The 72,089-nt window shown below is 41.6% G+C and overlaps 1 long non-coding RNA gene across 1 annotated transcript; it reads right to left on the bottom strand.

Annotated features, from left to right (window-relative positions):
- Positions 1-27,802: 27,802 nt before the first annotated feature.
- Positions 27,803-62,275, bottom strand: LOC134739563 (uncharacterized). Its single transcript, XR_010126339.1, has 4 exons — positions 62,201-62,275; positions 36,968-37,129; positions 35,508-36,584; positions 27,803-28,370 (listed from the first exon to the last, which is right to left on the bottom strand). It is a non-coding gene; the product is annotated as an uncharacterized LOC134739563 (long non-coding RNA).
- Between the last annotated feature and the right edge of the window lie 9,814 nt (positions 62,276-72,089).

The raw sequence follows: 72,089 nt of genomic DNA, 5'->3' as shown, positions 1-72,089 counted from the left end.
GAGTCTCTGCAAGCAGGGTCTGCTGGGATAGGTACATTAGGGACTTGGGTTTAAATTTAGACTCTCCCTCTTACTGGCTGTGTAGCCAAGAGCAATACACTCTCTGAGCTATGGTTTTCTTTTTTATAAAATAGAAATAATAGCTTCTGTATTGGGTAGTAGTAGAGTATGCAGAGTAGTGTCTCCATACATGGGAGTATGCTATTATTAGTGGTGAGAGTGATATCATCAGTTAATCAGCCACTTGACTCCTATAGGTATGTCCTCTTCAGACTATTTCTTAGCTTTTGTAACAAAGCAGGTTTGCCAGGATGTTCTAAGTCAAGTCAATGTAATTGAATTCCAGCTCCTTCTTTGTGCCAGATGCTAAGGGTAAAGTAGTGAACCTGCCTGGCTTGGCCTTGCTACATGGAGCTCGCTGTTTCTTGATGTGGCCTCACCCCTGTGCTTCCTCATCACAGACAAAGGCAGCAGATGCAGGGCTCAACCCCTCACATTTTGACTCCACATCCAGACCCATTTCCCTCAACCATGCTATGTACCAAGTGCCATACATTTGACTTGGTATTTTCTATACATTCTCTTTTCTCCTGTTTGGACTTTAGAGTGAGACAGATATAGGTGTAGTATGAATCTCTAGCTCTGCCACCCAATGTTTTATCTTCAAACAATGCTTGCAACCTGTTAAACACAGTGTCTGGCACATGGCAAGCACTCATAAATATGAGCCATGCTTCTATTCCTTCATCAAGTGCCCATCTTCCAGAGGTGACCCTGTGGTACCACAAAGGCAGGGACCATGCTTGTTTTGTTACCGTGATAGTCCCCAGTCTCAGCATGGTGGCTGGTGGTCAGTGTTTATTGAATGAGTGCAAAGCCAAGGCCCATGAGCTGGGCTATGACTCCAGGATCTGAAGTTTTTGTGATTCCACACTGTCTCTCTGGGAGTCCCCAAGTGACCCCATGGGGAGATAGATGATCCAACAAACTACAGCAACAAAATATGTCACTAGCCACTCTCTTTCAGCCCATGGGCTTCTAAGATACAATCTCAGAGTTTAGGTGGGAGAGGAGTTCACAATGCTTGAATATTGCCTCTGCTCTGTTGATGAAGGGGCTTTTATATTATTGATCCTGTGCTGCCATTAACTTCAGCACTGGTTTAAGAGAAGAGGAACTTCTGAAATGTTAAGATCAGAAAGAAGAGAAAGAGAATGAAACAGCCAGAGAGACAGGAAAGGAGTCCAACAGAGTAGGATTCTTTTTGATAATTTCTGACCTATCTTTGCCTCTACCATGTTTCTGCTGCATAGCTCTTTGCTTGAGCATCAAAGTGCCTCAGGCTCCTCCCCTGGAGGATGTATAATACAATTTCTACTTTATCATTCCAAATAATGTTTACAAGCTTGCAGGGCACTCCATAGATGTGAAGGTGGAAGATTCAAAAGTGCTTGAAAAAGGAATGATGAAGGCATATTAATGTATGTGATAAGCATTTAATGATCACCTACTATGTGTCAGGTGATTACTGTGATTACTGTGTACAACCTCAACATCCTCTCTGCAAACTGCCACCAGGAAAGATAATGAACATCACACTGAAGTCACAGCTGAAAATTTCCAGAACCGACCACCCCAGGAGAGAAGTTTGGGACATGCTGCAAGGCAGCTGAACTTTCCCTGCCTTTTCATAAAAAATATTTTAGCAATATAATGGGTGACAACCAGGAGTACTAAGATCTGCTCAGTTTGATTTCTTTGGGCTTTTCTACTTCAGTCACTTGGAGAGCAAGAGTGCCCTGGAAGCACCAGCCTTGCACTTTGCAGAGAGGGCTGAGAGGCAAGCAGGGGTCAGGCAGTGGAAGTGCGGCCTGGTGTAGAAGGGCAGGGCCCTGTCCTACTGGACTCCAAGAGAGAACAGTGCTTTGAGGCTACCAGGCTATGAAAGTCAAGTCTATCCACTCTAGCTACAGAACCTCACTTTCTGAAGGAAAGGTAGTTCAGTCTAAATTAACAAGATTATCTAAAGGAAGAGGTGGGTCAATGGAAAAAGAAAAATTAGTTTAGTGTAGAAAGATGGAGATTCTGATCTGACCCTAGTAATTAGCATACGTGTACTTGAGCAAATTATGTAACCATTTAGAAATTTTGGATGCCTGTAAATGGGATTATCAGTAACAACAGATCTCAAAGGATTGTAAAAGGATAGCCCAGTACTTGATCAAGGTATATACTCAATCAGAAGTACTTTTTTCTTTTTTCCTTCACTTTTAATTCACAAAAAATTGTATATATTATGTACAAAGTGATGTTTTGAAATATGCATACATTGTGGGAAGATTAAATCAAGCTAATTTACATATGCATTACCTCACATACTTATCATTCTTTTGTGGTGAGAACACTTAAAACCTACTCTCTTAGCAATTTTCAAGAATGCAGTATGTTGTTATTAACTAGTTACCATGTTGTAAAATATATCTCTTGAACTTATTCCTCCTATCTAACAGAAATTTTGTGTCCTCGAATCAACATATCCCCAACTCCAAAGAAGTTATTTCTTAAAAGATATTCAGCTTTATGTCCAAATTCCAAAATTTAAGTTGATGACTAGATATCAACAGCATAAAGCTGTATTAAATGAACAGATAAGCATATATTTAGTGAGAGAATTGTCCACAGCAGAGGAAGGGCTCCCAAATTACTTCATAACAGAGTCCTATCTTCCAAGTTCCCATCCTGCCTGTACAAACACAATCCACTTCACACTATTACTCCATTTGGTAGGTAGATATTTCTGAAAATGAAAAACAAATAGAAGCTCTGACAGAGCTGTAGTTGTCATATTTTGCACATTAGTGACCTACAAATTCAGAATTCATGTGATTAAAAATAGTCAGTGGCTATTTTGACATGATCCCCAGAAGCATCATTGAATTTACACCTGGTTACCTCTGAGATACCCCAAATACTCCCACTCATTGCTGCTTCTCATGGGAATCTGTTCCAGAAAATCATTTTTCTTGGAAAAGCTGTCTTTGCATACCTATATACCAGCAACCTGTCCCCAGATGCAATAGATCTCTTGAATCACAAGATTAGAGTGGCCAGAGAAGAAGAATTGCATAACTTACCAGATTGTCCAAGCCACCTAAATGTGAAATAACAGAGGAGATGCTATACAGTAGCACCCTATCCCTGCTCCCCTTTCGCCATATCTGTGCCACTTATAAGGACCCTCAGGTCCCTGCTCTTAAAAGACCACCAGCCTAGGAGTCAGCAAATATGCTTAGGTAGTGTGTTGTTACTACAGAAAAGTTATAAATTAAGATAATAATAAACTTAAAATCACTTATTTTTTTCCACTCAGAAAAAAAGAATTTTGCTGAATATAATCCAACAATTTATTTAATATAATTAGAATCTGAAAAGAAATGCTGTTGATAACTTAAAAAAGATTTTTTTAAAATTAAATCCCCCTCTGTTACCCAGGCTGGAGTGCAGTGGTGTGATCTTGGCTCACTGCAGCCTCTGCCTCCTGGGTTCAGGCGATTCTCCTTCCTTCACTTCCCGAGTAGCTGGGATTACAGGCGTGCACCACCACACTGGCTAATTTTTGTATTTTTAGTAGAGAGGGGGTTTCACCATGTTGGCCAGGCTGGTCTTGAACTCCTGACCTCAGGTGACCTGCCCACCTCAGCCTCCTAAAGTGCTGGGATTACAGGCATGAGCCACTGTGCCCAGCCAATAACTTGAACTTTTTGTCCTAATAAATTGTTTATAGCTTTCCAAGTCTATACATTTACTTTTAAATTTTATATTTATAATACTGTTTTCTAATATTTCACAGTTTAGAAAACCATTTTTTGTTTGACAGCAAGGCAATTTCCAGGTTTTCACTATTGTATACAATGCTATCTTGAACACTTTTTTTGTAGCTAAATCTTTTTACTTTTTTACACATTCTTAAGTATTTTGTTAGGATAAGTTACTGGAAGTAGAATTCCTGGGCCAAACGATATGAAAATGTTGATGAGTTTTAATGCAGATTAGCACTTTGTCCTTCAGAAACTGATTGCATGAGTATATGCCCAATCATCTCCATCCTCATTGTTTAAATAAAAGCTTTGTTGTAGTACAACATACATGCAAAAAGGTGAGCAAATCTTAAATGTACATTTTGTCAAAAAGTGAACTCAATTGTGAAACAGGTACACAGATTAGGAGACAGCACATCACCAGCAACTCAGAAGCCCCCTCATGTTCCTCTGTCACTACCCTCTTCTTCTACCAGCGTAAAACCACTATTCTGCCTTCTAAGATCATAGGTAACATAGGTAAGTTTGGCTGAGCACGGTGGTTCATGCCTGTAATCCCAGCACTTTGGGAGGCCGAGACAGGTGGATCACGAGGTCAGGAGTTCAACACCAGCCCGGCCAAGATGGTGAAACTCTGTCTCTACTAAAAATACAAAAATTAGCCTGGCGTGGTGGCCAGCACCTGTAATCCCAGCTACTCGGGAGGCTGAGGCAGGAGAATCACTTGAATCCGGGAGGTGGAGGTTGCAGTGAGCCGAGATCACGCCACTGCACTCTAGCCTGGGTGACAGAGCAAGATTCCATCTCAAAAAAAAAATATATATATATAAGTAAGTTTTCCTGTTTTTCTGCTTTACAGACTTGGAATCACATAGTATGCATTTTTTTAGGCCTGGCTTCTTTTGCTCAATATTCTGTTTTTGAGATTCATCCTTGTGTTGCATACAATTGTTGATATGAATTTTCATAGTTGCCTGGATTCCATTGTGTGAAAATGCCAAAATGCCATATATTATCCATTGTATTATTAGTAGACATTGTTGGTGGGTTATTTATGCTTTTTGGTTCTTAAGAATAATGTGGCTGTATGCACATTCTTGCATGTTTTTTGGTGAAGATATTGCCCTTTTTTCTGCATATACAAAAAAAAATTTATAGATACTGTTAAAGAGTTGTTCTAAAGAGTCATTCCAATCTAGACTTCCACCATCAGCATGTGAGGGTTCAGTGGTCCCTGTTCTTGCTAAGATTTGATATAATCAGTCATTTTTATTTCAAGCATTCTGGTAGGTATGTAGTAAAACCACATTGTAATTTTAATTTGCGTTTCCCTGATAAGTAATGAGGTTAATAATCTTTAAATATATGTATTGGCCATTTGTCATGTTGCTATAAATGACAGGATTTTATTCTTTTTGTGGTTGAATAGTATTCCATTGTGTGTACACACCACATTTTCTTTATGCATTCATCTGTTGATGGATACTTTAGGTTGGTTTCATATCTTGGCTATTGTGAATGGTGCTGTGATATTGTGAATAGCGCTATGGGAGTGCAAATAGATCTCTTCAATATACCAATTTCTTTTCTTTTGGCTATATACCCAGCAGTAGGATTGTTGGATCATATATTAGTTCTACTTTTAGTTTTCTGAGGAACCTCCATACTGTTTTCCATAATGGTTGTATTAATTTACATCCCCACAGTGTGTGAGTTCCCCTTTCTCTGAATCTTCACAGACATCTGGTTTTGTGTGTGTGTGTGTCTTTTTGATAATAGCCAATTTAACTGAGGTGAGATAATACCTCATTGTGGTTTTGATTTGCATTTTCTGGACGATTAGTAATGTTGAATATTTGTTAATACACCTGTTGGCCATTCGTATGTCTTCCTTTAATAAATGCCTATTTTGATTCTTTGCCCATTTTAAAAATTGGATTATTTGGGTTTTTCTGTTGAGTTGTTTGAATTCCTTATATATTCTGATTATCAATCCCTTGACAAATGGAGAGTTTGCAAATATTTTCCCACAGCTGCATAATATTCCATAGTGTTAATGTAATACCATTGATTTTTATTGATTTTTATAAGTTTATTATGATGTGCTTAGGTGTGGTTTTCCTTGTGCTTACCTTGGGTTTATAGAGCTTCTGGTGTATGTGGCTTAATTTCTTTCATGAATTTTGGAAAATTCTCAGACATTGACTCTTCAAATACTACTTTTGATCCATCCTTTTCATCTCAACTTCTCAGACTCAAAAAGTATGTATGTTTTCTGTGCTCTTTTCTGTATTTTGCATTATTTTATTTCTCTGTGCTTCAGTCTAGATATGTTTTGACCTATACTCCGGTTTATTAACTATCTCTGTAACTATATCACATTTTGAGGGGTATTTTTCACTTTTAAAATTTCTGTTGTATTCTTTTTTATGTTTTATAGTTATTTACTCTAAGTCTTCATTTGGTCTTTTAACTCTTTGAATACATTAATAATGACTCTGTTAAAATCCCTATCTCATAACTCCAATATCTGGATCTCCCATGAAACTATTTCTATTGTTTGGTTAAATTTTGGGGTCATATCTCATATTCTGTTTTGTCTGGTTAATCTTGATTGAGTATGAGGCTTGTGTTCAAAAACTTTGGATATCACGTGAGGATCTGTATGATGTTCTTCTCCAGAGAGGATTTACTATTACTTCTGACAGCCTGATAGCCTAGATGCACATCACCCTAGGGCAATTATGGATTAAGCTTCATTCTTGGCGAAGGCTAGACTAATCTAGTGTAAGGCCTTGAGAGTAGGGATCTCGGTTGAAACTCTGGAGTATTTGTCAGGGTCGCTCCTCCTTGCCAGGCTCTGAAATAAGACTTTCCCCCCCATCTCATGACACTGATGAAGATCTCTGCTCAGGTTCTCAGCTTCTCATCTCTGGCTCCCTGCTCATCTCTTCATCTTTGCCACTACTTTCCAGTCTCCAAATGTTTCAGGGAGAGTGCCTTGGCAAATGTTGTGATTACGTCTCTGGGCTTCTGGTCTCTTGGAAATCTTAGCTTTCTCAAGTTTTCATTACCTCTATAACTCTCTGATACCTTCAGACAGATTAGTTTTCAAGTACTTTTTGCAACTTTTGGCGATTAAAAAGAAAACATATCTGGAAGGTTAAATAAACTAGCCAGTGTCATATAGCTGGAGTGTACAATGGGATTAGAACTCACACCTGTAAAACAGGATAATGATAGGAACTGCCTCAGAGGTCATGCAATCGATATTTACTGAGCACATTTTGTGTGCTAAGTAGGGTAAGTTTATAGGCATAAGATATGATACATCCCTGCCTTCAAGCCATTCACCACCTAGAGGGGAGAGAGATAGAACAGCAAATATAATAAAACGTGGTGAATGTTATAGAGACTGGACCAGAGAGAGCTAGGAGCTTGTGGACTCGTGTGTTTGTGTTTGTGTGTGTGTTTGTGTGTGTGTGTACGTGTGCATGCATATGTGTGTGTGTGTGTGTGTGTGTGTGTCGGGGGTGGGAGAGGAAGTTTCCTGGAGGGGATGTTGCAGATAAATTTTGAAGAATGAGTAGGAGTGAGGCCAAGTGCTTCTCAATTCTGGCTGCCTATGAGGAACCACCTGGGAGTCAGGGCTCCACCCTGACCAATTAAATCAAAATCACAGAGTAGGGGTTGAGGGATGGGTTGGAAGGAGACCAGGCATTAGTGCATTTTTAAGGCATCCTGTGTGAATCTAATGTGCAGGAAAGGTAGGAAACAACTTGTGATGGATAATACTGAATGTCAACTTGATTGGATTGAAAGATGCAAAATATTGATCCTAGGTGTGTCTGTGAGGGTGTTGCCAAAGAAGATTAACATTTGAGTCAGTGGGCTGGAAAAGACAGACCTACCCTTAGTCTGGGTGGGCACCTTCTAATCAGCTGCCAGTGCAGCCAGGATATTAAGCAGGCAGAAAACCATGAAAAGGCTAGACTGGCTTAGCCTTCCAGCCTACATCTTTCTCCCATACTAGATGCTTCCTCCCCTTGAACACTGGACTCCAGGTTCTTCAGCTTTGGGACTCGGACTGGCTTCCTTGCTCCTCAGCTTGCAGACGGCCTATTGTGGGACCATCTGATCATGTGAGTTAATACTACTTGATAAACTTCATATACGTATGTGTATATCCTATTAGTTCTGTCCCTCAAGAGAACCCTAATACACAATTGAAGTAGCCAAAGGAGGAGTGGAGAAGAGAAAGTGAATCCTACCAGAAAGAGTGGCAAGTGTGAAATCTCAGAGGAGCAAGAGGAAAAGATTCAGAGGGACTGCAGAAATCAGTTTAGTATATGGTTTTACAAACTGAAGTTCATAGTTTCTTAGTGAGTCATGAAACCCATTTCGTATGTCATGACCAGCTTTAAAAAACACAGAGAATGAATGGAATTGGAACTATCAGGGCATGTGGTCCATAATAAAGATCACTCTTTCCAGAAACTTTTGTTTCACGAACACATGTGAGTGTGTGCCCTGGGCACTGCAAAACATGCTTCTTGCTGTGGGCATGGTTGCATGCCCACAAAGTTTCCGAGAAACTTGTGTGTGGGGGAAAAAAGCAACTAGCCCACTAAGCAGGTATGAAAGGGCAGTCATTGGGACAGAATTGCCTTGTGACTACACCCTACTAAATTTTGCTCTTTCAACAGCTTGTGTACATACCTAGAGCAATGAGATAAATATACAATAACAAAAAAACCCATGATTAATATTTCAACAAATTACCCTGCTATTTATTCATTGATTGGTTTTTTCAACAAATAGTGACTTCACACCTAACATGTGTCAAACTCTATCCAAAGCACTTGGAATACAGTTGTAAGCAAGAGGGACCTTGTTTTTCCTTTCTCCTGGAGGATATAAAGGTGCTTAGGCACAAAGTTTGAATTAAGAACCCTGGCTCTGAAGTCAGAGGTGCAATTTTCTGCCCTGAGGGACCTCACAGAAAAGGATCTAACTTAGGGAACAAATAATGTAAATTGTCTTCTCCAATATTTTGCAATGAAATGAATGAGGTGATTAATCATTACTGTGCTGTTTCTAATTTTGGCTGACTGAGCGTCTTTTACTCTCTCATCTTCAATTAGACACCTATACAAAAGTTGTTGATGTTCACTAGATTATCTCTTTTTTTTTCATTAAGTGATAATATTTTGGAATCTGTGACTCTATAATTAGTGGTAAGAAGGCATCTCCAGGTTCAACACATCCTTAACACTCTGAGACACTAGAGGGCAGTAAAACCACACACATGAAACAATGCACGCTTCGGGGCTTATCACGGTGAAAAGGCTTTTGCTAAGTTGCACGTTTTCTTGCTGTTCAGGTTGATTCTGCTGTGAACACCAGGCATGGATTTTCTTCATCACTTACATCTCTGACATAGGTCAATTTTGCAACCATCTTACTGCTCTTAATCCTCATTGCAGTGAGTGTTTTCACAATTAAAATTTAGAACTCTTGATTTGAAAATAGAATGTACAGTCAGTCCTCTATGTCCATGGTTCTGCATCTGCAGATTCTACCAATGAAGGATCTAAAATATTTGGAAAAAAAAATAGAAAAACATATAGCAATAAAAGTAATACAAATAAAAACAATACACTATAACAACTATTTCTAGTTACATTGTATTAGGTATCATAAGTAATCTAGGACTGATTTAAAAGATATGGGAGAATGTGCATAGGTTATATGTAGCATCCCCAGATTTTGGTATCTGCTCATGGAGGTTCCGAGAACCAATACCCCATGGATACGAAAGGAGGCCTGTAATATTGGAAATAGTGACTATCCTGCAAAATTCTTGCCGTGAGATTGTTATAGCTAAGGACTTTTTGTATTTGATCAAAGCCCCTTCTGATTCAGCTAATGTACCAACCGAGTCAGACTGGAAATAAGCAAACTCTCATATTGTGCAACAGATATTTGTTTGTGTCAAGGTGATGGGGAGAGGGTACAGAATAAAAACATCCTTTGCTGATATCACGATGACCTGATGTGCTGCATTGTGCTGTCAGCCAGCACCCTGGTGGCCACAGAGCTGAGGCTGGGGACCTCAGTGCAAGTACGAAACAAGAAATCAGAAACCAGAGGAAGTCCTGGGAGTTTGGAACAATGAGTAGCTCTTTTTCTCTCTGTTGAAAGAACAGGGAGTGCAGGAACAGACTTCAATTACAACCGACACGATTTTGATTTCAAAACAAGTGAAACAGTCCCTGATCCTGAGGCATGAATTGCCAGTCAGAGGGTTGTATCATTAATCAACAGGATGCAACTTTGGGGAGGGCCCTGAGACTTTCCAAGCCCAGCCTACTCAGTTTGTAGATCGGTTTATATGGGTGGTCTTGCATAAAGTCTCACAGCAAACCTATGACAAGGCCATTCCTATTGCAAGTCTTGGTCTAAGATGACAATCCCTTAGACTGAAAGTTTAGGTTTAAGGAATAAGTAATTTGGGGCCCTCAATTGGTATCCAGATTGTTGTTGGCATTGTTCCCAGAATGTGTTAAAGTAGTACAGTCAAACCTAGCATAGTACAATTTCTGGCTGACTATGACTTTGAGACCTGGGAAATCGTCATTCTCCTAGAACATATTTTCAGACAAGGGTCTTTGCTCAGTAGGTCAGCTTCTTTTCTTGTGTATTCCAATTCTTCCAACACCCCAGAAAATTTGGTGGTCATTGAGAGAGGCTGTTAGGCTTCTACGTGACCAAGTTGTAACCCTTTGCTTTGTTAAGGGACTAAATGCTATCTTACCCTGCCTCATATTCCATTTTTTTGTCTTACTATGGAGAACTTGCTTTTTGTTCTCTCCTATTAGTGAAAATGAGATTTTCAATTTGTTGAGATTACTCAGGGAAATAGAAGGGAATTGATAGAGCTTCTATTCATTATGAATCAGATAATAAGGAAGCTACTTTGAGTATATGGCTTTATTTGATCTCCCAAAACACCATCATTAGGGAGAGATGATTATTCCCATTTAACAGGTGCATAAAATGAGTCTCAGAAATGAAAGGAACCAGTTAAGTGTTCGAAGAAGCTATAAGCCACAAAGTCAAAATTCAAAACCAGGTGTGTTTGATTCTAAAATGCATTTTTCTCCAGATAGAATGAAAATCTTGATTGTGGAAGTCAGGTACTGAATTATAACACACCCAAAGCAGGGCAAGAGAATCAGAAAAGAAAGTGTTCCCAGATAAAGAGAGGATCTCTCCAGGTTGGCTTAAGGCTGTGCCCAGGCTCTGTGATATAAATGTAGGTAGATGGGGTTTGCTTGTAAAGTGGAGGCATGCCGATTTACTAATGTTGAATTCTAATGTTGCATGACGTTTTGTGCTTTATGGAGCACTTTTATGTATATTATCTCCTTTGTTTTCTCACTGCAATCCCACAAAACAGGTGGAAATAGTGTTGATAATGTTGGCTATGTTTGATGGATTTTTATAGAATTTAATATAGTTTGATAATTTCTCAGAACGAAGGAAACACCAAGCCTGTTGTACAGTCTCTCTTTGTTTAAGATGGGAAAATTTGGGCTCATAAGAATGTATTTCACCACTGTGATGGGAGAAGGCATTTGAAAAATCAAGGGATCTTTGGATGTCAGCCTAAGAGAAGAAAAATAAGGTTGAACAATGCCTAGGGGACTCAATTTTTCCATGTGTGGGGTGACACTGTGTAATAGTATAAAATGGGAGCCCTTGCATGTATCAATCTCATTCATTTGCCCATTCATTCATCTACAAATGGACATTAAGCATCTACTAGTTGTCTGGCATTGTGCTAAGCTTACAAATAAAATGGTGAGCAAAAATGGATATTGTCCCTACCCTCATGAATCTGGGACTTAACATTTTTGCCAATATGATCGGTATGTACTGATCCTTAATTGTGGTTTTAATTTTAATTTCCCAGGTTATTAATGAAGTTGAGCACCTTGTTGTCATATTGGCAGCCACTAGAATGTCTCATGTGAAGGGATGAAACCAATAGATTTGTGTTTCCATAAGGTCTGTCTGGCTCTGGTATAGAGGGTGGACTGAGAGGATCCTGTCCGGAGGCTGGTTCAGCAATCCAGTCCAAGGCAGATGACAGCCCAGGTTGGAGGCAGCCATAAGGGCACCAAACTAAGAAATTTAGGAGTTGTAATTGACAGCAGTGTTTCCAAATTTCTGAGGGTCTTTAGAATTTGGAAACTGGAAATTGGAATCCTGGGGATTTTCAGGAATTTCCAAAATCATACTTTTTTTAAAAAAAAACTTTGAACATTTGTCATATTTCTTAATTATTATTGTGGATAGCAGAATAAGTTGTTTCAATAAATAAGAAGTAAAAAGAAGGTTTAGAGACTTTACAAAGAACTGTAGCCTATAGATTTAAACACTGGAAAATGCTGGCACATTTTTGGATGGTACTGAGATACTGTAGTGTTCAGATCTCCTAGGGAGATAAATGATACTTCACAGAATTGCATGTCAAAATTGCCCATTTTAGGATGTAATTTATTTGCAAAACTTACTATTTCTTGAAGCACCACTCATAAGATTTGTATAAAGCATACTATGTTTATAAGCTTATTAATATTCATTTTACTTGAAAGAATGGCTTACTATTAGCAGCAGAGAGGGCCAAGGACACACACTCATAAACATGTCCATAGCTATAAAGGAAACATTAATTAGATTCTGACTGTCTTTGGGCTAATGTCTGATTCCTAGAAATGTCCACCTTAACCTTTGATTTTTCTTGCTAAATTTTCCTGTTCTTGTTTGAACTTCAAGCCAGGAGTGTCTTTGTGTTACTCATTAAGTTTTAACCCTCAAAGGAGATTTATATTATTTGTTTTTCATTTTCCTGATTTCTTGACTGATTTTTCTCAAAATTGAGTTCAGAAAGGTGTAAATTTTCCAAGAAATACTGGAAAGGAATTTCAGCACAGAAACACAGGGCTCCTAGTAGATTGGCATGGTGAAACAGTCTGGCTGAAAGGGGGCAGATGAATCTTGTGCCTGCTTTTATGTGTTCTCTCCAAATCGATTAGTTTCCCTGAGATTGGTCATCATGGGAAAGCTGAGGCAGGTCAACTAACACACAAAATAGACGTTTGAACATCAACAACTAACACACCACTCCATTATCCACAATGAAAATGAAATTTCCAAACAGAGCTCTCTTACTCCTCTTTTAAAAAGTAATACACCCATTCAGACTGGACAATGTTATTACTTTGCATGATAACCAAGAGATCCACCAACAAAAGAGGCTCAGCAGAGGAACAACCGAGAAGAAAGGGAGATGGCTGCAAGCAGAAAAGAGGCACTGCTTTCTCTCCTAAATTACTTCTTTTTAATGCACAAGTTGCGAGGTTTTTCTTATTACTGGGGGAAAAATGTTAATTTGTAAAAAATTGAGACTTTTTTTCCACAATAAAAGCAAGAAGAAGAAATTGGAGTCATCCACAATTCCAACTTTCAAAGATAACCACTGTTTATATAGAAAAGGAATTCTATGTATAAGTACACACAGACATGTAAAACTGATCCTGTTTTGTTTCCTGTTTTTTTCTACTAAGTATGTTGTAAAAATGTTTTTGTGCTGAATCAGAGACTGCTATTTGTGCTCATTTGCTCTTTAGTAACAGAATCCACCAAAATGTTTTATGATTGTCCACAATTCTTTTAAAAACCCTACTTTGCGGCCTCCTTTCCATCTAGATGTAGCCATGCAACCAAGTTATAGCCAGTGGAAGGGATGGGAGTACTGCACTGAAGGAAAGGGATATGCCCTCCGTTGCCCACTCTTGCTACTTTCAGCTAAAGGGAATGAAGACAAAGTGTGGATTGTCTTGGATCATGCTCTACAAGATAATAGGATAGAAGAAGACTGATAACAAGATACATAGATTGACAACAAAACAGACTGATAATGAGACAGAAGGCTGATATGACAAAATAGACTGTTAACAAGATAGAAGGCAGAGGAACAAAATATAAAGAGACTGGGGCCCTGAGTGACTTCATGGAGCAGAGCTACTGCAAGCCCTGGACTGACCATCTCCAAACTGTGAATAAGGAAGAAACTCCCATTTTCTTTGCTTCATTATAAATTAAGTCTTCTTAATAGTAGCTGAATCTATATCCTAATACATGTCTCCAGGTATCCCTCTACAATACAGTTTGAATGACTGCGTATTTTCCATTATATTGATGTTCAATATCAAAATTTACTGAATTCAACGAAGTATAAATTGTTGGCCATTTCTGTTGCTTTTAAACTTTTCTTCATAATCAATTCCACTGCAATGAATTTCCCTGTACATTAAAACAAGTAGTATACCCATTCAAAGAGCAGAGAGCAGGCTTAAACACAAGTCTTTCTAAAATCTAGGGCTCTTCTCATGGGATCAGATACTCTGGACTTGGTTTGGGGACAACTAGAGATTTGAACATGATTCCTGGAGGTTGATTCTTTTTTAGGCACCTTACCAAATTATTCCTTGATTCAAATCCTGGAAAAAAACATTTTTTACACAGTCATTATCTACTCCTGAAGATTAAGTGATTGATAACTTGTAAACCATGGCTGTGCCATAATGAAATACGCATGGTTTAAAAGATAGAATACAGACAAAAACATTAATATAAGTATAAGACAAATTGAGATTAAAAAATAAGAAATAATCTGATTATCTCAAGTATTGATAAACAAAAGTCCAAAGTCATCAAATAATCTCAATCCTTTCCCTTTGTTTTTGAATCCAAGCAGTGTTCACCAAGATGCATGAGTGAGTCTGAGCAGAGATGAAAGTAGAGATTGGATTCTTCTATCTACTGGTTTATGATAATGACCCCTGTTAGAACTTCTAATAACACAGTCTTCTCCAGATGCTTTGTCAGAATTGTGACACGTATACTCATCTAGGAATGTGTAGTTATTGGTAGTGTTGAAGTTTATATGTGAACTTCACATATAAATTGGCACAGTCCCCCTTTTTTGAAGCATTTGTTATAGCTTTCTCCACAGGGAATATTTTTCAGGCTGCGTAGGAATAAGAAAATTGGGAGGAAAATAAATGCTATAGAGTCAGGAATACAATGTTCTAGAAGAATCTTAAAAATCCACAGCTATTTATATATCTTGAAATAAATTGCCTTCCTTTGATTGGAAGAGGCACTTCTAAAAGAACGTTTTTTAAAAAAAATTGAACAACAGCATGATGGTAAAGTGGGAGAAAAAATGATCTAAGACCTGTCTGCCTGGTATAAGTTTCTCTTAGGACAAAAATCAGAATGACCATATTATCACATAACCTGAAGGAAAAAAAAAGTTATTTGAAGAGGTAGATGGCAGATCTTCCACAAAATGTTTTGTGAGGCAAAGGATAAAATCAAGGAACTGATTGACAATGGGAGAAGAAAGCTTTGGCTTGCTAGTGAATTGAGTTTACTTTGCAAAGGCATTTGTGGCTAATGAAATTGGATATGATGTTACTGTGTTCTTAGAAGACATTTTGTGCTGAGAGGACTGGGATATACTTTCATAATTTTATTCTGTTGCTTTTTAAAGTATCAATTAATTGCTCAACTTTGGTTCATGCCCATTGTAAGGTAATCAATGCAAGATAAGGATATAAGGATGCAGAGTGTCAGGAATGGGCAGTGAGGTGGATTTGTGGCCAGATCTTAACTGACCACGTGGATGATGGCATAAAGCAGATTATCAAAATCTGCCAAAAAATCCAGGAAATTCAACATTAAGTCAAAGAGTATTCTAGAGCAGTGTCTCTCAGCCTGACTATTGACCCACTGAAATATTTTTTAAAAACTTTGATGCCTGCTTCTTACCAATTCTTATTTAACTAGTCTGAGGAGTGACCTGACATTAAGATGTTAAATGCTCCCCAGATAACTCTGATGTTCAGACTACATTGAGAACCACTGATCTAAAAGGCTGGCCAGGGCAATGAATTAGTGGTATCTTTTTGTCTCTTCACTATCTCTTGCAAGTTTAGGGAATCTAGAATGCAGACTTTCCTTTTGGACACTAGTTAAGCCAGACAGGAAAGACTACTGAGTAAGGCGATGTCTCTCCCCTCTGCACCCCAACCCTTCATGCGGGGTTTAAAACTGTGTCTTTGTTCTTGTTCACACCAGTGTTTCCCCTTCACCTGGGCAATCAAACCCTATGCTGAGCATCAGAGCAGTTGGTGGTGTGTCCGGAATTGGTGGGTTCTTGGTCTCACTGACTTCAAGAATGAAGCACGGACCCTCGCGGTGAGTGTTACAGCTCTTAAGGTGGCGCGTCTGGAGTTTGTTCCTTCTGATGTTAGGATGTGTTCGGAGTTTCTTCCTTCTGGTGGGTTCGTGGTCTCGCTGGCTCAGGAGTGAAGCTGCAGACCTTCGCGGTGAGTGTTACAGCTCCTAAGGCGGCGCGTCTGGAGTTGTTCGTTCCTCCCGGTGGGCTCCTGGTCTCGCTGGCTTCAGGAGTGAAGCTGCAGACCTTCGGGGTGAGTGTTACAGCTCATAAAAGCAGTGTGGACCCAAAGAGTGAGCAGTAGCAAGATTTATTGCAAAGAGCAAAAGAACAAAGCTTCCACAGTGTAGAAGAGGACGGAGCAGGTTGCCACTGCTGGCTCGGGCAGCCTGCTTTTATTCTGTTATCTGCACCGGCCAACCTCACATCCTGCTGATTGGTAGAGCTGAGTGGTCTGTTTTGACAGGGTGCTGATTGGTGCGTTTACAATCCCTGAGCTAGACACAAAGGTTCTCCACCTCCCCACTAGATTAGCTAGATACAGAGTGTCCACACAAAGGTTCGTCAAGTCCCCACCAGAGTAGCTAGATACAGAGTGTCCACACAAAGGTTCTCCAAGTCCCCACCAGAGTAGCTAGATACAGAGTGTTGATTGCTGCATTCACAAACCCTGAGCTAGACATAGGGTGCTGATTGGTGTGTTTACAAACCTTGAGCTAGATACAGAGTACCGATTGGTGTATTTACAATCCCTGAGCTAGACATGAAGGTTCTCCACGTCCCCACCAGACTCAGGAGCCCAACTGGCTTCACCCAGTGGATCCCGCACCGGGGCTGCAGGTGGAGCTGCCTGCCAGTCCCGCATGTGTGCCCGCACTCCTCAGCCCTTGGGTGGTCGACGGGACTGGGCGCCCTGGAGCAGGGGGTGGCGCTCATCGAGGAGGCTCCGAGCCCACGGAGCGGGTGGGAGGCTCAGGCATGGCGGGCTGCAGGTCCCGAGCCCTGCCCCGCAGGAAGGCAGCTAAGGCCCGACGAGAAATCAAGCGCAGCGCCGGTGGGCTGGCACTGCTGGGGGACCCAGTACACCCTCCACAGCCGCTGGCCCGGGTGCTAAGCCCCTCGTCGCCCTGGGCTGGCAGGGTGGGCCGGCTGCTCTGAGTGCGGGTCCCACCAAGCTCACGCCTACCCAGAACTCCAGCTGGCCCGCAAGCGCCAGGCGCAGTCCGGGTTCCCGCTCGCGTCTCTCCCTCCACACCTCCCTGCAAGCTGAGGGAGCCGGCTCTGGCCTTGGCCAGCCCAGAAAGGGGCTCCCACAGTGCAGCGGTGGGCTGAAGGGCTCCTCAAGTGCCGCCAAAGTGGGAGCCCAGGCAGAGGAGGCGCGGAGAGCCAGCGAGGGCTGTGAGGACTGCCAGCACGCTGTCACCTCTCAGTGGTGCAACCCCGGATTTATAGAATCAGTTATTTTCCTTTGCATTCTTTGTTTTGGTTTGTTTGTGCTTTGTATTTACCTTGTTTTTAAATTTTTGTGAATTTTACACCAACATAAAACAAATGGAACTGTCACTTCTGCTTCCGAAACTACATAGCTGGTTTCATATAAGGGCATGTTTTACTTTTTTAATTTTTATATTCATCAAATATTAAAACATGTTTTGAAAAATTATTTATGATTTTCTTTTGAATATTGCCCTGGGACTCACCAAGGGCTCATAATTGTTCTGCTTATATTTGACATTCATCGTCAAAGGATGCTGGTGGCCCTAGAACTGTAATATCTGACTGCTGCCCAGCAATGAATTTTCAACATAGGCTTTTAGAGCTTCTACAAATTACCTGCTTCTTTTTAAATGCTCTATTAATGATCAAAGATCTAAAGATCCAAAGTGTGGCATCATTAGAAAGTGCATTTTCCAGCTGGACAACTAATCGTACATACAGTATATCTCCGTTTGGACTGTCTGTCCATGTTAGGAGTCTAGGGTCAGCCTGACCTGAAACAGAGCAGAGATGCAGCCACACAGGCAAACATGAGAACCATGCTTTTACTATGAATTTAAATCTCTTGCCACCACCTGCAACTGGACCTTGGCTAGGACTCAGCTGACAGGGGCAGCACATCCCAGGACACGAGGGGGTAGGGTCTTCTGAGCTCCTCTATTCACCACCTCCTGGCTACTGTCTTTCCCTCCTCCCTTTTCTCCTCCAGTTGCCATCTTCTATGGTTGGGCTATGTGTGGAGTAGGGGTAGGAGGGGACTGTGTGCCCTTGGAGCAGCAGACAAGGCAAGTGTGTCTGCTTCTTGATCCTGAAATGCTAAAACCAAACCTCCAGGGATGCACACTTCAGATGATTGTGGTTTACAAAAAATAGAGAGTAGGATTGGGCTGCCCAGCTGGGCTCATGGCTGGTGGCTCAGGCTCCAGCACTTGCAGGCTGTCAGAGTCCCTGGAGCCTCCCACATTGGTGCTGTCCTTGTGTGATGGATCAGCCCCCTGGGGTTCTTTCAAGGCTCAACGGTACAGTGCCCACCTCTGTGCCCTGCTCCACAGGAGCCAGCCATGAGGGAGAAGATCTGGCTCAGAGCTGGTTACTGCTACAGCTAAGAAGTGCATCGGCATCACCAGCCCAGTTCACCCCCAAATGCAAGATGATACACATCCTTGTTGCCATTGAACTTGGGTTGATTTTGAGTAAATTATTGATTAGCCATCCAACTTCTAGAACAATCATTTTCAAAGCTTCCAAGTCATCTGGTAACTTGTCAAAAATGCAAATTTGCAGGCCATACCCCAGACCTTTTAAATCAGAAATTCTTGAAGGTGAGGCCTTTGATAGAATACTTCAGGGGAGTATTATATCAAACAGTGATTATGGGCAGAGGGGAGGGAATCAGTCTCACTGGATTACAAAGCCTTGGGCAAGTTACCTAAGCTTCCTGAGCCTCCATTTTCTGATCCGTCAAATGGAAGCATGAGAATTCTGGCCTCACTGGGTGGTTATGGTGCTCATTTGGAATGGAGCAGTGCAGTCCTTAGCATGTAAATCTCAATAAACATGAGCCCTTGTTCTGATCCTTTGTGGAATCTGCCTTTGTGCTTCTCTTGCATTTCTGTTACTTGTCATCCTATAATCTACACTCAGGTAGTGAGAATCATTGCCATCCCACCTTGGGATGTGTGTCTTGCCTTCCTACATCATTCCTGTTGTTGGGAGCTGTTTCTTCCACCCAGGCAATCCCTCTAGTTGGAGAGAGGTTGTCCCCCACACATTTTCAGCTCTAGGGAAAATGGTTCTCAGGAGAAATGGCAGAAAATTCTTTTAACAAAACATGTCTGTATCAACCCTTCACCCATTCTGGCTCCCCAGACCATGGCTTTAGATTTAGGGGCACTCATGCAATCTCAAGGATATTTGTTCCTAGCTGTGCCCCAGCCCAGAACCTGAGCATGGAGATATCCAAGGGCAGCAGTGACAAAACTAACAGATCAACCACATCTGCTAATGAGGGGCAGGAACTGTTCCTGATGGTCAGGGTCCTTGGAGTGTGTGTGCCTCTGACTTCCTGTGACAAGGCATGGGGAGGGGGGGCTTAGGTGAGATCGAACTTGGGCTGGGAGACAGCAGGACAGTTTTTGTAGGAAAACTCTCAGTCTCCAGATTTTAATGGAAGGAGGTGACACATAACAGTATCACTGTGGAGTCATGAAAGGGTCTAGGTTGCCAGAAACACTGGTGTTTGAATTTTAAATCTTAGCCTAGCCACCTACTAGATAATGAATCATGGGGCATATTATTTCTTGGAGATTTTATTTTCTCTCCTGCAAAATAGAAATAATACCTCCAGCTTCCTGGGGTTAATATGATGATTAAATTAAATAAAGCATATGAAAGCACATCTACAGATTATGCCCCCACACTAACATAAACTGTGATTTTTTAGGAAGAACACGGGTGAGGAATCAGATGGGCTTGAAGTTCTGCTTGGCTTCTTCCTACCTATGTGACCTTATGCTTAACCTCTTTGAGCCCTGGCCTTTCCATTTGTGAAAAAGGGAACAGGCCTCCCACAGGAGCCCGCGTGGCACTTAAATAAGATAGCAGGTGATTTGACACCTGCATGGATCAGGCATACAGCAGGGGCTTAGTGAGTGCCAGAGCCTCCTCTTCTCCACAGATAGACGGGATCCTTCAAAGGGCTGGGCTGGGCCCGCTGGCTCCCTAGGTGCTTCCGCTGTGCTTGTTACTTCTGGAGCCTATTGTGTCCACTCAACCCCCTGCTTGGGTGTCAGATTCATCTTTTTTGAGAGCGTTGGTATTTAAAGGAAAAAGCCCCTTTCAAGGTGCTCCATAACTTGGGAGGAGTTGGCTGGGGTCTCTCTTGCTCTCTTCATTGGAAGAGAAGTGACTTCTCTTCTGGGATCTTGGCTCCAGCCATGCATACTGCTTCATTTCCTTCCTCTCTGACTCCTTGCAGGTCTTTCCTCACCCAGTCTTTACCCATGTCGTCCCTCCTTCCTGGAGTCCTTCCCCAACCTCTCCACATACCACAATGTACTCCATGCTTAAAGGCATGCTATGGCTTCAGTCTTTTTGAGCCTTTCCTTCTCTGCTGCGACTTTATCTCTCCCTGAAAGCATATATTATCTTATTTGATTTCAGTGTTCCATTGAGGGTGTGCCTTCATCTCCTGGGGAGATTATACATTTTTTAGGAAAGGCACTGTGTCCCTTGCAGGTCTAGTGAGGGCGCCAGGCGAATAGTAGGAAAGCAGTGTCTGTTTACCATGTTCAAAGGAAACAGGAAATATGTCAGCTCAGCGAGCAGTGAGCCTGGACAGCCACTGGGGGACGATGAAGGACCAGACTGTGAGTGGGCTGGAGCATCTGGACGAGGAGCCCAGGCCAGAGACTTAGGGAGCAGGGGCTGTTGCAACACAGTCAGAGAGGATGACCCAGAGAAAGGTTCTCCAAGGAGGGTCAGAGGGCCGAAAACCCAGCAGATGAAATGGCCCAGAGCCAGGCCCCTTCAAACGTCCCACGCTTGTTAATATGCCTCCAGTCATCCCAGAAGGGCCTGGGACTGCCTCTGGAGTGCCCAGAAATCTGAGAGCCAAGGAGTTCCTCCAAGGCAGCACGTCCCCTCTGTACCAGACACAGTGCTGATGTAGGGGGTTCCTGACCTTCAGGGCAGCCAGATTAACCCTGGCACAGACCAGGGTCATGGTTGGAGGATGGGGGGAGATCATACTTTCTGTGGCCTCAAGAAGCCAAGAAAAATACCCCAGAGCGGAGAAATCCACAGGTTCCACCACACTGTGCTCTGACAGCTGCTGCTAACACAGCCTTAGCTTCTTAGCAGCCAGTGTCAATCGATTTGGGGAAATTTGCCAGATGGGCTTTATCCTGGTTGGTGCTCCCAGCCTAGCTTTGCTGCCCCACCATGGGCCCCTGCTCCTTGCTGTGAACTGACAAGAACTACCTCCTTCCCTTGGTGATGTGCGATTGTCACCCACCTTGGCCTCACCCACACAGCCTCAGGGACACCTCCCAGGTTCACGCAGGAGTAGCTCTAGGGTGCATAGGGGTTTCATTATTTTTCAGCAGCCATATTTCCTTTAGGCCTTGGCCTTCCTGGGACTTGTGGGAGGGTTTACCTCTGCCCTGTGTTCAAGGTGAAAGTTGTTGAGGTCATGATTTGTTGGAGGGAAGCTTTGGCTGCAGTTGCAGAGGTAAAGCAGTGGTTGGTGGGGTGAGAACACGCAGTGCGCTGGCCTGGGTGGCCCAGTGGGGTTTCTTTCCCGTGGTGTCTAGATGAACGTCCTGGGGAATCACCCTCTGCCTGACAGCTGCAGTTAATTTTGATTTACGGCCTCTGAGCCTCCCTCCACCACCTGGAGAAGGAGCTGTCGAAATGGCTTTGTGGCAGACGTTGCTGGTATTTTTATTCTGGTGCTCCCTGCCCTGGTCCTGGTGTGGCCTGTGCCCCCTCTGTCTGCTAGCTGTGTGGAGAGAAGGCCAGCTCAGCCTGGCCCTGCCTGGCTTGGCCCACTTAATCCAGGTCTGACTGGCCATGCCCTCTCCCTCCTGCCCAGCTCATCTTCCCTTGACTGGCCTTGCTGACGCCCTCCCTGGCAGATCCTATCTCTGCCCCTGCCCTGTCCCTTGGCTGCTAGATGTTCCTTTGGTCCTGTCTGCACTTGCTCTTTCTCACCTGTGACTAATCTTTAGTGACATATCCTTCTCATTCTGGCTGTGAGCCCCTGGAGTATAGAACCATGGTTGCTAGTCTCTGTTAAATCAATTTAATAAATGTTAACTGAGCATCCTCCATGTACCAGGCGCTAGCTAGGTGCCAGCGATGCTCATGGAGCTAGACTAGCAGAGAAACACACAATACAGAGGTCATAGGTAGTCACAAATGCTACAAAAAAGCAAACAGTGCATGCGATTGAGATCTACTTTAAACACATCGGAGGGAAGTGACAGTCATATTGAAACCTGAAAAAAGAAGGTGCCCAAGGGTGAGAGCCCTGTCTGTCTCTCAGACGGCTGCACCCCACTGCCCATGTAGACAGGAAGAGCATCTAGCTGAGGGTACAGCACGTGCAAAGGCCAGGAGGTAAAGCTAGCTTACATTTCTAGAAACTGATGAATAAGCAGTGTGAAATCACTGGTTGATAGGAGATGAAATATTGTCAAATTTCACATGTCCAAGCTGAACTGATTTCCCCACAAAACCTGCCCCTCCTCTTATCTTTCCCATCTCCATTCTTCCACTGCTCAGGGGCCAAACTTTGCAGCTATCCTTGACCCTCTCTCTCACTCTGTAGCCACTCTCTCAGCAAGTCCAGTCAGCTTCATTGTGCTTGATGGCCATCCTGGTTCAACTCCACCTGGAGTGAGCAGGAGTCTCGCACCTGATTTCTACCCCTAAGCAGCCAGAAGGAACCTTTGAAAATGTAAGTTAGATGATAGTACTGTGCTGCTCAAATTCTTTTGTAGCTCCCATCTCATTCAGAGCATAACCTGCAAGTGCGTACGGTGACCCACAAGGCCCGGCATGCACTCCGCCTCTCCTATCCACTCTGCTCCAGTAGCAGCCTTGATTTCTTCATACATGCGAAGCACACACCCTACCTCAGGGCCTTTGCACCTGCTCTTCTGTCAGCTGGAGAACTCCCTGTTGCCTCCCCTCATACATGCTTGCCCACATGGCTTTTTATGTCTCTGCTTGAATATCAAGTTATTATGGAGGCTTCTTACCAACCTGTCTACTCCTCCTCAATGTCTCCATCACCCACCCTGAGCACTTTCTTTGATTTTCTTTCTTTCTTTCTTTCTTTTTTTTTTTTTTTTTAGATGGAGTCTTGCTCTGTCACCGGGCTGGAGTGCAGTGGCATGATCTCGGCTCACTGCAACCTCCAACTCTCAGGTGCAAGCAATTCTCCTGCCTCAGCCTCCCAAGTAGCAACCTCTGCCTCCAAGGTTCAAGCGATTCTCCTGCCTCAGCCTCCCAAGCAACTGGAACTACAGGTGCGTACCACAACATCCAGCTAATTTTTGTATTTTTAGTAGAGATGGGGTTTCACCATGTTGGCCAGGATGGTTTCCATCTCCTGACTCCGTGATCCACCTGCCTCGGCCTCCCAAAGCGCTGGGATTACAGGCATGAGCCACCGCGCCTGGCCAGCACTTTCTATTTTTCTCCCTGACATTTATCACTCTTTGATGCATTAGTTGTTTGTTTGTTGTCTGTTCCCCTTAGGATGGAAGCTCATTGGATAGGGGACTTCATTCTGTTCATTGCTGTATCTCTAACACCTGCCTGGCATGTGGCAGATTCCCCAAAATATTTTGGAGGTTAGAAACATACACAGGGGTGGAACATGGAGAATGTAATAGACAGTATTAAGCACTATAGGTTTTATTCTAAAAGCAGTAAGAAGCCATTGGGAAGTTTGTTTTTGTTTTTGTTTTTTTGAGACAGAGTCTTGCTCTGTCACCAAGGCTGAGTGCAATGGTGCAATCTCGGCTGACTGCAACCTCCACCTCCTGGGCTCAAGCGATCCTCCCACCTTAGCTTCCTGAGTAGCTGGGACTACAGGCATGTGCCATCATGCCTGGCTAATTTTTGTATTTTTTGTAGAGACAGGGTTTTGACATGTTGCCCAGGCTGGTCTTGAACACCTAGGCTCAAGCAATACACCTGCCTTGGCCTCCCAAAGTGCTGAGATTACAAATGTGAGCCATCATGCCTGGCCCCACTGGGAAGTTTTAAGCAGTAGAGAAAGTGATCTGCTTTGCATTTTGAGTTTACTGTGGCTATATTATGGAGAATGACTGGAAGCAGGGGTCCAGAGATGGAACTCAGGGAATGTGCTGGTGGCTTGCATCAGGATGGTCAGTGGATGTGAAGAGAAGAATGTGAGCAAAGTAATTGGCAGATGAGCTGGAAAGAAGCTGGTGCCCAGGGCCACAGACTCCTCATATGGCCCCAGGCCTCTGTGACTCACCCTCAGTCAGGCTGGGCACCGAGGAGGGCCCGCTGTGCTGGTGCTCAGGCAGATGCAGGGAGTTTAGACTGAATTCTTGTGCAAATGGGAGTGTGAACTGAACCATCCACACTTCTCCCTTTATGCCCAATGATGAACATCTTAAGAGCAAGGCTGTGTCTGTTTGCAACACTCTTCATTCCACTCCTCACACATACACACTGCTGAAGATGTTCAACACTGCTGGAGGTTGGAGTCTCTGACAGTAAATGCCGAGACAAACTGGAATGCAAGTTGTCTATTAGGTCATGTCTGTAATCCCAGTGCTTTGGGAGGCCAAGGCGGGTGGATCACCTGAGGTCGGCTGTTCGAGACCAGCCTGACCAACAATGGAGAAACCCCATCTCTACTAAAAACACAAAATTAGCCGGATATGGTGGCAGATGCCTGTAATCCAAGCTACTCAGGAGGCTGAGGCAGGAGAATCACTTGAACCAGGGAGGTGGAGGTTGTGGTGATCTGCAATCATGCCATTGCACTCCAGCCTGGGCAACAAGAGCGAAACTCCCTCTCCAAAAAACAAACAAACAACAACAAAAAAAACAAGATGTCTATTAGGAATGAACAACTGTGGAAGGAAGGGGAGGAAGCAGGATGGGTCAGAGGGAAAAACCAAAATACAATGTATACCTGACAAAGCCTTGGCCCACTTGATAAGGAGCACGGGAGCAAAGATCACCCACCAGTGTTGGGCTGGGCTGAAATGGCTGGCCCTATACCACTGAATACAGGCTGCCCAGGAAGGTGTGACCCAGGCTGTCTGCAGCTGAGGCAGATCCAAGAGGAGCTGACAGCTGGAGTTGCCTGCTGTATTCCCCCAGCAGCTGGGGAGCAAGTCCTTCCTTGAAGGGGATTTGAGTGGCTTGTCTCTGAGCCTACTATGGAGGATATACAATTGCTGAGGGCTACTTGAGTGAAGCACACTGTTTCTACCCCTGTGTTATAAACTGGTGCCCAAGAAGAGTTAGCAACAGCTTGGGCTCTTTCTAAGCCTCTGAGCCAACTGGCCTGAATTGAGCACATGAACTAGACACTAGTCTAGTATTAAAGCATCTCTTCAGACTCCAAAGAATACTTACAGATGAGATTCATTGAGAGAGCAATTCAGAGTCATTTCAGCCTCTGTTATGTTGTGGAAAGATATAGGCCTTGTGATCCCAGACAGTCTAGTGTTCCAATCTGATTCTGCCAAACACTAGCTTATGAGCCCAGGCAAGTTGACAAGCTGTCTGGAGGTATTTTCCCTCTTCTGTAGAATGTGTGTAATGATATTCAAAAGATAGGGCTGTGTCACTAATCTTGTCTTCTCATTGGCCTGCAGGTTTTGTTGAATGAATGAGTACCACTTGTTGTCAGATACTTGCACCCTTGTCTCACGCAGGTCACAGCAGTCATAAGTTCCTGGAGGGCAGGGGCTTCTATTCACACTCATGGAGATGTGAACAGGAGCCACCCCTAGTTTAGCACTTCTCAGTGCATGAGATTTCTTTGTCTAATTGCCACTTCTCCAGCCTGTCTGCACTGCCATTTTCATGACTGAAAATATAGGGCCTGGTCCAGAGCCTGGCCCAGAGTTGGCCCCCAAAACACATTAGTTGGAATGATTGACACTAGCCGTAACACCCTGGGGATTCAACATCACCCCAACAGTCATCTCATGACATCCTTTGAGAACAAGTCCCAATTTTACCCTGACCTCAGCCCATCTTTCTGGAATCTCATTTGCATGGCAGGCTATACGCTGCCCCAGCTGGATTATAAAGTTGATCAAGAGTGGAGCATTTGCCATAGCTCACTGGTTCAGAGGCAATTTAATGTCACCCTGGTAAGCCTGTCTAAATTCCTTCCTGTCAGCTCTCTTTCACCTAGAAATATTTTTTGTCTCTAGGTTGTGAGATAAAAGATTGCATATCCACAGAGGAAAACATAGCGTTTGATAGGACTCCAAATAATTTATGTTTGGCCATTTCAGCAAATTTCCCCCTGGTTGTTCAAAGCACAGTCGTTCACTTTGCTCCATAAAGCCTGGTATAGTATGATAAGCACCTGCTATGGACCTAGAAAGACTTGAATTCAAGTCCTGTGAGGTCTTGAACAAGTCTGCCCAACTTCTGAGCGCTTTGTTTCCCATATCTGTGATGCTTATCTTGCAGGTTGGTTGAGAGTTTAGAAAAGTAATTGCCAGATACACTACACCTACTCAACAGCATGCACTTATCATTTCCTTTTGTCAAGGGAAAGGGACAGAGGGTAGGCAGTGCTGATGTCTGTTTTGTTTAATGCTGTGTGATTTGCACTCAATGTGGGGACATGGAAAGTTCTGGCATCTGCTGCATTGACTCAGGACTGAGGAGGTCAGCAGGAGTACAGGCACCTGAAAGAGTGAAAAGCAGTAGTATGGCCCTGAGAGGGACTGTCACAGAAAGTAGGAGCCTCTGAATGGTGAGCCAAAAGACAGAAGATTGAACTTCTCTCCCATCCGTACCATCTGTACTTACATTACTCTTGTGGCAGATAGAACTGAGAATATGACTGAGACCCCTGCTCTGTTCTCTGCCTTCAAGAGAGCCTGGCTGTGTCTTAAACACTGAGAAGTAGGCTGTTAGGTAGACTTTTCCAGGGAGGGAGAAGGAAAAGGGTTGGGGCTTGTAAACTTATAAACCAGACTGGAAGCTCCTTAAAGGCAGGAACTGTCTGTATGGTCACCATTGAATTCTTAGCACTAAGCCTGACACATAGGAGACATTCAATACCTGTTTGATCTAAGCCAAGTTGTATGTAGATTTTTTTTCCAGCCATCCATCCATCCATCCATCTATCCATCCACCCATCCATCCATCCATCCAACACCCATTTGCCAAGGGCATACTCTGTCCTTGGTACTGGATTGGGTTGGGTTTATAGAGACAAAGTCAGCTTCTTATAGCTCACATCCTAAGCAAGGGAGACAGTCATGGGTAACCCATAGTACCAGTGGGGACCAAATTTTCTGATAGAGAAGAGCCCTAGGAGCATGAGGTAGGCATTCAACTTGTGGGAGGTAAAGAAGGACAAAAAAAAATTCTGAAGGAAGGGCAGGCAAATCAAATAAAGACACAGATCATCTAGTTCAAAGCCGTGATTTTCCATTGTCTCTTTATAAAGTTTCTTTGGATAGTAACATAAGGACATGTGTAAAATAGCTAGCCCTTGGTATTTGCTCTCCAAAACACTTCAGTTGTCATCATTATCATCATCCTCACTGTTGTCAACACTGTTTGCTCTGCAGGGAAGGTAGAGGAGAGTACCTGTGTCTTGCTGGTTTGTGTTGCGCATTTACACCATCCTGTCCCATCTATGCTTAGGGCCAGGTCTCTTAGTTTCCTCAAAGTTTAGAAGGTGTGGGAGAAAGGAGTGACCTTTGTCATTGGAAGGTGGGGGAAAACTTCCAGGGTCCACAGGGGATCCTGAGGCTCTAGAGGACTTGAGAGGATAGTGAGGCAATTTGCTTGACTTTTGACCTTTCTTCCTGGGTCTTCCCCTCCTCAGTGACAGTTGGGCCTTGTGCCATCCACCAGGTGAGAACACAGCATTTGTCTCCTCTGGAGGACACAGCATCAAAGTGCCATCTTGAAAGCAGAGACCAGCCCTCACCAGACAACCAAACCTCCTGAATCCTTGATCTTGAACTTCTCAGCCTCCAGAACTGTGAGAAAATAAATGGTTGTTCTTTATAAATTACCCAGTCTCAGTTATTTTGTTATACCTGCACAAAATGAACTAAGACAGAAATTAGTCTTAGCATATTTGAGATAAGTGAAGAGGGAGTTCAGCTCTGGTGTGGACCTAAGTTTTTGAGGAGGGGTGCTAGGGGGCACCAGTGCTGGCTTTGGGAAGCACACTTTGTTCAGGGCATGGGACACATGCCCATCAATCCAGGCTCTCCCGAAGGCTCTTGATTATGAGTTCTGTCCTCATAGTAGATAGGAGACACTGCAGGCATTCACATGTGGGAAGACTGATGGGGAGCTCCAGCATTCAGATTTCCATCAAACCACACATCCTCAGCCTCAACGTGGTATGAACCAGCCCATGGCCAACACACCACTGTTTCTTTTTGTTGCAAGGTGGCCAGTTCAGATTGGCACTCAGAAAGGAAGGTTTCTAACTGAACCAAATGCCAACCAACAACATTCAACCTTCTAATCAGGAGACAATTTAGTGGTGAGTGAGTACTCCCAGGTCTGGCTGTATGCTAGTTACATGCAAAATAAAATCTAATAGATCAAATAAAATAATTCAAATACATTTATTTGTGCTTAATTAGGAACAAAGGGACTACAGTGTTCAACATCTCTATTCTCTTGGCATTTGGCTTCTAAAAATCACTGCTATGGCCTATGCAACTCCAAAACATGATTTTTTCCTACAAATTTGATCTCTCTCTCTCTCTCTCTCTCTCTCTCTCTCTCTCTCTGTGTGTGTGTGTGTGTGTGTGTGTGTGTGTGCTACAAATTATTGGGGAGTTTATAACCACATTTGATAATAAATTAACACATTGCCAGAATTTACACTTCTGGTCTAAAAAGCATAGAGGGAAGTGATCCAACACCTAACTTCTCTGCAGTGTAGGAAATTATTGAGTGAAAAGGGTCTGGCTGATTGGAAATTATATCCTCCTAACAAAAATCCACTGTGTTTCTCTCCTTCATATGCACGTGAACCCGTGTTATCTCATATTCTCTTGCTGTCTCTCATACGTGTGGTAGGAGGCAAAAGAAAAGGGTTTTCTGGAATGTTCTGGAGCTTATGGAAATTGTTTCCATTTTTCAGGCTTTTAGAGGTGGTAACAATGCAAAATACTACTTGGTTTTCAATGTGGCTCTGCTAGAGAGACATTGATTGTATCTTGTAAATGAATCTTGTCCAGACCTATATGGCCTAGTGAGTGTTATTGATTTCTAAGTAGTCATGCTGGAAGACTGTGCACCTGTTCCACAGGTGCTTTGGTTGCTCTAAACAAGCCATTCAATAACTCTCATTCTTCTTTTAAGATGGCCTTCAGGGTCATTTTACAAATTATACAAGAAATTTATTCTCATTATCATCCCAGCATTGTGCAGAAGAGCAAGCAGAGTGGTGAGACAGTAGAGTTCAAGGTACTCAGCCATCAGGCTAAACTCGTAATGACCTTGGGCTATTTTCCAACATTTAAAACCCTCCTCCCAAGACAACAATTTGACCTCATTAAGGAGATATAAAAAGAATGTGGCATAAGCTTGGGAAGTAACTTTTGTTCATTTGGTTGGTTTTCTTTCCAACTTTTATTTTAGGTTCAAGGAATAAATGTGCAGGTTTGTTACATGGGTAAATTGTGTATAGTGGGGGCTTTGTAGACAGATGATTTTGTCACTCAGGTAATCAGCATAATACCCAACTGGTAGTTTTTCAATCCTCACCCTCCTCCTAACCTCCACCCTCAAGTAGGCCTCTTTGTGTCCACATATACTCAATGTTTAGCTCCCACTTATAAGTGAGAACATGTAGTATTTGGTTTTATGTTCCTGTATTAATTCACTTGAGATAATGACCTCCAGCTTCATCCATGTTGCTGCCAAGAGCATGATTTCATTTTTATGGCTGCATAGTATTCTGCGGTGTATATGCACCACATTTTCTTCATCCAATCCATTATTGATGGGCATTTAGATTGATTCCATGTCGGTATTGTGACCAGTGCTGTGATGAACATGTGTGTGTGTGTCTCTTTATGATGGAATGACTTATATTCCTCTGGGTATGTACCCACTAATGGGATTGCTGTGTCAAATTATAATTCTAAGTTCTCTCAGAAATCTCTAGACTGCTTTCCACTGAATTAATTTTCTAATGACTGAAACTAATGGCTGAACTAATTTACATTCCCACCAGTAGTATATAAGCATTCCCTTTTCTCCACACCCTCGTCAGCACGTGCTATTTATTGATTTTATTAATAATATTTATTTTGACTAGTGTGAGGTGGCATCTCATTGTGGTTTAGATTTGCGTTTCCCTAATGATTAGTGATACTGAGCATTTTTTTAATATGCTTTTTGGCCATGTGTATGTCTCTTTTGAGAAGCGTCTGCTTATTTCCTTTGCCCATCTTTAAATGAGGCTGTTTGTTTATTGCTTGTTGATTTATTTAAGTTCCTTATAGATTCTGGATATTAGACATTTGTTGGGGTCTTCTGTGGTTCCACATGAATTTAAGGATTGTTTTGGCCATTTCTTAAAAAATGACATTGGAATTTCGACAGGAATTACACTGAATCTGTAGATTGTTTTGGGTAGTATGGGCATTTTCACAACATTAATTCTTCCAATTCATGAACATGCGATATCTTCCCATTTATTTATGTTTTCTTCAATTTCTTTCATCAGGGTTTTACAGTTTCAGTACATAGATCTTTTACCTCCTTGATTAAATTTAGACCTAAGTATTATTTTTTTTGGTTGCTATTGTAAGTGGGATTACTTACTTAATTTGATATTCAGATAGCTTGTTATTAGTATAAGGAAATGTTCCTCATTTTTGTATGTTGATTTTGTAATCTGAAACTTTACTGAATTTATCAGTTTTAACAGTTTTTTAGTGAAGCATTTATGGTTTTCTATACATAAGATCATGTCATCAGCAAATAGAGATAATTTTACTTCTTCCCTTGCTATTAGAATGTCTCTTATTTCTTTCTCATGCTTAATTGCTCTGGCTAGAACATCCAATACTATGTTGAAAAGAAGCGGTGAGAGTGGCATCCTTGTCTTGTCCCTGATCGTAGATTAACAGCTTTCAAATTTTCATCATTGAGAATGATGTTAGCTACGGGTTTGTCATGTATGGGCTTTGTTTTATTCAGATAATTCCCTGTATACCTAATCTGTTGAGAGTTTTTTCTTAATCATGAAAGAGCGTTGAATTTTGTCAAATAGTTTTTATGTATCTGTTGAGATGATCATATAATGTTTATCCTTCATTTCATTAATGTGGTATATTTCATTTATTGATTTGCATATATTGAAGCATCGTTGAATCCCAGGGATAAATCCTACTTGTTCTGGTAAATTATTCTTTCAATGTGCTCTTTAATTTAGTTTGCTAATATTTTATTGAGGATTTTACATCTGTGTTCACCAGGGATATTGGCTTGTAATTTTCATTTCTTGTAGCGTCCTTGTCTGGCCTTGGTGAAAAGGTAATGCTAGCCTTGTAAAACAAGTTCAGAAGTATTCTTTCTACCATGATTTTTTGGGAAGGATTCGTGAAGAATTTGTATTAGTTCTTCTTTAAGTGTTGGGAAGAATCAGTAGTGAAGCTGTTTGATTCTGGGCTTTTCTTTGGTAAGAGATTTTTTTTTTCAACTACTGATTCAATCCCTTACTCATGATTGGTCAAACCAGATTTTCTATTTCTTCATTCTTCATTCTTGATAGGTTGTATGTATCTAGGAATTTATCCATTTCTTCTTGGTTTTACTATTTGTTGGCATATACTTGTTCATATTAGTTTCTTATTATCGGTTGTATTTTGGTGGTATTAGTTGTAATGTCTCCTCTTTCATTTGTGATGTTATTTATTTGAGTAGTTACTCTTTTTTTCCTAGCTGGTCTAGCTAAGGGTTTGTCTTTTCTTTTTTAACCTTTTCAAAAAACCAACTTTCAGTTTCATCAATGTTTCTATTGTTTTTCTAGTCTCTATTTCAGTTATTTCTACTCTGATCTTTGTTATGTCCTTTCTTCTGCTAACTTTGGGCTTAGTTTGTTCTTTTACTAATTTATTGAGGTATAACAGTAGATTGTGATTTTTTTCCATATATAGGTATTTGTTGCTATAAATTTTCCTCTTAGGGCTGCTTTTCCTAACTTTTGGTATGTTGTGTTTTGATTTGTGTTTGTCTCAAGGTATTTTTTATTTCCTTTTTTATTTCTTCTGTGATCTATTAGTGTGCTCAGCATCACTAATCATTAGGGAAATGCAAGTCTATTTGCTGATGACATGATCTTATGTATAGAAAACCATAAATGCATCACCAAAAAACTGTTGAAACTGATAAATTCAGTAAAGTTTCAGGTTACAAAATCAACATACAAAAATGAGGAACATTTCCTTATACTAGTAACAAGCTATCTGAATAGCAAATTAAGTAGGTAATCCCACTTACAATAGCAACCAAAAAAATTAAATACTTAGGTCTAAATTTAATCAAGGAGGTAAAAGATCTGTGTACTGAAACTGTAACAGAAATATGTGCCACATATTTCTATATTTTCCAAGATTTCTCCTGTTATTGATTTATAGTTTTATGCCATTGAGATCTGAAATGATACGTGATATGACCTCATTCCTCTTACATGTGTTGAGATTTGTTTTGTGGCCTAAAATATGATCTACCTTGGAAGATGTTCCATGTGTACTTCAGAAGAGTGTGTATTTTGTTGTTGGATGGAATGTGCTGTATATGTCTGTCAGGTCCATTTGGTCTAAAGTATAATTCAAGACCAATGTTTCTTTATTAATTTTCTGTCTAGATAATATGCCCATTGTCCAAAGTGGGGTATTGAGGCACCATACTATAATAGTAACTCATTCTGTCTCTCCCTTCAGATTATTTAATAATTGCTTTACGAATTTAGGTGCTCCAATGTTGGGGGCATATATATTTGCAATGTTACAAATATATATTTGTATATTCTTTATTATTATGTAATGATGTTTGTCTCTTTTTATAGTTTTTGACTTAAAGTGTATTTTGTCTAATATAAGCATAGCTACACTTGCTCCTTTTAGTTTCCATTTGCATGGAATATCTTTTTGCATTCCTTTACTTTCAGCCTATGTGGGTCCTTACTAGTAAAGAAAGATTTTTCTTGTTTTTTTTTTTTTTCATCCATTGAGCCACTCTTTTTATTGGATGATTTAATTCATCTACATTCAATGTAATTATTGATAGTTTGGTAGGTCCCTTGTTTCTTTCCTCATCTTTTACTGTTTTCCTTTGTAGTTTGATGATTTTCTGTGGGGGTACACTTTGAAATCTTTTATTTTATATTTTGTGCAACTACTATAGGTTTTTGCTTTGTGGTTACCATCAGGCTTACATAAAACATGTTATCCTTAAAACGGATTACTTTAAGCTGACAATAATTGCTTTTAATTGCATACAAAACTCTACACTTTCACTTCCTTTCTCCCACCTTTTGTTTTTAATGCCATAATTTACATTTGTTCTTGTATTTATATTTTAAAGAATTTATTGGATCCACAGTTATTTTTAATAAGTTTGTCTTACAACCTTCCTAGTAGGAATAAAGTTACTTCACACCACCCTTTCAGAATTAGAGAATTCAGGGCTTAATTGAATCCTTATCTTACACAATTAAAAAATAAACTCAAAATGGATTAAAGACTTAAAAATAAGACCCAAAACTGTAAAAATGCTAGAAGAAAATAGTGGAAAATCTCCCTAACAGTGGTCTAAGCAATGATATTTTTGGATGTAACCCTGAAAGCACAGGAAACAAAAGCAAAAATAGACAATTGGGGTTATATTAAACTAAAAAGCCACTGCACAACGAAGGACACTACTAACAAAGTGAAGAGACAACTCATAGAATGGGAGAAAATATTTGCAAACCATACATCTGACAAGGAGTTAATATCCAAAACATAGAAGCAACTCTAACAACTTGATAGCAAAGAAACAAAAACCTGATTTAAAAATGGGTGTTATAGTTTGGATATTTGTCCCCACCCAAATCTCATGTTGAAATCTAATCCCCAATGTTGGATGTGAGGCCTGGTGGGAGATGTTTGGGTCATGGGAGAAGATCACTCGTGCTTAGTGCTGTCATCACAACCATGGGTTCTCACAAGATCCGGCTGATGTAAAGTGTGGCACCTCCCCTCTCTCTTGCTCCTGCTTTCACCATGCTTTGTGCCTGCTCCCGAGTAGCCTTCTGCCATAAGTAAAAGCTCCCTGAGGCCACTCCAGAAGCTGAGGAGATGCCGGGGCTATGCTTTCTGTATAGCCTTCAAACTGTGAGCCAATTAAACCTATTTTCTGTATAACTTACCAATCTCAGATATTAATTTCTCACAACAAAAGAATGATCTAACACAATGGGCAAAGGACTTGAGCAGACATTTCCCAAAGGAAGACACACAAATGGCTAACAGGTACATTAAAGAATGCTCAGCATCACTAATCATTAGGGGAATTCAAGTTAAAACCACAATGAGATATCACCTCACATCTGTTAATATGGCTTTTATCAAGAAGAAGAAAGATAAGAAAGACAAATACTGCATGATCTAACTTACATGTAAAAATCTAACAAAGTTGAACTCATAGAAATAGAGAGTAGAGAGGCTAAGAGTGGGCTGGGAGGGAGGGAATGAGGAGTTGCTGATGAAAGGGTACAATGTTTCAGATTGAGAGGGGAATGGGAGTTGTTAATCAAAGGGTACAAAGTTTCAGAGAGACAGTAGGGATAGATTTTGAGATATATTGCACACCAGGGTGACTATAGTCAATAACACTGCATTGTATATTTCAAAACAACTAAGAGAGTAAATTTCAAATGTCTTACCATAAAAAAGATAGGTAAGCAAGGTGATGGATGTGTTAATTAGCTTGATTTAATCACACTGATTGTATATATACGTTAAAACATCGTTTTAACACCTCACAGATGTATACAGCTATGATTTGACAATAAAACAATTTAACAGCCCACAGAACCACGTCCTAAATAAATAGTTATTATAAACTAAAATGAATAAAAGCAAAAAAAGACGTACATGAGGATGTGAATATACTTGGTCTATACCTGCCAGTGATGCTCTGGGACAAGAGGCTGAGAGAGTTGAGGTTTCTAAGAGGCTCTGTGGGGGCTTCCCTGCCTTCTTTGGCAGGGTCAGGCATTGCTGGCAAGGCAGGCTTTGATGTGCACTGTTCTTTGAGACCTGTTGTCTCCTCCTGGCCCTCGTCAAGGGGACTAAGTCAAGCAGTGAGGGGCAGAATCACAATTTAACAAATGCCACAGAAAGTTATTGTTGGCAGTTCCCTATGTAGAGCTAGTTCAAGAACCCTCCAAAAATCTTCCTTGTGGTTACCATGTCACTTTCAGATATGTCTCAAGAAGACTTCTGTTGGAACAGGAATACATTACCTGGTTGGAAGAATACATTAATCAATAGCAGCTACTAGTAGTTTTGCAGGAAGTAGCTCACCTCCTCACCAGAAAGCTGCTTCAAGGTTCTATGGACACAGAAGCCAGGATAAGGCTTTCTCAAGAGTGAAGGTTAGGAGGAAGGTAGAAAGGATGGGAAGATGGCAGAGGTCTAGCATACAAGACTCTCCCAGAAAGGCATTTGTGGGAGTAATGTAGGGACAATTAGAAACTTGAAGCTTGAGCCTGGGAAAGGAGACCTCTGGCAAACCATGTTTTCTTGTTTTATTAGGGTGCAGTCTTGTCCCATTTTCTACAGCACTGTTTCCCTCTCCTACCCATCTACTTTGGAGAGATGCAGAGGAGACAAATACAAAGAGGGGATTAAGTTTGAAAGAATTCTACTTTCTATTTTTTTCTGAGATGAACCCAAGGGTATTAAGTTTGAAAAAATTCTACTTTGTATTTTTTTTCTGAGATGAACCCAAGGTGATATTTCTCAAAGAGGTGATAAAAAACCTGTTATTTGAAATTGCAGTGTAGTGTCACTAAGAGGCTATTTCCTATTCAAGCCAAGAGGTTCCTGGAACCAAAGGAAATTTCTTTGTGCTTTTTCAGCTTGGTCTTGAGATTTCTGCCAGTGCCATGGGCCAAGGCAAGCAGCCTTCTGGGACAGTGGCCCTTTAAATGTCAACCAACTGCTGTCCTAGAAAGAAGAGAGAAAGACAATTAGTCTGAGCATGGCATTTGGGACTCCCTTTCCCAATACTGCTATGTATTTTGAATGCCCTTATTTATAGTTAAAATTTTCTAAGTCACCCAGGTGTGCAGGATTTGAACTATATTTTCTCATCAAATGCTTACTCTCAGAATCCAGTCTTATTCCTTTCAAGACAGTGCTTCCCACAGAAATACAAACTACCATCAGAGAATACTGTAAACAAATCTATGCAAATAAACTAGAAAATCTAGAAAAAATGGATAAATTCCTGGACACATACACCCTCCCAAGACTAAACAAGGAAGAAGTTGAATCTCTGAATAGACCAATAACAGGCTCTAAAATTGAGACAATAATTAATAGCCTACCAACCAAAAAAAGTCCGGGACCAGATGGATTCACAGCCGAATTCTACCAGAGGTATAAAGAGGAGCAGGTACCATTCCTTCTGAAACTATTCCAATCAATAGAAAAAGAGGGAATCCTCCCTAACTCATTTTATGAGGCCAGCAGCATCCTGATACCAAAGCCTGGAAGAGACACAACAAAAAAAAGATAATTTTAGACTAATATCCCTGATGACCATCAATGCAAAAATCCTTAATAAAATACTGGCAAACTGAATCCAGCAGCACATCAAAAAGCTTATCCACCATGATCAAGTTGACTTCATCCCTGGGATGCAAGGCTGGTTCAATATATGCAAATCAATAAACATAATCCATCACATAAACAGAACCAATGACAAAAACCACATGATTATCTCAATAGATGCAGGAAAGGCCTTTGACAAAATTCAACAGCCCTTCATGCTAAAAACTGTCAATAAACTAGGTATTGATGGAACGTATCTCAAAATAATAAGAGCTATTTATGACAAACCCACAGCCAATAACATACTGAATGGGCAAAAGCTGGAGGCATTCCCTTTGAAAACTGACACAAGACAGGGATGCCCTCTCTCACCACTCCTATTCAACATAGTGTTGGAAGTTTGGCCAGGGCAATCAGGCAAGAGAAAGAAATAAAGGCTATTCAATTAGGAAAAGAAGAAGTCAAGTTGTACCTGTTTGCAGATGACACGGTTGTATATTTAGAAAACCCCATCATCTCAGCTCAAAATCTCCTTAAGCTGATAAACAACTTCAGCAAAGTCTCAGGACACAAAATCAATGTGCAAAAATCATAAGCATTCCTATACACCAACAATAGACAAACAGAGAGCCAAATCATGAGTGAATTCCCATTCACAAGATGAAGAGAATAAAATACATATGAATCCAACTTATAAGGGATGTGAAGGATCTCTTCAAGGAGAACTACAAACCACTGCTCAAAGAAATAAAAGAGGACACAAAGAAATGGAAGAACATTCCATGCTCATGGATAGGAAGAATCAACATCATGAAAATGGCCATACTGCCCAAGGTAATTTATAGATTCAATGCCATCCCCATCAAGCTACCAATGACTTTCTTCACAGAATTGGAAAAAACTAAAGTTCATATGGAACCAAAAAAGAGCCTGCATTGCCAAGACAATCCTAAGCAAAAAGAACAAAGCTGGAGGCATCACACTACCTGACTTCAAACTATACTACAAGGCTACAGTAACCAAAACAGCATGGAACTGGTACCAAAACAGATATATAGACCAATGGAACAGAACAGAGGCCTCAGAAATGACACCACACATCTACGACCATCCGATCTTTGACAAACCTGACAAAAACAAGAAATGGGGAAAGGATTCCCTGTTTAATAAGTGGTGCTGGGAAAACTGGCTAGCCATATGTAGAAAGCTGAAACTAGATCCCTTCCTTACACCTTATACAAAAATTAATTCAAGATGGATTAAAGACTTAAATGTTAGACCTAAAACCATAAAAACCCTAGAAGAAAACCTAGGCAATACCATTCAGGACATAGGCATGGGCAAAGACTTCATGACTAAAACACAAAAAGCAGTGGCAACAAAAGCCAAAATTGACAAATGGGATCGAATTAAATTAAGGAGCTTCTGCACAGCAGAAGAAACTACCATCAGAGTGAACAGGCAACCTACAGAATGGGAGAAAATTTTTGCAATCTACCTGTCTGACAAAGGGCTAATATCTGGAATCTACAAAGATCTTAAACAAATTTACAAGAAAAAAACAAACAACCCCATCAAAAAGTGGGCAAAGGATATGAACAGACACTTCTCAAAAGAAGACATTTATGCAGCCAACAGACACATGAAAAAATGCTCATCATCACTGGTCATCAGAGAAATGCAAATCAAAACCACAATGAAATGCCATCTCACACCAGTTAGAATGGCGATCACTAAAAAGTCAGGAAACAACAGATGCTGGAGAGGATATGGAGAAATAGGAACACTTTTACACTGTTGGTGGGAGTGTAAACTAGTTCAACCACTGTGGAAGACAGTGTGGCAATTCCTCAGGGATCTAGAACTAGAAATACCATTTGACCCAGCCACCCCATTACTGGGTATATACCCAAAGGATTATAAATCATGCTACTATAAAGACACATGCAGACGTATGTTTATTGCAGCACTATTCACAATAGCAAAGACTTGGAACCAACCCAAATGTCCATCAGTGATAGACTGGATTAAGGAAATATGTCACATATACACTATGGAATACTATGCAGTATTGCATGAACAAGGATGAGTTCATGTCCTTTGTAGGGACACGGATGCAGCTGGAAACCATAATTCTGAGCAAACTATCACAAGGAAAGAAAACCAAACACCGCATGTTCTCATTCATAGGTGGGAATTGAACAATGAGAACACTTGGACACAGGGCAGGGAACATCACACCCCGGGGCCTGTCATGGGGTAGGGGGCAGAGGGAGGGATAGCGTTAGAAGAAATACCTGATGTAAATGATGAGTTAATGGGTGCAGCAAACCAACATGGCACATGTATACCTATGTAACAAACCTGCACATTGTGCACCTGTACCCTAGAACTTAAGGTATAATAATAAGACAAACCAGAAAAAAGCAAAAATTCTAATATTCACCTACCTCTTTTATTAGCTGTGGAGTTTTCAGGTAAAAAATAAATGTTTAATTGGAAAAAAAAAAGTGCTTCCTTGCTAGTGGGTTAATAGCATCCAACTGGTAGATTGTTGTATGGATTATATGCTGTAATGTCCCTAGAAATCTGGAACTCAAGAGTCTGGTCTCTGTGCCTATTGTGCTATATAACCTTTCACATTTTGTGTAACCTCTTCTGGCTCGCTTTTCTCAATGGCAAAATAATAATAATAATTCAGGCATGTACTGTCTAGTTTTTTTTATGTTTACTTGGCGTTTTCTGCTCTTTAGTGATAGGGAAAATAAAAGCATACATTGGCAAACAATGTAAAACCTTATTCAAAAACAGATGGAAACTAGGAGGATGCGGACAATCATCAGTGAGGCTCCTGCACAGCTCTTTTGAATGCAGCCCACACAGGTCCAGTATGTGATAAGACTGGGCCTTTAAAAATTCATACCAAATCTCACAGTTTCTATCCATGCACAAATTCCATGCTGGCTCAGGGTAATTTCTGCAAAGTGACTGTGCCTTTCACATAATTTATGTTCTCTTTTCACTCTGTGGGGGCTGTAGGCAGATGCCTGCAGGAGTGTGAATTTGATGAAGTCATCAGCCAGCTCTGTGCTGTTCCTGGATGGGCTGGTGCTTCCGGACCCTGCTGGGCAGAAAGGCTGAGGAAAGCTCTCAATCTGTGCACCAAAAAGGGTGTAATGACTCAGCTAGGAACCCCAATAACCAAAGAGGGAAAGCATGGCACTGTGTTCCCTCAGTCAAAGGCAACTCTTATTTTCCTTCGAGTCATCCTGGGCCTGAACAAGCTCTTGGAATTATAAAGGCTGATTCCTAGGGTCAGCATAATGGGTCTAAAGACCACAGGAGAATTTCCTAATCCAGGAAGCTTGGGGTGGGATGGAGGGAGTGGTATGTATGTGTGTGCACATGCATTTATGTGTATTAGGGAGGTAGGGATGGAAAGGGTCTGCTGTTACTGAGAATCCACAGTCTTTTGGGAGAATAGGCTTCTTGCATCTGTGATGTAATGAGCTATATGTCCCAGAAGGCTTGAGTCAACAGGCCCCTCCACGGAGCACCAGGACTGGTACTTTTGTTTCCAGATATTTGGGGTGGGGGTGAGTTGGAGGATCCCTCTTGCCTTTGAAGTTGAGCCTCTCTGGGTAGCTTATCTCACTGTAAAGACATTGCTTTTCTATATCCAATTATGGTCCCACAGAAGGATGTTCTTTACTGGATCACAAATCTCTTCAAGCCACCAAAGGATACTGAACACTCACTCTATGTCAGGTGTTCTGTATCAGAAACTAAGGAAAAGAGTGAATAAGATGGTGGTTCTGAGTTCAGGAAACTTATAAAACAGGAAAAGCTTCCTGTGAGCTAGCAGTATACCAGGCTGTGTTCTTAACATTTAGTCCTCACACTAGCCCTATGCAATGGTTGCATTAATATTGTTGTTACTTTAGAGATGAAAAATTGAGTCATGGATTAAATGACCTAAATTAATACAGCTAGTCAATTGTAGAGCCAGGCAGTCTGACTCTAGGGTTGATGATTAAACTATTATGGTTGCTCAGCATTTTGAAGACCAGCCTGAGCAAAATGGTGAAATGCTGTCTTTACTAAAAATACAAAAAAATAACTAAATAGCTGGGTGTGGTGGTGCAGGTCTGTGGTCCCAGCTACTTTGGAGGCTGAGATGGGAGGATCACCTGAGCCTGGGGAGGTTGAGGCTGTGGTGAGCCACGATGGCACCACTGAACTCCAGCCTGGGCAACAGAGTGAGACCCTGCCTCAAAAACAAACAAACAAACAAAAACACTATTATTGTTTGCTGCATTAGTCTATCAAGAAGAGAACATACAGAAAAATATAATGTGTTAAGTGCTATGGAAGTGTAAGTACACAGACTGTGAGAGCAAAGAGAATGATGTATGGGAAGGGGAGAGCGATCAGACACTGCTTCCCAGAGGAAGTGACATCTGAGCTGAGCTCTAACATTGATTGATCATTAGCCAGGCAAAATGGGGATGTGGGTTTCAGGCAGAGAAAAAAGAAAGTGCAAAAGTCTCACAGTGAGAGAGAGCATGGTTTATTGATATTTAGAGGAATGGAAGGAATTCAGTGAGGTTGAATCATACATTTCACAGCAGGAAATATTCAGACATGAGATTGCAGAGTTTGTTTGTCCATTCAACATTTATTTAGCACCCACAATATGTCAGGCAATGTGTTAGACTCAAGTAAGACATCTGTTGAAAAAAATATGGTGTTTGCCATCATGAAACTTATAGCCTATAAAATGAAATGACATCTCCTAGTCTCACCTGGCAGAAAAAAAAATAATTAAACTTGGAAAGAAGGCAAAAAGATGAATAGCATATTCTTTCAATGTCATACTGGGACATTGTTTAATGGATTCACTCAACAATAACTTAAATATCTAGAATAATGTACCTGTTTTTTATTTTGATATTCACTATTAACTATGAAGTCATACTCTGATGTTAAATGCTTTATTAGTCTGTTCTCACACTGCTGTAAAGGTAGGACCCAAGACTGGGTAATTTACAAAGGAAAGAGGTTTAACTGACTCACAGTTCCACGTAGCTGGGGAGGCCTTGGGAAACTTACAATCACGGTGGAAGGGGAAGCAGGTAAAAGAGATCATGTGAGAGTGCAGGAAAAACTACCATTTATAAAACCATCAGATCTCGTGAGAATTCACTCACTATCATGAGAACAGGGAAACTGCCCCCATGATCCAACCACTTCCCATCAGGTCTCTCTCTCCGCACTTGTGGGTTACAATTCAAGATGAGATTTGGGTGGTGACACAAAACCTAAACATATCAAATGCATAATGTAGGTATCTGTGTGGTAGAAAAGATAAGTTTCAAGATCACAGTTTTATTGTCCTGTAGGATGTTAACAAATTAAATCTCCATTCTAGTATGTTAGTTTTCTATCGTTGCTATAGTAAATTCCCACAAATGTTGTGGCTTAAAACAACTCAGATTTATTATTCCATACTTCTGAACATCAGAAGTTTAGTACAAGTCTTACCAGACTAAAATCAAGGTCTGTGCATGCTTTGCTCCCTTTTGGAGTCTTTCAGGAGATAATCTGTTTCCTTCTCATTTGAGTTATTGGAAGAATTCAGTTCCTTACAGGTTTGTGACTGAGGTCCCCATCCATATTCTTGCTAAGTATAAGTTGAGGGATATTCCCAGCTTGTGGAGGTCATCACGTTCTTGGCTAATGGTCCCCTTCCTCTAACTTCAAAGCCAGCAACAGCAGGTCCTTCTCACATAGTATCATTCTGACCTACTGTCTGCCTTCCTCTTCTATTTTTATTCTGTGATTAAACTGAGCACACTCAGATAATCCAGGATTATTTCCCATATAAATATCCTTAGACTAAATTAATTTTTAAAATCTTTTTTGCCATGTAAGATATTATACTCACAGGTTCTGGGGATAACAGTGTTGGGGGATCTTTTTTCAGCCTACCACAATATAGTAAACACAGTCCATGTTCCTCAAAATGCTCTTTTATTTACTTATTTTTTGTGTAAAAAATAAGTTTTATTTTTCATCCTTACTATATTTTAAAGAGATATTTTTCTTAGTTTCATGGTAAGTCTTTTTTAAAAATCTATTTTTATTTTTTATTTTTATGGGTACATAGTAGGTATATATATTTATGGGGTACATGAAATGTTTTGATACAAGCATGCAATGTGAAATAAGCACATCATGGAGAATGGGGTATCCATCCACTCAAGCATTTATTCATTGAGTTGCAAACAACCTAATTACTCTCCTTAAGTTATTTAAAAATGTGTAGTTATTATTAATGATAGTCGCTATTTGTGCTATCAAATAGTAGGTCTTTTTATTTTTTCTATTTTTTTTGTACCCATTAACGATCCTCACCTTACCCGCCCCTTCCTACTACCCTTTCCAGCCTCTGGTAAACATCCTCCTACTCTCTATGTCCACGAGTTCAACTGTTTTGATTTTTAGATCCCACAAATAAGTGAGAACAGGCGATATTTGTCTTTCTCTGCTTGGCTTATTTCACTTAATGTATTGATCTCCAGTTCCATCTATGTTGTTCATATTGTTGTAAATGACTGAATCTCGTTATTTTTTATGGGTGAATAGTACTTCATTGTATATGTGTACCACATTTTCTTTATCCATTCATCTGTTGATGGACACTCAGGTTGCTTCCAAATCTTAGCTATTGAAAACAGTGCTGCAGCAAACATAGGAGTCCACATATCTTGTTGATATACTGATTTCTTTTGTTTTGGGTATATACCCAACAGTGGAGTTGCTGGATTATATGGTAGCTCAATTTTTAGTTTGTTGAGGCATCTCCAAATTGTTCCCCATAGTGGTTGTACTAATTTACATTCCTACCAACAGTATACAAGGGTCCCCTTTTCCCTACATCCTTTCCAGCATTTGTTATTGCCTGTCTTTTGGATATAAGCCATTTTAACTGGGGTGAGATAATATCTCATCATTGTTTTGATGTGCATTTCTCTGATGATTGATAATGTTGAGCCCCTTTTTGTATGCCTGTTTGCCATTTGTATATCTTCTTTTGAGAAATGTCTATTCAAATCTTTTGCCCATCTTTGATCAGACTGTTTGATTTTTTTTCCTATAGCTTCTTATATATTCTGATTATTAATTATTTGTCAGTTGAGTAGTTTGCAAATACTTTCTCACATTCTGTGGGTTGTCTATTCACTTTGTTGATTGCATCCTTTTCTGGGCAGAAACTTTTTAAGTTGATGTGATCCTATTTGCCCGTTTTTGCTTTGGTTGCCTGTACTTGTGGGGTAATACTCAATACCAATGTCCTGGAGATTTTCCCCAATGTTTTCTTATAGTAGTTTCATAATTTGAGGTCTTAGATTTAAGTCTTTAATCCATTTTGACTCTATTTGTTTATATGGTGAGAGATAGGGTCTAGTTTCATTCTTTTGCATGTCTCTAGTCTGATTAGCTAAGACTTCTAGCACTATGTTGAATAACAGTGGTGACAGCAGGTATCCTTGTTGTGTTCCTTATCTTAGACGAAAAGCTTTCAGTTTTTCACCATTCAGTATATTAGCGTGGGTCTGTTGTTTTTATTATGTTGAAGTATGTTCCTTCTATCCCCAGGTTTTGAGAGTTTTTATCATGAAGGGATGTTGAATTTTATCAAATGCTTTTTCAGTGTCAATGAAATGATCATATGATTTTTCTCCTTCATTCTGTTTAGATGATATATCACATTGATTGCTTTGTATATGTTGAATCATCCTTGCATCTCAGGGATAAATCCTACTTGGTCATGATAAATAATCTTTCTCATGTGTTGTTGAATTCAGCTTGCTAGTATTTTGTTGAGGATTTGTGCATCAATATTCATCAGAGATATTGGCCTGTAGTTTTCTTTTTTTGATGTGTCTTTGACTGGTTTTGATATCAGGGTAATACTCGCCTTGTAGAATGAGTTTGGAGGTATTCCATCCTCCTCTATTTTTGGGAATAGTTTGAGTAGGATTGATATTAGTTCTTCCTTAAATAGTAGAATTAGAAGAACTAATTGGTATTGGTTCTTATTTAAATATTTTGTAGAATTTGGTTTAGTAGAATTCAGTCAAAGCCATCAGGTCCCAGGCTTTTCTTTACTGGGAGATTCTTATTATTGTTATTATTATGACTTCAATCTTGTTACTTGTTATCAGTCTGTTCAGGTTTTGAATTTCTTTCTGGTTCAATCTTGGTAGGTTGTATGAATCTAGGAATTTGTCCATTTTTTCTAAATTTTCCAATTTATTGGCATATAGTTGCTCATAGTAGTCACTAGTGATCCTTTGAATTTCTGCAGTATCAGTTGTAATATGTCCTTTTTAATTTCTGATTTTATTTATTTGAATATTTTCTCTTTTTCTCTTAGTCTGGCTAAAGGTTTGTCAATTTTGTTAAACTCTGAAAAACTTTTTTGTTTCATTGATGTTTTGTATTGTTTTTCCATTTCTATTTCATTTATTTCTGCTCTGACCTTTATTATTTTTTTTCTTCTACTAATTTTTGGTTTGGTTTTCTCTTGCTTTTCTAGTTCTTTAAGTTGCATTAGATTGTTTATTTGATCAAAATGCTCTTTTAAATAACTTTACCTTCTTAGTTACTTCCTTAGTGATGAATCAGTAAGTTTTGGATACATGTTGTTTCTATATTTGCATGTTTTTAAATTTTGGGGAATTGAAATAATTGTTGGTTTTTGAAGCTTTGCTGAGTTTGTCAAGTGGACTAACCTGCTAGTTTTCATTAAACTCTGAGGCATGGGAAGCAAACCTGGGCTGCTGCAGCTCCGACAAGTGATTTTGGCTACTACAATGGATCTCGAGTGGTAATAAACCTTTGTCTTTCCTCTCTCTCTCTCACATTTTCACTTGCTTACTCTTCTAATCATGTTCCACTTTTTTATTTCTGGCCCTTGGACAGAATTAGCCATGGTTCTGATTTAAGCATGACCAATAGTCATTTGCCACTGGTGACTGCAATGATGGGACTCTGGCTGCATAGTGTGATCATTTGGTGATCTTTACTAGAACGATGGGATATACTCTCTTGGGTGAGAAATGAGAGATAATTCTGTTATTCTTTTCAGTTTGTTTGACCATTTGTGAGCTCAAGTAACTAAGAAAATATTTTGTGCTTCCTGGAACTAAGCACATCATTTGAGATCTGGATAAGTGAATGTCTGTATTTGTATCTGTTCTTGACCTGTGACTTAGTTTACAGAACTGAAACTGCAAGCTTTCTGTAGATTTGTATGTAATTAAGAAAAGCTTTACTTCTCACTGTGAGTGTGAAACATTTTCCTTCTCCTGAAGGATATTAATAAATTAGATTACAATGTCTCTTAAATTAATTAAATGCTTCATAGGATTTTAAGGAATTATGTAGATATAATATTCTCAGAATTCCCCGTATTAGTTTATTCTCACATAGCTATTAAAAAACTACCTGAGACTGGGTAGTCTATAAAGAAAAGAGATTTAATTGATTCACAGTTCCACAGGCTGTACAGGAGGTGTGACTTGGGAGCCCTCAGAAAACTTACAATCATGGCAGAAGGCAAAGGGGAACCAAACACATCTTCATATAGTGACGGAAGAGAGACAGTGAAAGGGAAGCACTACGCACTTTCAAATAACAACTAGATTTTGTGACAACTCACTCACTATCAGGAGAACAGCAGGGGAGAAATACACCCCTATGATCCAATCAACTTACACCAGGTTCCTCCTCTAACATTGGGAATTACAATTTGACATGAGATTTGGGTGGGGACACAGAGTCAAACCATATCATTCTGCCCCTGGACCCCCCCAAATCTCATGTTCTTCTCACATTTCAAAACACAATCATACCCTCCCAACAGCCCTCCAAAGTCTTAACTCATTCCAGCATTAACTCTAAAGTTCAAGTCCAAAGTCTCATCTGAGACAAGGCAAGTTGTTTCCCCCGTGAGCCTGTAAAATCAAAAACAAGTTTGTTTTCCTATGATATAATGGGGGTATAGGCATTGAGTAAATTCTCTCATTCCAAAAGGGAGAAATTGGCCAAAACAAAGGGAGCTACAGGCCCCATACAAGTCCCAAACCCAGCAGGGCAGTTCTTAAATCTTAAAGCTCCAAAATAAAATCTTAAAGCTCCAAAATAAAATCTTAAAGCTCCTTTGACTCCATGTCTCACATCCAGGCCACACTGATACAAGGGGTAGGCTTCCAAGGCCTTGGACAGCTCTGCCTCTGTGGCTCTGCAGGGTACAGCCCTCATGGCTGGCACTGAGTGCCTTTGGCTTTTCCATATGCACAGTGCAAGCTGTCAAAGGACCTACCATTCTGGGAGGTGGAGGACAGTGGCCCTCTTCTCACAGTTCCACTAGGCAGGGCCCAAATGGGGACTTTGTGTGGGGGCTCCAGCCCCACATTTCCCCTCCACACTGCCCTAGTGGAGGGTCTCCATGAGGGCTCCATCCATTCAGCAGGCTTCTGCCTGGACATTCAGGCATTTCCAAACATCCTCTGAAATCTAGGCAGATTCCCCCAAACCTCAACTCTTGCCTTCTGTACATGCACAGGCCCAACACCACTTGGAAGTCAGCAAGGCTTGGAGCTTGCATCCTCTGACACAATGACCCCAGCAGTACTTTGACCCATTTTAGTCACAGCTGGAGCTGGAGCAATTGGGATGCAGGGTGCCTTGTCCCAAGGATGCAAAGAGCAGCAGGGCCCTGAGCCTGACCCACAAAACCATTTTTCCCTTTTAGGCCTGCAGGCCTGTGATGGGAGGGGCTCCTGCTAAGGTCTCTGAAATGCCCTGAAGGCATTCTCTCCATTGTCTTGGCTATTAACATTCAGCTCTTCTTTACTTATGCAAATTTCTGTAACCTTGAATTTTTTTCCCCAGAAAATGGGTTTTTCTTTTTTATTGCAGGATCTGACTGCATGTTTTCCAAACTTTTATGCTCTGTTTCCTTTTTAAATATAAGGTCTAGTTTTAGGTCATTTCTTTGTTCATGCAAATGAGCATAAGCTTTTAGATGCAGCCAGGCCATATCTTGAACACTTTTCTGCTTAGAAATTTCTTCCACCAGATACCCTAAATCATGTCTCTCAAGTTCAAAGTTCCACAGATCTCTAGATCAGGGACACGATGCTGCCAGTCTCTTTGCTAAAGTGTAGCAAGAGGGATCTTTTATTCCAGTTCCCAATAAGTTCCTCATCTCCATATGAGACCACCTCAGCTTGGACATCACTGTCCATAACACTATCAACATTTCGGTCAAATCATTCAACAAATTTCTAGGAAGTTCCAAACTTTTCCTCATCTTCCTGTCTTCTTCAGAACCCTCCAAACTGTTTCAACTTCTGCCCATTACACAGTTCCAAAGTTGCTTTTACATTTTCATGTATCTTTATAGCAACGCCCCACTTCTCTGGTACCAATTTTCTGTATTAGTTTGTTCTCACATTTCTATAAAGAACCATCCGAGACTGGATAGTTTTTAAAGAAAAGAGGTTTAATTGACTCACAGTTCCACAGGCTGTACAGAAGGCATGGCTGGGGAGGCTTCAGGAAACTTGCAATCATGGTGGAAGTAAAGGGAAAGCAAGCACATCTTCACATGGTGACAGGAGACAGAGAGCAAAAAGGGAAGTGCTACACAATTTTAAACAACCAGATCTTGTGAGAATTCACTATCATGAGAACACCAGGGGGAAATCCACCCCCATAATTCAATCATCTACCACTAAGTTCCACCCCAACATAAGGAATTACAATTAAACCTAAGATTTGGGTGGTGATACAGAGCCAAACCATGTCATCCCCCAAAATAAAGAAGCTAAACTAATATTTTAAGTGGGCTAAACTACAAAAATTCTTTCTTACAGAAAATGCTAGCTAGGAGGCATTTTCATAAGAATAAAAATTCAGATAATCAAGATGAATCCATGTCCAAATCAGGTTGATTTAACAATTAGGATTAGCAACAGTTACATGTAATTTCCTGTGATTTTATCAGTGTGGGGTATAAATATAAGATTTTTTGAAAGTAAGGTTTGGTATGTTTTCTTTTATGTGAAGATACTAGTTAATCTGAACTTCCTAAACTTTTTACACTAATTCATTTATTAGATTAGCTAATATTAGCCCTACACAATATTTAGGATTGTGAGAAAACAAAATTTTCAAATAAATTGAATTACAGTTTTTACAAACTTTTTCTATTAACAGCAATTATATTTGTAGTATGTCTGTTGGAACATAATTTCTAACACCATCAGTAAACTTTGAATCTATAGACTAACATTAAATTGATAATGGATAATGATTAATGAAGAATCTTTGACTACTTAGGTAATTTCTAAGTAAAATAGAATACAGAAATCTTGGTTACTGAGTGTCATCTTAACAACTAAATGGATATACTTTTGCTTCCTATTTGCATATATTATACAGTGACTGTATCTTTGGATCTTGTTAGTGGAAGTGTTTCTTTTTGCCACTTGGAGAAGGTGTAAAAGGCATGTGGATGGCAGTAGGAGGTTGTATTATATGTTCCTCTATGCTTTTGGGTCTGCCTAAATGCTTGTGTATGACAGATAATTCTTAATTACATACTTACTTATAAGTTCTCTTTTTAAAATAGAATTTGTTCATAAGTTTTAATGAATATAAATGGTTAAGACTATACCAGGGGCTGGGCATGGTGGCTCATGCCTGTAATCCTAGCAATTTGGGAGACTGAGGCAGGTGGATCACTTGAGCCCCGGAATTCAAGATCAGCCTAGACAACATGGTGAAACCCTGTCTCTACTAAAAATAAAAAATTAACTGGGGGTGGTGGTGTGAGCCTGTAATCCCAGCTACTCCGGAGGCTGAAGCAGGAGAATCGCTTGAACCTGGGAGGCAGAGGTTGCAGTGAGCCGAGATTGCACCACTGCACTCCAGCCTGGGCAATAGAGTAAGACTCCACCTAAAAACAACAACAACAGCAACAAAACAAACAAAACAAACAAACAAACAAACAGAAAACTATACCAGGCATTATAGCAAATAAATTCAACTATTTGCAAGATCATGGGAAAGGAAAATGGCAAGGATAAAAGAGGTAGTTTTGACCTAAGTAAAGTGTCTGGTTGTTCCACATGTGAAAAATAATAATGGGAGACAAAACTTGAATATAGAAAGTTGTAGAGGGTTTTTAGAAATTGATTTATAATACTTACAAATGATGAGTCTGAAAGAAGCCAAGGAATGTCCTCAAATTCTGGAAAAGTTTGCGTAGTGTTGATGGGCTCATCCATAAGTTTAAAAAAGGGGGGAGAGAGGAACCTGAGAATCTTCATTGCTGAGTCTGACATTAATGAAAACCTAGAATATGATTTCTCTCTGTTAAAGTGATAGATTTGTCTTGGAGTATTTATTTCTGCTCTTATGAGGGAAAGAAAAAGGTTATTTTTTACACCCTGTGTTATCTGTCTGGATAGCAAGGATTCAAAGTCTCGCCAGAATAATTTTATGTTCTTTGTGTGACTTTATCATGCCTTTGATTCTAAAGAGCCAAGATTCCATATACTTGTGTCATCTTTTTCAATGTTTATTTAAAATATCGTATGCTCTCTTTGATTAATAGATAAAAAAGCTATTGTTTCTATTCTAATCAAGTGCCTAAATCTCTTCTCATAACTCTTGATTTTGTCATTCCAAAATCAAAGCATAATTTAGAAAAATAATCAACATGTCTTTTTACACCTAACATTCTTTTTTTTTTAACTTTTAGTTTAGGTTTGGTGGTACATGTGAAGGTTTATTATATAGGTAAACTCACGTCATGGAGGTTTCTTATATAGATTATTTCATCACCCAGGTATTAAGTGCAGTACCAAATAGTTATCTTCTCTGCTCCTCTCCCTCCTCCCACCCTCCACTCTCAAGTAGACCTCAGTGTCTGTTGTTTTCTTCTTTGTGTTCATAAATTGTCATCGTTTAGCCCCTACTTATAAGTGAGAACATGTGGTATTTGGTTTTCTGTTCCTGCATTAGTTTGCTAAGGATAATAGCCTCCAGCTCCATCCACATTCCCACATAAGACATGATTTTCACTTGTGTCTGCATGAAGAAACCACAAAACAGGCTTTGTGTGAGCAACAAGGCTGTTTATTTCACCTGGGTGCAGGTGGGCTGAGTCCGAAAAGAGAGTCAGTGAAGGGAGATAGGGGTGGGGCTGTTTTATAAGATTTGCTTAGGTAGTGGAAAAATATAGTCAAAGGGGGTCATTCTCTGGTGGGCAGGGGCAGGGGTCACAAGATGCTCAGTGGGGGAGCTTCTGAAGCAGGAGAAGGAATTTCACAAGGTAATGTCATCAGTTAAGGCAGGAACAGGCCATTTTCACTTCTTTTGTGATTCTTCAGTTACTTCAGGCCATCTGGACATGCAGGTCACAGGGGATATGATGGCTTAGCTTGGGCTCAGAGGCCTGACATTCCTGTCTTCTTATATTAATAAGAAAAATAAAATGAAATAGTGGTAAAGTGTTGGGGTGGTGAAAATTTTTGGGGGTAGTATGGAAAGATAATGGGTGATGTTTCTCAGGGCTGCTTCAAGCAGGATTAGGGGCGATGTGGGAACCTAGAGTGGGAGAGATTAAGCTGAAGGAAGATTTTGTGGTAAGGGGTGATATTGTGGGGTTGTTAAAAGGAGCATTTGTCAGGCAGAATGATTGGTCATGGCCTGGATACGATTTTGGATGAATTCAGAAACTAAATGGAAGATACAAGGTCTGAATAAAAGAAGGAGAAAAATAGGTATTAAATAGGACTAAGAATTGGGAGGACCCAAGACCTCCAGTTAGAGAGTGCCCAAGGGGGTTCAGCATAATTACTTGCTTGGTTGGCGAGTTTTTGGGCTCTATCCTTGAGTTTTTTTATGTTATCATATACCAGGCCAGATTGATTTAGGTAAAAATAACACTCTTCATTTAAAAATATACAGAGTCCTTCTTTTTCAGCAGTGAGTAAGTCAAGGCCTCGGCAGTCTTGGAGGATAACTGCAGCTAAAGAGTCAACTTGGGCCTGGAGGACTGATAAAGTTTGTGATATGTCTGTGATGCTAGCAGAGAAGTCATTAGAGAGGCTACAGAAGGTCATGACAGAGGTTGAAATGCCTGCTATTCCAGTACTGAGAGCAATAATGGAGGCAGAAAGTCCTAAACCGACAAGCAAGGAAATTAGTGGAATAACTCTTTTTTGTCTTGTTGGTGTCATGAGGGGAACAGGGAGCTCTTTGGTCCCATTTGCAAATTGAATTTTGGGAGTAAGGAAAACTGGTGTGCATGTGCCTGTCCAATTAGCAGGTAGACACATGTAGGTAGAGGATCCACAGAGGAAGAGGAGACCTTGTGTGAGGCAAAACTGGAGATGCAAAGTAAAATGATGAGGAGTGCTGAAACGGGTGTCTTGTAACCAGACTCCTAGGGATCCAGCTAGGGTGGCAGCCATCAGCAGTTGTAATGGGGACTGATGGGTAACTGCGTAGAGGGGAAGGTTCAATTTTCATGGTGTATGAGAAAACGTTGAGTGCCTATGAGCAACCTTTCACTGTTATTTTTGGGTTTGGGTATAAGTAAACAAGAAGAGGGCCTGGGGGGAGAGTCTGACAAGCAAGGGGAAGGTAGCCAAGGATGGAGTGAAATACAGGGTAAGTGTCTTCCTAAGCAATAATTACTGCTTATGTTTTTAAGTTTGCCAGTATTGATAGAGGGCTTATCTGTAATACGGAGCTGGAAGGCTCCAATTGTTTCAGTGATGTGTGTAGTTGGGCTTTGGAGATGAAGAGTGAAGGAACATCGATAAGGTGAAAGGTTACCCAGGGGAATTCCAGTGGTTCTTTGCCAAGAGATACAAAAAGGAGCAGCCACAGGAATAGTAGTTTGTGTTGTGATGGGTCCAAATATGGGGGGAGTAGAGTTGATATAAGGAGAAAGGTTTTTTAAGTAAGTGCAGAGGAGGGCGGCAGCTTGCTGATGTGAAATGTTTGGGGAGGTCTTGCTGGACCTGTCTAGAAAGTAAATGAGTTCTTCAGGAGGGTAAAGGTGAGGGCTGTTAAGGGAAGTTCAGAGGTGTAGGGAGACAGGAGATGTTGCCCAGTCTGTATGTAAGGCAGGGACAGCTGTGTGGGCGCTGGAAAAAAGGGAAATGCAAAGCCAGCAATTGTTTGCTAAGGAGGGATTAGAAACAGCTAGGAGAGAGTGAGTAAGATTGATAGTGTGTTGGAGATAGCTGGGGAGAGGTAGAGGGTGGCATAAGAATAGGAATGAGAATAAGAGTGAGTATAAAAGTAAAGAATAGAACTTTATCAGGGTGAAAGTATTGGAGGGTCCCCTGCCAGCAAAGATCATCTATCCACTCTAAAAGGGAGTTAAGAGTGGCGGTTTGGGGATAGCACTAAGAGATACCAGCTGTGATGGCTTGGAGAAACAGTGTAAACCGGCAGTGTAAACAAGAGTAGGGCATTTATGAGTAGTTGAGAACGGTGAATAGGAGTATGACTAGACAGAAGATAGTAGGGATGACTAGTTTTTGGGGCTCAGTTCAAGTAGAGGGGGTGACTTCATAAAGCCCTGTTGCAAAAAGAAGGGTAAGGATGAACAGACCTAATAGAATGAAGGGATGTATTAAGCTCATAAGGGTTATTACTGTTTTTCAGAAATGCAAGTGAGTTTAAGGGAAGTAGGGGAGAGTACTTGCGACTTCCAGGAGAAAGAGGAGGGATTAGGCTGGCTGGCTGATGGACACAGCTTTATCCTGGAATGGTGAACCCAGTGGGGAGGATCCTGCAGGCGGACAGCCATTGGGGTACTATAGATGACTAAGTAGGGTCCGGTCCATCAAGGTTGTAGAGTTTGAGGGGTCAGATTCTTAACAAGAACTGATCATCCAGCTGGGGTGTCTTCATATGGCTGGGAATCTGGAGTAGGCAAGAGAAGATTAGCAGCTTGGTAAATTTCCTGTCTAGCCTGCTTGAGGACTGGAAGATAAGTTGCCCAGAGGGCTGGTGTTTGGGATGAGGTTGGGGCTGAGCAAGAAAGTGTGTCCATATAAAAGTTCAAATGGACTGTACCCTGTAGCATCTCAAGGACAGGCTCTAATTCTGAGAAGGGCAAGAGGTAAAAGTACTGTCCAGTCCTTTTTAAGTTGGAGGCTGAGCTTGGTGAGGTGTGTCTTTAAAAGACCATTAGTCTGTTCTACCTTTCCTGAAGATTGAGGACGGTAAGGGATATGAAGGTTCCACTGAATACCAAGAGCCTGAGAAACTGCTTGGGTGATTTCACTAGTAAAGGCCAGTCCATTATCGGACTGTATAGAGGTGGGAAGGCCAAACTGAGGAATTATGTCTGATAGAAGGGAAGAAATGGCCACAGTGGCCTTCTCAGACCCTGTGGGAAAGGTCTCTACCCATCCAGTGAAAGTGTCTACCCAGACCAAGAGGTATTTTAGTTTCCTGACTCAGGGCATATGAGTAAAGTCAATTTGCCAGTCCTGGGCAGGGGCAAATCCTCGAGCTTGATGTGTAGGAAAGGGAGGGGTCCTGAACAATCCCTGAGAGGTAGTAGAATAGCAGATGGAACACTGAGGAGTGAGTTCCTTGAGGATAGATTTCCACAATGGAAAGAAAATGAGAGGTTCTAAGAGATGGGCTAGTGGCTTGTAACCTACCTGGAAGAGGTTATGAAATGATGACAGAATAGAATGGGCCTGTGAGGCTGGAAGAAGATATTTTCCTTGGTCTAAGAACCATTTGCCTTGTGTGGGAAGAGATTGATAGGTGGAAGTCTCAGCGGGGGAGTAGGTGGGAGTGACCAACGAGAAGGAGAAAAACTGGCAATGAGGGACAGAAGTTGGAATGCTAGCTGCTCCTTTAGCCACCTTATCAGCATAAGCATTGCCTAGAGCAATGGGATCTGATGCCTTTTGATAGCCCTTGCAGTGAATGACTCCAGCTTCCTTTGGAAGTAAAGCAGCCTTGAGAAGAGTTTTTATTAAAGAGGCATTAATGATAGAGGACCCTTGTGTAGTGAGGAAACCTCTTTCTGCCCATATAACAGCATGGTGGTGCAGGGTATGGAAGGCATATTTAGAGTCAGTATAAACATTGACACATAGTCCCTTTGCAAGAGTGAGGGCCCAAGTTAAGGCAGTGAGTTCGGCTTGCTGAGAGGTAGTGGAGGTGGGCAGAGCGGTAGCCTCACTGATAGATGTGGAAGATACTATAGCATAGCCTGCCTTTGCTGGTGAGTGGCGATTAGGCCTGGTGGAACTGCCAGCAATAAACCAAATGTGATCAGGGTGAAGAACAGGAAAGAAGGAAATAAGGGGAAATGGGGTGAATGTCAGGTGGATCAGAGACATACAGTCATGGGGGTCAGGTGTGGTATCTGGAATAATGTGGGAGGCCAGATTCAAGTCCAGGCCAGGAACAATAGTAATTGCGGGAGACTCAACAAAGAGTGAGTATAGCTGAAGGAGCCAGGGAGCAGAAAGTATACGCATCAGGTGTGAGGAAGAAAATAGATTTTGGAAGTTATGAGAGCTGTAGAGAGTGAGTTGAGCATAGTTTCTGATTTTGAGGGCCTCAAAGTATTAGGGTGGTGGCAGCCACTGCACAGAAACATGATGGCCAGCCTAAAACAGTAAGGTCAAGTTGTTTGGACAAAAAGGCTACAGGGCATGGTCCTGGTTCTTGTGTAAGAATTCCAACTGCACAGCCCTGCACTTCAGCTGTGTGTAATGAAAAGGGTTGGGATGAGTCAGGGAGAGCTAGTGTGGGGGCAGTCTCTAAAGCTGTCTTCAAGGAATGGAAAGAGGAGTGGGGAAAGGATTTAGGATCTATGGGGTCAGCTAGGTTTCCTTTTGTGGGTTTATATAATGATTTTGTTAGGATGGCAAAACCAGGTATCCAAAGGCAAAACTACCCAACCATGCCTAGGAAGGAAAGGAGTTGTTTTGTAGAAGGTGTTGGGGTTTGAGAGATCAGTCAGACACGATTGGCAGGGAGAGCACGTGTGTTTTTATGAAGAATTATGCTGAGTTAGGTAACAGATGGGGAAGAAATTTGAGCTTTGGAGGGGGATACCTGATATCCTTTGGAGAATAAATGTTGAAGGAGCAGGAGGGTGTCTTGTTGAGAAGATTCAAAGGAGGGGCTACAAAGTAGAAGGTCATCAATATATTGAATAAGGTGAGAAGTGGAGGGGTGGAAAGAAAGTAAATCATGAGAAAGAGCTTGGCTGAAGTAATGAGGGCTGTCCCTGAGGCCTTGTGGCAGTACAGCCCAGGTAAGCTGCTGGGACTGATGGGTGTCAGGGCCAGTCCAGGTAAAAGCAAAGAGAGGCTGGGATGAGGGGTGCAGGGGAATAGCAAAAAAAGCATCTTTAAGATCAAGAACAGAATAGTGAGTTGTGGAGGAAGGTATTGAGGACAAAAGAGTGTATGGGTTGGGCACTACAGGGTGGATAGGCAAAACAATTTGGTTGAGAAGGCACAGATCCTGAACTAACCTGCAAGGCTTGTCTGGTTTTTCGACAGGTAAAATGGGGGAATTGTAAGGAGAGTTTATAGGCTTTAAAAGGCCATGCTGTAACAGGTGAGTGATAACAGGCCTTAATCATTTTAAAGCATGCTGTGGGATGGGATATTGTCATTGAGTGGAATAAGGGTGATTAGGTTTTAATGGGATAGTAATGGGCATGTGATCAGTTGCCAGGGAGGGAGTGGAGGTGTCCCATATTTGTGAGTTAAGGTTGGGGGATACGAGAGGAAGACACAAAGGAGGCTTTGGGTTGGGAAGAAGGGTGGCAATGAGATGTGGCTGTAGCCCAGGAATAGTCAGGGAAGCAGATAATTTGGTTAAAACATCTTGGCCTAATAAGGGAACTGGGCAGGTGGGGATAACTAAAATAGAATGCATAAAAGAATGTTGTCCAAGTTGGCACCAGAGTGGGGGAGTTCTAAGGGGTTTTGAAGCTTGGCCATCAATACCCACAACAGTTATGGGGGAAAGGGAAACAGGCCCTTGAAAAGAAGGTAATGTGGAGTGGGTAGCCCCCATATCAATTAAACAGGGGATGGACTTACCCTCCACTGTGAGAGTTACCCGAAGCTCGGCATCCGTGATGGTCCAGGGGGCTTCCAAGGCAATCGGGCAGCATCAGTCTTCAGCCGCTAAGCCAAGCAGATCTGGGAAGGAGTCAGTCAGAGAGCCTTAGGCTAGAGCTTTAGGGGCTCTAGGAGTGACTGCCAGGTGAGCTGGGCAGTCTGATTTCCAGTGGGTTCCTGCACAGATGGGACATGGCTTGGGAGGAATCCCGGGCTACGGGCATTCCTTGGCCCAGTGGACAGATTTCTGGCACTTGAAGCAAGATCCTGATGGAGGAAGTCTTGTAGGAATGCTTGACTGCTGCAGCTTAGGCATATGCGGCTTAGGCATTTTGAAGTTCTTGTGTGCTGGAGGTGCAGCTGGGTTTTCTCACTGCAGAAGCAAGTAATTGAAACTCAGAAATGCATTGCTGTCTGGCTGCCTCCTCTCTATTATTGTACACCTTAAAGGTGAGGTTGATTAATTCCTGTTGTGGGGTTTGAGGACTGGATTCTAATTTTTGAAGTTTTTTTTCTAATGTCAGGAGCTGACTGGGTGATAAAATGCATATTTAGGATGAGACGGCCTTCTGACCCTTCAGGGTCTAGGGCTGTAAGGCGTCTCAGGGTTGCTGCCAAATGAGCCATGAACTGGGCTGAGTTTTCGTCTTTACCTTGGGGAGTTTCTTTAAGTTTGTCATAATTAACAGCTTTGTAAGCTGCCTTTTTAAGCCCTTCAACTAAGCAGGAAATCATGTAATCTCACCTAGCTATACCTGGGGAATCTGCCTGATAGTTCCATTGAGGATCCTTTCAGGGAACTGCTCTAATGCCTTCCTGGAGGTCTGGCTCATGGAGCCAGCAGTTGTCAGCATGAGATTGGGCTAGAGAAAAACTCTTTTCTGTTCATCTGGGGAGAGGGTAGAAGTTAGGATGACATTTAAGTCACTCCAGGTTAAATTGTAGGACAGAGTTAGATATCTGAATTCCTGTATATATTTAGTGGGGTCTGATGAGAAAGAGCCTAAATGCTGACTAATCTGAGAGAGGTCTGATAGAGAAAAAGGCACATGTACCCTGACTATGCCTTCAGCTCCAGCCACCTCTCTAAGAGGAAATTGTTGGGCAGGTAGAGGAGAGCTAGTCATGGAACTAAGCTGTAAGCCAGACCAGGTGTGAGGAGGTGAGGTGATAGAAGGATTATAAGGTGGAGGAGTGGAGGGTGAGAAAGAATTGAGACCTGGCTTGGCCTGGTGACGAGCAGCCTGGGGAGGAGGGGAGAGGTCAGATGGGTCTGTAGAAAAGGAAGACTGGAAAGACTCAGCAATGCTTGGGGTTGGGACTGAGGGGACAGGTGAGAGGGAAAGAAGGAGGATTTGGGAGGAATCACATTGGGAACAGAGACTAGGGAGGGAAGGAAGTGTGAAAAATGCCTGGATGTAAGGCACCTCAGACCATTTGCCCATTTTTTTGACAAAAATTATCTAGGTCTTATAGTATGGAGAAATCAAAAGTGTCATTTTCTGGCCATTTAGAGCCATTGTCAAGTTTGTATTGGAGCCAAGCAGTGTTGCAGAAGAAAATAAGGCATTTAGGTTTTAGGTCAGGTGTGAGTTGAAGAGGTTTTAAGTTTTTGAGAACACAGGCTAAGGGAGAAGAGGGAGGAATGGAGGGTGGAAGGTTGCCTATGGTGAAGGAGGCAAGCCCAGAGAAAAGAGAGAGTAGAGACACGGAGAGAAGGGGGGGTGCTTGCCCCCAAGAAAAGTGGAAAAGGGGTAGAGACACAGAGAGAAGGGGTGGGTGGTTGTTGCCCCCCAGGAAAGTGGAAAAGAGGTAGAGACACGGAGAGAAGGGGTTGGGGGGTTCTTGATCCCCAGAAAAGCGGTACTTGCCACTAAGAGTGAAGGATCATGACAGGCATCCCTGTGTGGTCAGACACCTCTGAAACGTGGGTGAATAATCAAGCAGGCATCCCTGCGTGATTAAACACCAAGGGAAGACTGTCTTTCCGAGTCCATGACTGGCGCCGGAGTTTTGGGTTCACAGATAAAATGCGTCTCCTGTCTCTACCAGAAAAGGAAAGGAAGTGAAATTAAGAGAAAGAAGAGATTGAAAGACGGTACCAAGATTGAAAGGAGAAAGAGGTTGAGGGATAGTGAGAGAGGTTAGAGAAGAGAGTAAAAAGAGGCCGCTTACCCAATTTAAAATTGGTGAGATGTTCCTTGGGCTGGTTGGTCTAAGGACCCGAGGTCATAGGTGGATCTTTCTCACAGAGCAAACAGCAGGAGGACAGGGGATTGATCTCCCAAGGGAGGTCCCCCAATCCGAGTCACGGCACCAAATTTCATTCGCGTCCATGTGAAGAGACCACCAAACAGGCTTTGCGTGAGCAACAAGGCTGTTTATTTCACCTTGGTGCAGGCGGGCTGAGTCCGAAAAGAGAGTCAGCAAAGGGAGATAGGGGTGGGGCTGTTTTATAAGATTTGGGTGGGTAATGGAAAATTACAGTCAAAGGGGGTTGTTCTCTGGCAGGCAGGGGTGGGGGTCACAAGGTGCTCAGTGGGGGAGCTTCTGAGCCAGAAGAAGGAATTTCACAAGGTAATGTCATCAGTTAAGGCAGGAACAGGCCATTTTCATTTCTTTTGCCATTCTTCAGTTACTTCAGGCCATCTGGATGTATACGTGCAGGTCACAGGGGATATGATGGCTTAGCTTGGGCTCAGAAGCCTGACAATGATCTTATTTTTATGGCTGCATAGTATTCCATAGTGTATATGTATCACATTTTCTTTATCCAATCTGTCATTGATGGATTTAGGATGATTCCATATCTTTGCTATCGTGAATAGTGTTGCAATGAACATTCACATGCATGCGTCTTTATGGTAGAATGCATTACATTCCTCTGGGTATATAGCCAGTAATGGGATTGCTGGGTTGAATGGTAGTTCTGCTTTTAGCTCTTTTGAGAAATCACCATGCTGCTTTCCACAATGGTTGAACAAATTTACACTCTCACCAACAGTCTATAAGTGTTCCCTTCTCTCCACAGCCTCGCCAGCATCCATTATTTTTTGACTTTTTAATAATAGCCATTATGGCTGGTGTGAGATAATATCTCATTGTGGTTTTAATGTGCATTTCTCTAATGATCACTAATATTAAGCTTTTTGTCATATGCTTGTTGGCCACATGTATGTCTTCTTTTGAAAAGTGTTCGTTCACATCCCTTGCCCACTTTTTAATGGGGTTGTTTATCTCTTGTAAATTTTACACCTGACATCCTTTGAGATCTTCTAAGATTTAATGGGATGCTAGTAATAAGTAGTTCTTTTATGCATATTTCTTAATTAGCTCAACACAGTTTTAAAAGCTGAATGACAAAAATGTAGAGGTTCTGCATGTGAAATGTGGTGGAGTTTCTTGGGCCTGGTTTTTAGCCACAGGCTAGAAGATAGAACAATTGAGTCTTTTAAAAAGCTCTACCTGAGATTCCTTAATGAAATTTCCAGACAGAAGTTAAATTATCTGGCCTTAGTAGTTGCTTAGTACTATATGCTCATGGAGGCTTTTATGGTTAATTAATACCTCTTCTTTCACTTTTGTAAATAATCAAGCTAAAACACCATGAGACTGTAACGCCAAAGGTTCTTGCCTTAGCCACACCAAAGATTTAGTGTGACGGCAGCCCGTGGTGAGAGAGAGACACGGATTGGACCAAGAGAAAAAAAGCTGTAGGCTTTATTGAACAGAGTAACAGTACAAAGCTTCCACAGTGTGGAAGGGGTCCCGAGCGGGTAGCCAGTATTAGATTTTTTGATCACCTTTTAAACTCTTTAAGGTGGGAAATACATGTGGCAGGAAGATGTTACCAGAGCGAGAAACAAAGACAAATAACATGTCTCAGATCTTGAGGAAAACCGGAACTGCAACTTAAGTTTTATCTACTTTCTAACCTTGCAGCAGCATGGCAAAGGAGACAGGATCTCACAGGATTTTACAAATTGTGTTTACAAGGAATTGGAATTGGGAGCATAGATAAGGTCTGCTGGTCACAGAAAAATGGGCTTTTAACATTCCTTTTAGTTTCGGGGGGGGGAAGGGAGGGAGGGAGAGAGGACACAGGGAAGCTTACAACAAAATTTTTGCTGTTTATAGCTTTCTTGGGGAAGAAAACACATGCACAAATTCTGATGTTAGGAATATTTTAAGCATATATCTTCAATATTATTCATCCAGGACCAAAGTAAGTCCTGATGCAGAAAATGAGTGAGTTTCACAGCTTTCTGGGCCCCTACTTGACCCAGGAAGCCCAGCTGACACCTCCTCTCGAGACCATCAGCTTTTTTGTGATAGAGAATAATCTTTGCAAATTGTTTATGATCAAAATAGGGGGACTTCTAGGAAAAAATCTTTTAAAACTTAGAAATAAGGCAGAAAAGAGCACCATGTCCTTTCAATGTCATACTGGAATATTATTTCACAGGCTTATTCAAAGATTAATTATATATGGGGATATACCTGCTTTTAAGGGATTAGATACAATAAAGTTACATGTAACATAGATTTCTCTCTGTTAAAATAGATAATCCTAAAAGTTATATTTTATTGTCCTGTATGATATTCCAATTTTCTGTCTAACGGCAAATTTATTTCAGAATGACTTCTCTCCTGGATTATGTAAGAATCCCTTATTTTTTAAAATGCTCTTTGAACCAGCTTTACCATTTTACCAACTCTCTCATTATTAAATTAATAATCTTTAACACATAGTCACGCTCTTAATTGTTTGGAAATTATAATTGGACATACCTTGTGTTGCAGGATGGAGAACCTGGTAGAAGCAGCCTCTCTTTCCTTCTCAGCTCTAGGATGAGCCATTGCCCTGTTTCCTAATTAGATGGCACTTCATTTATCTCCCTCTATTGGCCTCCCCACTACTCAGTCTCAGGGCAGTAGCTGTGGGTCAGCCAATCTCTCTCTGAGCCTCTTGTTAACTGTCTCAGAGTCCTAGGCCTGCATTACAATTCACGTCACACTTCTCAAGGAATAAATCAGTGGTTGTGCTCAGCTGTTCCAGACATAGAAAGGCCCAGGGAAGATGTTTTTGTCATCTTACCCTACTCTGGAGCACCTACCACTGACAGGCCTGTTTATTTATTTATTCAATGATTTACTTAATTATCTACTTTTTCTTTATCCAGTGATTTATTCAGTATTCATTCCTTCATTAAGACCCCAGGAACTGGTATCAGAACCATAGTAGATGGTTTATTGACTTAATTAGGTGAAAGCTTAAAAGCTCCCATTGAAGAAATCAATAGTGCAAATACCTTTTTTTGTATATAGGCAGACATTTCTATATGCAGCTAATTTAGTTGCTGTGACAAAAAAAAAAAAAAAAAACCCAGATTTTCTGCAGTTGAACACAAAATAAGTTGATTCTTTACTCTTGCAGAGTGCAGTCTGTGGTGGAAGACAGTCATTCAGGAACCCAGGCTGCCATCTTCAATTCAGCTGGCAGATGGGTGGCAACAGGGAATTGAGAATTAGGTGAGAGGTTTTCTTTTTCATTTTTTTTTTTTTTTTTTTTTGAGACAGAGTCTCGCTCTGTCACCCAGGCTGGAGTGCAGTGGCGCGATCTCGGCTCACTGCAAGCTCCGCCTCCCGGGTTCACACCACTCTCCTGCCTCAGCCTCCCGAGTAGCTGGGACTACAGGCGCCCACCACCGCACCTGGCTAATTTTTTGTTTTTTTAGTAGAGACGGGGTTTCACCATGGTCTTGATCTCCTGACTTCGTGATCCGCCCACCTCAGCCTCCCAAAGTGCTGGGATTACAGGCGTGAGCCACCGCACCCGGCCAGGTGAGAGGTTTTCATGGGGTAGGCCCAGAAAAGGTATCATCCACCCATATTGTGTAGGACAGAATGCCATGACAAAGTAACAATTACCTGCAAGGGAGGCCAGGAAACTTAGTCTAGTTGTGTTTCTAGAAAGAGAGGGCAATTAACTTGGTAAACAGCTGCTGAGTAACCGCAGCCTCTAATACCTAGAATCCCAGAGTCCATGTAACCCTCACTGACCTTGAATCTGGAAGTTGCTAGAAAGGGGCTGTCATGTCTGTTTAAAACCTGGGAGGCCTAGGCGGGCGGATCACGAGGTCAGGAGATCGAGACCATCCTGGCTAACACCGTGAAACCCCGTCTCTACTAAAAATACAAAAAATTAGCCAGGCGAGGTGGCGGGTGCCTGTAGTCCCAGCTATGGGGGAGTCTGAGGCGGGAGAATGGCGTGAACCCCGCGGGGCGGAGCCTGCAGTGAGCTGAGATTGCGCCACTGCACTCCAGCCTGGGTGAAAGAGCAAGACTCCGTCTCAAAAAAAAAAAAACCTCACATCACTCTGTCGAGCTACTTGCTTAGCAGCAATTACTGTGGTAGAAAGTACAATGGTGAAAGAGATTTCATTTCTCACCTTGGGGCAGAGAAAATTCCTTTTTTTCTTTTCCTTTATCTTCATTGGTAGGAAGCTTTCGATGGTATCCATAGAATTTTGTTCAGTAGGTGTTTGGAAATGATTGACAGTTTTTAGGAAGAGATTGGGATGATCACAGCTGACCTTGAAGATAACTCATGGCCAATGTCTCTGGCTTCACCTGTGGTACCTGGTAAATGACTTGGAAGCACATGGAAGGCACTTAGAACTACAGGGTCTTATAAAGTCTCCAATTTGATATCTTAATCCAGTTGAGCATTCTGAACCTCCAAGAGGCTAAATAATTTCCCTGAGCCACCAGGCTACTTTACAGCAAAACACAAACAAAGCCAAGTCGCTTTTTATCCAGCCCACACTATTATGCCAGGCAGCATCTCATCAAGTAGTGAATGATTAACCTTTCATTCTAATGCAAAATAAAACAAAATGGTGAGTAACCAAAAATATCAGTGAATATAATGTTTTTCCAAACTGAATGTTCTGGTTAACTCTGTTTTAGCCATAGAGCCTTTTTAATTTTAACTTATGGAGTTGAAAATATTTCTAAGACATACGAACTGGTTTTCTTGTTGTTGTTGTTATTGTTGTTTTTGAGATGGAGTCTTCTCTGTCACCCAGGCTTGAGTGTAGTGGCACGATCTTGGCTCACTGCAAACTCCGCCTCCTAGGTTCACACCATTCTCCTGCCTCAGCCTCCCGAGTAGCTGGGACTACAGGTGCCTGCCACCATGCCCGGCTAATTTTTTGTATTTTTTAGTAGAGACGGGGTTTCACCATGTTAGACAGGATGGTCTCGATCTCCTGACCTCGTGATCTGCCCGTCTCGTCCTCCCAAAGTGCTGGGATTACAGGCGTGAGCCACTGCGCCCGGCCCCAACTGGTTTTTTTGCCTTAGTAATCAGTGTTCCAAACTGCGCGAGCAGTGTTGCCCTAATGTTCATAGGGACAATTATTATTCCAAAATGGGGAAGAAAATAATTTTCAGTAACCTAAAACTCGATTTTGATGAACTGAATGAACTGTGAGAAACTGTTTCTGGGTATTTTCTCTCCTCAACAATCTTTAAATTTCAGAACTCGAATCAGAGTAGAAGATCCAGTTTCAATCTGAAATAAATCCTGTGATGTGTATGTCCACATTGGTGAGATTCACCAAAAAACAAAGTCACCTTTAGGCTAGAAACCATGTGAAGTTTCTCCAAGATGGGTCTGCAGATTTTACTGAAGGTCACATTGCTGACAGTCAAACAGAGGGATGATTCTGAGGTGGTTTTGTTGTACTTGTTTGGTGGTGAGGAGGGGCTTGGTGGAAATATGTGACCTAAGAGATATAAGAGATTTCTATTACCAGGAAAGGTCATGAAACCAACTTCCACTCTTAGAGACACCCACCTTTCTTATTTTAGAAACACAACTCATTTTATTTGGCCCACTTGATTAGCATTTTCTTGAACTTGAAATGATTTGAGAAGTTGCTGTTTTATTTGATTTTCCTGGCTCATTCTCCTGGAAAGGAGGTTCTCCTATTTTAATACATAAAGTTGTGTTTAAGCACTGCTGCCAAGGAACTGAGGGTTTGCCAGGAGCAGCCTCTATGGTTTCAGGATGCTTTGCCACTACAGTTGAATTAATTTACTGAAGGAGCTTATTTCTACCTGCTGTTAAAATCACCTCCATTATGCCATGCACGTAACAATTACATTTTGTGGGTTTCTTTCCTTTGTTCCTTACACACCCTCATTGAGTTGTTTCTCATAGTGGTAAAATGGGAAAAGTACACATAAAATCTTAGTGAGATCTGGCAAAGCTAGACTTCTCTTAGCATGTGCATTCCCCTCTGTTCACTCACCACTGGGGATGGCCTTCTTACCTGAGTTTGCTAAGATTATTCTGTTTGATTCTACCCTGCCTTACCCAGCTGACTATGGAAGGGCAGGGATCATTGTTCATTTTCCTTTTCTGTCTCTACCCAGAGTTTAAAGTGTAAGAGGTGATTTTCCACATGCCAGTCTTGACACTGTGTGCTGTTCTGAAAAATCTCTCCTGGAAGTTGAATTTTGCTAACAGTGGTTAGTTACATAATGAACATTTTATTGAACTCTTACTGGGAACATTGTATTAATGACAGAGAAAAGGAAAACCATTCTTGCTCTCTCCTTAGCTGTAGAACACCAAGCCAGGGTTAGAGAAGTGTAGCAAAAACAGTGCATTTCCACAAAACTACAAGAACATAATATGTCTTCCGGATGTAGAATAATTCAGTGAACAATAACCACCTGTGTCTGAGGGCCTACCATGTGCCAGGGCAGAGTAATTTTTGACATGCTTATCTCCCAATATGTGCTTTTTGGGATAAAAGACCAGTTGTTCTTGTTGATTGCTCTATCCTTAGCAGTGAATGCAGCTTCTGGCACATTGCAGTCCTTAGTAAGTCCTTGTACAGGACAGGAGGAAGTTCAGAGATTTCACCTGACACCGGCCCCATCTATTTTATCCTTGAAGCTATCCTTAAGCACATTTATGATTTTCATATTAATTTTTACAATTGGGACATTCTTTCTGTTAGTCATTTTATCTTTCTAACAGATCAACAGATTCAGTGACATGGATGTTGTACCTAAAGGCACACATCTTTCACCTGTAAGGGGTGGATTTGTTTCTAAGTCATTCTGTTACCAAAGACTGCTCACCACGGTGTAGCTGTTACCTCCCAGCAATGAATGAGTGGTATGGGGTTGCAGGTGGCCACTCAGAGGAGGTTAGTGCTGCCCTGAAGAGAGGTTACGCTCAACAAGCATTTGAGGGCCCTTGCAGAGAACCAGAAGCAAAGCAAGGCTGGGTGGCACCTGGGCCTGTCTTCATGGTGTCCCTTGCAGGTGATGATTATCACATGGCTAAGAAAGGATATTTCAGAGAGGAAAAATGTTTGTGCGAAATGAAGAGACTCACATCAGAGACTGGGAGATTTCCGATATGATCCTCCGATGGTTCCGAGAATAGGCTGCAAACACAGTGATAAGAGAATCCTTCCACAGATATTCAAGTTCAGGCACAGGGCATTACACATTAAGGCCATTAAAGTTATGAGGGTGAGTCACATCTCTCAGTGGGAAGCCAGACTGCCTACCTCTTTTTCCTATTAATCACATAACATTTTAAAGCTGGAGAATTGTATGAAAGGAACGCTAGGCAAAGCGGCATCATGGAGAGGAATAATCATAAAGTAAACAATTGGCTTAACTATCTGGCACCTTTGAGTCATGCAAATGATGAGTATCTTGTTTTTTTGAAGACTCTTTTGACCCTAAACAAGCCCATTTTGTGGCTTTTATTTATTTGAGACAGAGTCTCGCTCTGTCACCCAGGCTGAAGTGCAGTGGTGTAATCTTGGCTCACTGCTACCTCTGTCTCCCAGGTTCAAGCAATTCTCCTGCCTCGGCCTCCCGAGTAGGGGGTATTACAAGTGCCCAGCCTCACACTTAGCTGATTTTTTGTATTTTTAGTAGAGATGGGGTTTCGCCATGTTGGCCAGGCTGGTCTCGAACTCCTGGCCTCGAGCAATCCTCCTGCCTCAGCCTCCCAAAGTACTGGGATTGCAGGCGTGAGCCACCGCACCTGGCTAATTTTGTGGCTTTTGGTTTTAACCTACAAGATGAGTATAAAATGTTGGTCAGCCCTACGGATCTTTTGGAGAGCCGGGAGACTGGAAAGAAAATGCCAGAGAGGTTTGAGAAGCTCATCTCCAAGTGTATGCTCTATCGGGGAAGGCCATCCTGGTCCAGAAAAGGAGCTCATAAGTCCTTGCGGAGGACAGAAGGAAGGACAGAGGCTGCACAGGAACCACTCCTGCTCTTTTTATCCTCAAATCTACCTTGATACTGGTCATACTGGTGGTTTTCAAATTTGGTTTTATGATGCCTCAGGATGAACACTTATTTCAAAATTCATCACAGAAAATGTAGAATGTTCTTGAAATGAAGGACACTTGTTAATGCGTATGCCTTACACCCAAAGAAGGGTTGAAGCAGCCCACTTATGCTGCTCAGCGCTGCACCAGAAGGTAATGAATGCAGGGGGCTCCTCAGCTGAGATGTGGTCCCCTCCTGGGCTTCCCACACATTGCTGATGTCTTTTGATTATTTAATGCTAAACAGCACCTCCCTCTACAACAGATACTAGTTTTGGACGACTGCACTTTTAAGACCAGAGGAGGTAAAAATTTTTAGAAGAAAGGGGAGAACCAAGATAAGCTTGGCCTCTCTGGTGATGCTCTGGCCTTCTATCACCTAGAAGTGATTTTTTTCTCCCAACCAAGGCTCTGTCCTGAAACCTGGCCCCATCTTCCAAACAAGCTCTGCTTGCCCTTGGTTCTGACCCCAAACTCCAATTTTCACACACTGCTCAGATTAGATGTTTCCTGCAGAGCTGACCTAGCCTCAGACTCCAGGCCCCTCTATCCTCCCGGCCCCTGCTTGGCCTCATTTCACACTCCTGCGTCTGACCTTCGATCCCACTCCCCCTACACCTGCCCTGGCCTCCACCTGCTTTTGGCTTTTCCTGCCTCAGTGCTGACAGCTGGCCGTGACTGCTTCCAATTGAACTGCTAAGGAAGAGAGACTCCTTCCCACTGCGTTACATCTGAGTTGCTTCTTAATCAGGCCCAGGATCCTGGAAGGAGAGATGGGGCAGGATGAACCCTCCAAGCTGTGCTTTGGGCCTTGCCTAAAAATGGGAACAGACCAGCCTGCCACCCTGGGGCCCACACCCCTGCTATCCTGTCCAAAAATAGACCCAGAATCCTCAGCTTGTGGGGAGAACACATAGACACTTACTGATGGTTAAGAAGACGGCATCTTACAAGGCTACCTATTTGACCAAACTCTTAGATTTTCAATTTCTTATTTAATTGTTTTCTAGTTCCTTCTCCTTTTTCTGCTTATCATGATAGCTCCCACTGGACAGGCTGAGGTGTGTGTGGCTCTATATAAGAACATGAATTCTCTAATAAGTCATGGCTTATGGGGATGCAGGGGCCTGTCTTTCCTAAGCAAGATCACTTCTCTGATCCTTGTCCCAGAGCTCTGAATGTGTTTTGCCTTTCCAAGAGTAGAGATATCATCAGATTTTCACATTTCATAAAGTCACTATGGTTCAGGATACAGGACAGATCAGAGGCAAGACTAGAGAATTAGAGCTTTAAGAGTCATTTTAAGAGTCCTGATAAGGGGCATTGGGGACATCTATTGTCCATGACCATTTGTGATGACTTAGTTGAGCCTAAGTGGCTTTAGACAAAGGAGGTTATCAGAACAGTCTGCCTGTTCCCTACCTCCCACTTTCCCAGCACCAAATTTAAGTTTTGAACCTTATCATTATGTAAGAAAGACATCCACCAGCTGCAGGAGGGATGGAAGCAAAATCATAGTCTGCCTATCCACAGGCTCGTTTATGTCCTGAAGGCTTCCCAATCACTGGAAAATGAGGCCCTGAAATCCAACCCATCAGATTAATACCTCCATCAGAGTGAAAGCAACAGAATTAGAGTGAAATCCTGATTTGAATTCCTTCCTCTAAGCAAGCTTGTCCAATCTGTGGCCCATGGATAAGACCCAGGACAGCTTTGAATGTGGCCCAACACAGAACTTTTTTTTTTTTTAAGCTCATCAGCTTTTGTTAGTGTTAGTGTACTTTATGTATGGCTAAAGACAATTCTTCTTCTTCCAATGTGACCCAGGGAAGCCAAAATATTGGACACCTCTGGTGAAGCAGAAGTCAATTCCTAAGAGCCTTTGGGCTTAAGAGTAATTGGCCACTTATGCCTCTTCACTGGCATCTTCTTTGACTTCCTTCAACGACAGAAGAGGATTAGCTGGGCATGGTGTTGCACACCTGCAGTCCCAGCTACTCAGGGAACTCAGGTAGAAGGATTGATTGAGCCAGGAGTTCCAGGTTACAGTGTGCTATGATTGTGCCACTGCACTCCAGGCTGAGTGACAGAGTAAGATTCTTTCTTTCTCTAAAAATAGTAATAATGTATAATAAAAGAAAAGTAGAGGGATATTTGGGCCCAACCTGGGAATCCAAGGAGCAATATGGGTGAAGTAGAGAAAGGTAGTTTTCTAAAGGAGGTAGAAAGTTTTGAGGCTTCAGTGAGAGGAATATCTTTTAACAAGCATCCCAGGGACATCATGAGATGGTGGAACACAAAATATCTCTCAGACAGTAGGTGCATTTGTTATGAATTAAGAGACATCAAAGTCAAAGGTGTCAGCATACTTGGCACATTAGATTCTCTGTTAACAATGAAAGAGAAGGTTTCAGTTAGTCTTTGTTTAAACATTTGAAAATTTGACTTTTTTGAAAATCGTTAGAGAGTATGAGCCGGTGGGGAGAAGACCAACAAATGATAATCCAGGTAGAAGGGCATGACTCTAATCAGAGGTAGAAAAAAAGCACATGGACAAAGATCAAGCAAACACAATGCCTTCCCATCACTTGGCTGATAAGGATTAAGAAAAGAGGAAGGAAGGAGAGGAACTATATGGCAGAGCTTTAGTGACCCAAATCCAAGTATGTGACATCTTTCTTAATAGCTTGAAATCTATGGGTATGCAGCCAAGCCTAGAATAGCAGAAGAATCCTGCGGGAAGCAGCAAGACAAGGACAGAACCAAGCAAGTGTTCACTCATCTCGTGGGCCAAAAAAATAGTTTATAGGCTTTATATTTGTACAGTACTAATCCTATTAATAAGGAGTATCTTCTTAAAACTCTGTATTGAAAAAGGGTCTGAGGCTCTGTCTGGAATCAACAGTAGAGTATTGCAATTGATTAGTGGTATCTGCCATGGGCCCAGGGTTGGAAAGTGGGCTCAACTAATGTGGGAAAAAGGAGTGCTACTTGTGGCACAGTCTATCCCACTGATACTCTCTATATTGGGGTTTAGGTTCAAAGGCTCAACTAACACTGAAGTGTGTCTGTCTTTTATACTTGTCCTGCATCTTATTTCTCTTGGGGACTCATAGGGAAAGTGGATGGATCATGAGTAGAATGTGTTTCTAGATTCCTTGGCCATGAAACAAATCCAAAAGGACCTGTTATTAATGCCCCAAATTTTACACACAGACTACTTTTGGAATTTGGGACCTAAAATTCCAGGTAGGGATTCTAGAGGTTGCATTGGTTACTTGGGGGGTGGGGTAGGAATGGAATCTCTTGGTGGGCTTCAAGAGTCATTCCCAGTTTCCTGCCTTCCTTCCTGCCCAAAGGAAGTGATGCTCATGTCTCTGGTCCCATCATCCAGGACGTCACTGAATACCTCCCAACTCAGGCCAGGAGGACCTAAGGGGATGTAAAGACTTGAGTTGAGATGACATAGTTCACCTTTGTTTAACACAGAAGTATCATGAGGGGGAGGCTGACATTATCTACCTGGATCTCATCACTGCTATTTCCTCTAACAGCCAGAGGTAGATGTTCAGGCACCCATATGAAAAGATTCTAGGCATAAAAGTAGATTGAGTATGGATTCTGATTTATGGGTTTGGGAACCCCCTCAAGGATTTAGCACAAGAAACCTACATAGCAGCCCCAAGAGCTTAACTGTAAAGATTGCCCTCTCTGAGGATGACAATTCATGTTACACAGTCTGAGTACAAATAAAACAGCCCCCAATTGCCTTTGGGCCAGAACTCACATAATTTTGTTCGTAGGAATATATAAATCAGGCCAGGCATGGTGGCTCACGCCTGTAATCCCAGCACTTTGGGAGGCCGAGGCAGGCAGATCATGAGATCAAGAGATCAAGACCATGCTGGCCAACATGGTGAAACCCCACCTCTACTAAAAATATAAAAATTTAGCTGGGTGTGGTGACTCGTGCCTCTAGTCCCAGCTACTTGGGAGACTGAGGCAGGAGGATAGCTTGAATCCAGGAGGTGGAGGTTGCAGTGAGCCGAGAGCGTGCCATTGCACTCCAGCTTGGCGACAGAGCGAGACTCTGTCTCAAAAAACAAAACAAAACAAAAAACAAAAATATATAAATCAAAACATTGGTCAAGCACTAAGTACCAGGTCAATAAGACTTTGGTTTTCTTGTAATGTTCGCACTTTGTCATCAGGTAAATAAAATGAACAAAACAAAATAAAACAGTGATTATTTTTAAGATAACATTACAAAATTGAAAGGACCACAAAGTTATTTGGGAATA

Source organism: Pongo pygmaeus, chromosome 4 (genome assembly GCF_028885625.2).
Source record: "Pongo pygmaeus isolate AG05252 chromosome 4, NHGRI_mPonPyg2-v2.0_pri, whole genome shotgun sequence".
Taxonomy (NCBI): domain Eukaryota; kingdom Metazoa; phylum Chordata; class Mammalia; order Primates; family Hominidae; genus Pongo; species Pongo pygmaeus.
The sequence above is the reverse complement of the archived record's forward strand: the minus strand, read 5'-3'. Positions and strand labels throughout refer to the sequence as shown.